Source organism: Camellia sinensis, chromosome 1 (assembly GCF_055761805.1).
Source record: "Camellia sinensis isolate YWXY chromosome 1, ASM5576180v1, whole genome shotgun sequence".
NCBI classification, from domain to species: Eukaryota; Viridiplantae; Streptophyta; class Magnoliopsida; order Ericales; family Theaceae; genus Camellia; species Camellia sinensis.
Window position 1 is genome coordinate 94,011,957 of NC_138961.1, and position 72,089 is coordinate 94,084,045.

The window sequence follows — 72,089 nt, forward strand, 5'->3', positions numbered from 1 at the left end:
ATGCTAGGTTGTATAGCGCATTGTGTATGCCATGTTACCTCGTGCATCGTGTATGCCATTTCATAGCATTGTGCATGCTAGGTTGTATATTAGTTGCATTCATGCATATCATGCATATTGCATTGTGTTTGGGATAGGAGTTAGCCTGAGCACGGGAAACGAGGGACATTCCGTACTTCGAGTGACGGAACGTGTCTCAATTCCCAGTCACCGACACTCCGGATTATCCATGATGGAGTTTAGGTCATGTTGTGTTTATATGTGCATTCATTTCATATTGAGTCGTGCAATTCGACTCCTCGGCCATCATGCATCGATATGCGTGATTGATGGCACGAGGATCGAGGACTACACTCCCCGAAGAGTAGTGATGCATACATATGTGAAAATACTTTGCCATGCCCCTTTGTTGCTCTCTGTCGCAGCAAATCAAGAATCAGCAGCCTTCTAGAGCTTGGCACACATCCCGAGAACAAATGCAAACAGAGGCAAACCGGGGCATCGCAAGGAATTCTCCGCACAAGGCAACCTGAGCATGCATCATTCATCATCCGGAGTAGATTTGAGGCAGTCCCTGGCTTGCATGCCAATTTATTGTTTTCCTAATTTAATTTGTTAATTAATTAGGGTTTTGTACATATTTGGACTGTATTTATTCATTTGGGACTGTATTATTTATTCGGACCCTCCGAGCGAGGGCACAACTGTAATAAGTGTGCGTGTGTGTGATGTATGTCTTCCAACCCCACGTCTTTCTCCCTTTTATTTACCCGCTTATGATGGTTAGATTAGGGCATGTTTCAATTAGCATACAGTATGATAGCATGTTTGCATTCATTCATCTGTCTTGCATGCACCGGGCTCGGCACATCATACTAACTGCATTGTATTTTCAATTCCAAGTTGAATACATGTTAGCTGTAGCATTTCATATGCCATGTTTAGAATAGCCGAGCCTGCTATAGTTGTATTTTTGCATGTGTTGCATTAGGCATTTCTGTATAGTTAGGATCATGCATGGATTTCTAACCTAGCTTCCGTTTTGGCTTGGAGTACTCGGTAAGTTTTATGCTTTAGCATCCTTGCATGCGTGTGAGTGACTGTCATGAATAGCATGCTTACCATGAGGCTATATGCTTATGTGATATAACTGCCTGAATGCCTGTGGGTGAAGGTTGGGTTATTTGAATCGGAACAATTCATCAAATGTGTGTTTTAAGCCCACTAGATAGTGGCAAAATCATATTTTCTAAGCCCACTTGAGGGTGGCAAATCCACGTCTTAGCCTACTTGCGGGTAGCACCATCAAACCATTTTCAAACAAACAAACATGAAATGTTTTGTTCCAATTCAGGCGATCCAGTCTGTACTTGTATGTTGTGCGCATCACATAGTAATCTAGGCTAATAACCGGAATAAGAACACATAATGTTTTCAAAAATAGATATCATGGTTAGTAGAGGCCAATATTTGATCGGGCGAGCAGGGGTGCTCACGAAGTGACCTTCCCCAATCGTACACAAGTTCTCGAGCCAAGGCAACTTTGGTGATGACGGACACGTAGCCTTAAGCAACGAGTCAGGGTTTCCTAAATTTCTCAAAATAAAATATTTAGGTGGCGACTTTGTATCTGGCAAAGCAGTCCATGTTTGGCACTTCTTTTCTAAAAATCTGTTTTCTCAAAACGATTTGTCGGATTTGGACTCTTTGGTTCAGATTAAGAACCGTGACATTTGAGTCCTGAACTGTAGTGAGCCCAATATCGAACGGAACGGGGACTCGTTCCTCCCGGGGCGTTCGGGGACGTCTACACCAGGGCCTTATTAAATGGTTAATGTGTGGGCGCAACAAATTTGCAAGATCTTTGTCTGCTTACGTGACTAGGCCTCTGCCTAATACGTGTTTGAATGTTATTGGTCCTAGCCCGGCATCGATTTCTCAGAGTTATTGGGCTTTGATCTCTGGGCTGCGAACTGATCCCTGATCCGTGGGCTAGGCCCTCTTAGGTGCCCATTAGTATCAGTAGTCCCCTATTCCCGAGTGCAGCTTTAGTCCAACAAAGAGAATAATAGTGCGGAAGGTAGTCTCCCAAGGCATGGTAGGGATAGGGGTGGTGAGCGGGTGTGCAAGGCCAACTAGTTACAAAGGTGGCTGATTGAGAAGAATGACCCGTGGACGGGTCGACCGTAAGGGTGGCCGAGCGTAAGGGAAGACTGTCAGGCTGGTCGACCGCGAGGGTGGCCAAACGTGAGGGAAGACCGTCAGGCTGGCCGACCGCGAGGGTGACTGAGTGTGAGAGAAGACTGACCGACTGACAAAGGGGGCAGTAATGGGCACGGGCTCGAGGGCCAGAAAAGCACATGATGATGTGAAGTGGAAAAGACGGGAAATAAAAGGATAGTTAATGGTGGCAACGTAACGCGTGGGTGCGCATGAGGTCATCAGTACCGTTGAATAAAAAGATGGTACTATTGAAAGAAAGTGAAAGGGTTGTTTATAGGGGGCGGATTTCAAAAAGTGGGGATTTATTTTGGCTGTTGGGTGTTAAACTGGCAAACTTCAATCGCAATCCGTGGAACACAGGCAAACCTTGAGCGTTTGGGCTCGTGCAATTTACGTCTCTAATCGCAAGAAACTGAGAGATCCTAGAGTTGGCTTCGTTCGTTTCACCATTGTTGCACGTTACGAGGTTTCTTGCCTCCGCGACTGAAGCGATTTACTGGAACGTGAGCGGAATGGCACAAGAGAAAGCCTTGACATTGACGCCTAACGCTTTAGGAGATGAAGATGGCATTACCCTGGCGGAGGAATATAGGGTGAGGAGGTTGGGGGAAAGAGGAGGGGAGATGCCACCACGACCAACGTCTACGACAATTATATCGACCACTCAACCCATAAGTCGAATGGACCTTGACCACTGGCACACCAAGGCAGATAAATCGACGTTAACGTTGAAGGACCTGAAGGAGTTATGGGTGAAATACTAGATTTCGGCAGAGGTGGAGTTGAGACTGCTATTAGAGAAAGAGAGGGCGTCGAATGTGAGCCCTTCAGAGTTTACGCTCTATGAAGCTTTGAAAGGGGATTGAGACTGCCCATGCCTCAAATTGTGGTAGAGGTGCTAAATCGACTAGAGGTGGCGCCTAACCAGTTGATGCTGAATACGTGGAAGATCTTGCTGGCATGCGCAATCTCCTAGCCACAGGCAACTAATGGAAATGCAATGACGGTGGATGAATTTTTCTCGCGTTACAAAGCCTCAGGTTTGCAGGAGACCAGGGTGACCTTACAAGTAGTGGCAGGTAAGGGGTTGGTCGTCGGATTGCCCTCGTCCATGAAGGGCTGGCGGACGAAGTGGTTTTTTGTGTCGAAGCATAGTGAAAGATGGGTTCGGACGATGTGGAAGGTTCCCACAAAATCGTTGGAACCGAAGTTGGATGCGGTGGCAGAGAGCATGGTGAAGTAGGTGAGGGCTTGAAAAGAGAAGGAGGGGTTGAAGTGGGATGACTTGGTGAAGTCGTCAGCGTTGTTCGCATTGAGCTTAGGACCAGAGCCTGTCGAGAGAGATCCCACGCCTGAGGAGGTAAAGGCCAGCCGAAAAGCCCAAGAGATAGAGGAGCGGCGAGTGCTGGTGGTGGCTGAGAGGTATAAGGAGAAGGAGTTGGGACCCGCCCTAAAGCCAATCGCAAAGAGGTTTATCCTATCGCATCCCAAGGGTGTAGAAGAACGGGACTAGGAAACATTCGTGCCGCTAAAAGGGCCTATAAATCCGATGAAAGCAAGGAGCAAAATGGAAATGGACCAAGTGTTGAGGAAAAAGAGGGCGCCAAGGGAGGTGAGGAAGGCAAAGAGGGGAAAGGGAAAAAGGGGAAGCGAAACAACCAGTGGAGGAGATTGTAGGGCCAAGGCTTGGAATGGCGACTAAGGGAGGGGAGGATGATCCACTTGTGGTAGGAATAGTGGACTTACAGAGGGAGGATCGCCCCTCAGAGCAGAAAATAGGTGTGGGTGGTGTTGAGCCCGTCCATTTAGTTGAAGAGGAGGGGCTGAGAAGGCATGATGTAGAAAGGAGACACCCTACCGTTGCGCAAGGGGGTAGTGTTAGGGGAAGCCCAAGTGTGGGGGGCAAGGGTACCACTTGTCACCACTTGAGTGCTGTAATCAATCGGTCGTCGGCTGAAGGAGGGGAGTCGTCAAAGGTGTCACTAACAGCGCAAGCGGCTGTTGAGCATCTGTTGGGCACCATAGAAGATGCGGCCGTAAGGGGTGTTTCTAGGTTTGCGGAGGCTAAGCTGATGAAGGTCTTCTGCTCAACGCAGATGGAGTCTTTGACGTTGGCGGCCACCCTCCTGGGCAAAAGAGTGAGTGCGAGGCTCGATATGGAGCCCCTCAAAGCACAATTGGAGGCGGCGAAGGCAGAGATAACGCGATGGAAAAAAATGGCACGAAGTGTGTGTGCCAGAGGCCTGATATATGCAAAGCATGCTAAAAATATGGAATTATTGACAGTGGTGCAGGGGTTCATGGCTGAGAGAGCTACAACCAGGCAAACAAAAGCAGCTGCAACGTTGTTGACCATGACTGTTGATTTGAACCAAGCCAAGTCTGAATTGGGGGCAGTGCACCATGAAGTAGTAATGCTTGAATTTAACTTGGCGGTTAAGCAAAAGAGAACTGGCGAGGTCCAGGAAGCCTGCACCATAGCTAAAGAGAGGTTGGAGGAGGCCTTGGCCAACAACGAAGGACTGCGTGATCAGACTATAAAGAAGAAGGAGGACGCAGATGCGTGAATTGCAAAGTTGGAGAAGGACCTCGCGGCCACAAAAAGGGCTTCGGAGGAAGAGAATGGGAGGTCGGCTGAGCTGAGTAGAATGTTGGCATCAGAGAGAGCTGCCTACCCTGATTTCTATGTGGCAACTATGGATTTGTACAAGCAGACGTCAAAATTCCAAATAGCCAGAGATGCTGCTGTAGTTGCTAGTCTGGCTAGGGGAGAAAGAGAGGAGGCAAATCCTTTGAACGCGGCGGCAGCTGAGCAGGTGAAGGGGCAGACGAAGGCAGAGATAATAGAAAGCTTTCAATAGTCTGACCTTTACAAGCATCAATTGAGCTTGTATTAGGATAGCGGGTGGATGTGCTGCCAATGGAGGGTGGTAGAGCTCTTCCCAAAAATTGACGCCAAGCTTCTAAGGCCAGGAGAATGAGACATCGCGCAGACCCCCCTAGATGAGGGTATTGAGGAAGAAGATTTGGTGTCCAATGGGGAGGAAGGAGATGGAGGTGGAGAGGATTGAGGATATTATTGTGCCGTTAGCAGGGTTACAAACTTGTGTATTTATTTTTTTGTGTATTTTTGTTTTTATTTATTGATTTATATTTTTTGTGTGTGGTTGTAAAGATTTAACTTAGGCTTGTGTAGAGATTTTTAAAGTTTGGAAGAAATTGTTATAAGAAGTGTGAAACTGCTTGTGAAGAATTTTGTAATTTGTAAGAAAGCTAAGTTATAAAACTGCTGTTTGTTTGGCCTTGTTTTGTCTTTCAAGACTTGGTTTGATGTTAAGTTTGAATGCATGTTTTTGAGTTGGATGTCACGCTTGAGAGAAAGAATATCATTTGTAAGGAAAAATAATGATGAAGTAGGTAATTTGAAAACAATCATGTGATGGAAAGGTGGGGCTATATAAAAATTGAAGTAATTTGAAACTGGAGAGGAGGTTATTGGACTTGGTCTGGTTGAGCATCAGTCTGGCTAAGCACTTCAGGCTCAGTCTGTTTAAGAGCTTGAGGGTTCAGTCTGGCTGAGGCTTTACTTAACTCAGTCTGACTGAGCTCTTTAGGCTCAGGCTGGCTGAAAGTTGGAGGGCTCAGTCTGGCTAAGGCTTCGTTTAACTCAGTCTGGCTAAGCTCTTTAGGCTTAGTCTGGCTGAGAGTTGAAGGGCCCACTCTGGTTGATGCTTTGTTTAACTCAGTCTAGCTGAGAGTTGGAGGGTTCAGTCTAGCTAAGGCCTTGTTTAACTCAGTCTGGCTGAGCTCTTTAGGCTCAGTCTAGCTGAGAGTTGGAGGGCTCAGTCTGGCTGAGGCTTTGTTTAACTCAGTCTGGTTGAGCTCTTTAGGCTCAGTCTGGCAGAGAGTTGGAGGGCTCAATTTGGCTAAGACTTTGTCTAACTTAGTCTGGTTGAGCTCTTTAAGCTCAGTCTGGCTGAGAGTTGGAGGGCTCAGTTGAGCTCTTTGAGGTAGGGATTTCTTCAACCTTTGATATGATTTTTACCTTAGTTATTTGCTATTCAAAAGAATCTACTGATTTGGAGATTTTGGGTTAAACCTAGGGTTTGAAATTGAAATACAAAAGAGAGATTTTCAAATGAGTTCTTGAGAAAGGTTGTGGGGTTGTGTTTATGATTAAGATATGTTAAAATGGTGGATTTCTTTACTTGAAATTGATTTTTAAAGAGTAAGGGGTTTTGACCTAAAATCAATGTTTACAAACCCAGATCCGCCCGGCTGGTCGAACCGGTTGAACCGGGAACCAGGCCTTCTTCCGGTCCAGAAAACCCATTAAACCCGAACTAGGAGCAAAATCGGGGTAAAATGAAAGAATCGGATGGACCGCTGGTTCAACCAATGAACCCGGAGACCCAGGATGGGTTTTGAGAACTCGCAGGTTCTATTGAATATATATATAACCCTCAAAAAATCCCCAATCTTAGGGCTAACACAAGCGTTTCAGTTATTCTCTCTTTCTTCTCTAGGGTGTCGCCGAACTCAAACTCTCATTTCTTCTCAATCTCTCAATCTCTCTCTCTCTCTCTCTGCATTTTAGGTATTCTTTTTCTTCTGCAACTATTTTCTCTATTGCTGTTGATTGCTTTGGATTTGTTTTTCAAAAGTTTCCCTTTGTTGGTTGATTGGAATGAGGTTTTTTTAGCTTATCGTTTTTGGGTTTCTTTAGATTTTCGTTTTGAGGTAATTTAGCTTCACTAAATTTCAATGGAAAATGAACTTGGTGGCCATTTGAACTCAATCTTGGAAATGAAAATGTTCTTTTTTTGCTATTTTGCGATTCTGAATTGTGTACTCTCTCTCTCTCTCTCCTTTTTTTTTTGATTTTATACTTGATATGAACTTGACGGTTTAGTCTTTTGATATATATATATATATATATAATAAGATAATATGTATGTATGTGCATATTTAATTTTGCTTTGGTTTCCGGATTGTGATTTAAATTTGATTGTGATTGTTGTCTATATCTATGTGCATGTTTAATTTTGCTTACTGTTGGCATGTATATACATATATGTAAGATGAATTGAATTTTTGCTCAACTAAGTAACTTGTTTCTTTGTGAGTGATATTTGAAAATTCTTTTGGTTTCAGTTTTCAGAAAACAGTTTTCAAAAAATTCTACTTTTTTATTTTTTCGTATTTTAATGTTTTCAATGAATTTTTAAAATATATTAAGCAATTTTTTTAATTTTTAAACGCACCTAACATAAATACACTTAAAAATATAATATTTGTGAAAAAATATTTAAAAAATACACTAAATACCAAAAAATACAAAAAAAAAATCAAAAAATCAGTACATTTTCATATTTTTGTGTATTTATTAATTTTTTAAAATATTTTTTCACAAATATTTTACTATTTAGATTCATCTAAGTAAGTTGAATCTAAAAAAGTAAAAAAAAAAAATTACTTAAAATTTAAAAACTATTCACTAAAAACAAAAAAACACGAAAAAAAAAAAACAAAAAACTCAGTTTTCAAAAAACTGAATTCAACCAAACATACTAATTATTATTTTGAATTTAATAATTTTTTTTCATTTTTATACATATATTTTTAATTTATACATATATATATTTAATATATTTATGACGTAATTATTACATCATGGTTCAACTACTTCGACCCGGTGGTTGAACCGGTGACCCATCCACCCGATTTCTTTTCCGGTTCGCTCACCGGTCCGGATTTCAAAACAGTGCCTAAAATTATGGATGTTGGGTTTGAAAAAGGAAATGGAAATCGATGTTGGGTTTTGTAAGAATGGAATGAATGTGGATGTTGATAAGGATGGCGGAGTTGGATATGTAATATTACTTCTATTTGAAACTGATGAGATTATATCTTTTATTAAAAATTATCTGTTGAATAAAAATATTTGTTTTAAACTATCGGTGAATGATAGCTTTGAAATTTTTTTAAGAATAGTTTATTTTTTTTGTCTCAGACCAACCTGTAATGATTTGACAAATATCTATTGCCCATTTTAGTATCATGAATTTTATGAAATTATTATTATTTTTTTTTTTGAAAATATGTTTATGATTTGTATCATGGAAAACTTTGTACGCTGCACCTCAACTATAGGCTGTGTACTTGGAAAGTTGACCCGTTGAATTAGGGTTCACCAAGTTTCCATCAAACTTTAGAGAATGATAACCCGTCATCAATAGAACATGATTTATCTATTAAATCTAACATTTAAAGATTAACTTCACAAATCAAAAAATCACACATACTTCAAAATACTTCAAAATCATATGAACATTTGTGAAATCTTAATTAAAGAAACCTCATTCCCACTCATGTAATTTGTTTAAAGTGATGTGTTTGAAGTGATGAAGTCTATTGGAACCATTCAAAATGTTCATGATATGGATTATGTTTTTTTTAATCATTATCTAATGATGATATTATATATTGATAATTACTTATAAATAAAAAATAAAAAATAAACAAAAATAAAACTTGCACAATAATAATTATAATTGGCAGTATCCACAATTCGAAAAAAAAAAATTGATTATAGGTTCTCATATTTTAGTACTATTTGCAATTGTATATATACTTATTTCATCGCTAAGAAGCTGGTTCAAAATAATTTGTACAATGGTAATACAGACATGTTGATATATTCTGATTTGATTTAAAATCGAAACTCTGCCCTTATAGCGACATTCATTATACCCATTGGCCACATTTAGGAGACAAGATTAGTTGCATTTCTAATTAAATAATCTCAAAAACTATTACTTGTTTATCATTAAAGTTGATAAATATTGATGGAGCTTAAAAATGTTCCTGTTTTGTTGAAAAGATATTTTAAAAAGTAATTCTTCGCTTTACGATGTTCAGCACAGAAAAAACCCATGATCAAGCATACAACAATTTCAGTAGCATTACTTGTATTTATTATTTACAAAATTTTAGTGCAATTTGTCCTCAAAGGACATCCTAACTAAGCTAGGTGACCTCAAATGAATTAGTAGTATTAGTATTTGGAAACAATCAGATTACAAGGTTTGAAATTTTCTCTAATTTTGCCTAACCTATATATTGATATATTTTTCCTAACCTATCAAATAGTTTCCAAAATTTATTACTACAGCATTATTGAAATTATATTCTCCCCCAATGTTTCTAACAATTTCAATGCCATGGTTTTTTGACATAATATTGACAATCACAAATGGAAAATATATGTAGTAATCAAAAAAATCTAATTATTTGTAGGGGAAAACACCAATATATCCCCAAAGTTTAGATAATTTAAACCATATAATTCTGCAATGTATTTTGTACATTGAAAGGTCCCAAGTCAATGTCATTTACACTTAAGCCCATGAATGTAACGCGTGGGTTGACTGTTTGGAGGGGTAAATTGGGTGTTTAGGTGATGTGGTAGTTACCAAAACGCCCAAAAGCATACTATAGCAAAATTTTCCTTTTCCCTCCATTGCGAACAAAACGAAAGCTCAAAAATTGGAACTTCAACGTTTCCTTGTAGACGTTGCAGTGTTGATCCTCATTTTGTGTGAGCTGGACGCTAAATTTGGCAACGTTGCACCTAGCATTCCTTGTTCACCAAATAACATTATAGAACCCCTTCAAAATCCTAGAAAATCCAAAAATTCATTCTAGAAAATTTATAAAGGTGAAGCGACATGGGCATTGGGACATCTAAGAGTGCAATTAACGTTGTCGACGTAACATCAGCGATTTCACATCAATTCGTCGGCAGCAACATTGATCGTGTATTGGTCCGATGGCAACAGGTATGGGTGTCTTCAATGTTACTTTGGTTGTTTATGGAACAATACAACATCAAGGTCGATACTTGAAATAGGATGTTGTTTAAATGGTGCGTAATCTGGGGTTTTAGGTAATGTTTTAACATCGCGGTTTTGGGGGTTACCAATGACACTAAATGTGATGTTGTGCATGTACGTAATGTGACCGACACATGGTGTTTTAGTTAATGTTTGTATGATTGGTTGGGTCTTGTGTAATGTTATTATTTTTGCAAGTGTGGGGGTAACCAGTGATTGCAAATGTGATGTTATGCATGTATATAGTGTAACCGACACATTGTTTTTATTTAATATTGTTATGATTGTTTGGATCTCTTGCAATGTTAGTATTGTTAGGGGCCAATGGGAGGATAACATCAATAATGTAATATCAAATAAGTAACATCAACAATCCCCACAATCACTCCACCAAATCCTTAAAAAAATGGAAATGTAATCATACCTTACCTACATACATCCAAATCCCAAAAAAAATCAAAACCAAATCTCAAATAAGGGCAAACAAGTAAACTCTAATATTACTAAATCAAATCAATAATTCATACTATAAATAAAAAAGGACTAATTGGTTTATAAAAAAACATGTAGGACTAAATGGACTAACATTTCCCCAAAGGGCTTTGATAGAGACCCCCTCCAATCACCACCCCTACCACTTCCACACACACGTGGCGGGTGGTGATTGGAGGAGAAGGAAAAATAAATAAATAAAAATAAAAATCTGACTAATCAGAGAGAGAGGGAGTCAAGGGAGTGGGGGGGAGGGAAAGGGGGTCTAGATCTTTTTCCTTCCCCAAATGGGATTTATGAGTAATTTTTCCTTTTTTGTAAGGGTTTTCTTTGTCCTATCCAAAATTGCTTATGTTTATTGTTTTTCACAATAAAATTATCAAAAAACATTTTCTAAGGAAGGGTTGTTTTTAGTGAGTCCTAAAGACAGCAACGGTGATGGGGTTGAGAGGAGTGGGGTGTTTGAGTAAGTGATGAAAGGGTTGTACTATGGGACCAAAGAGAGTGTGAGGTGTGCTGTTGAGATGGTGAAGAGGGATGTGGTTAGGGTTGGGGAGTTCACATTCTTTGATGGGTATTGTGGGGGAGAATTCTATTTATATCCAAAAAAATGATTAAGTGAGCCTAATTTTTCAGTACACCTTAGTAAATTATTTAGAATTATAATTTATTCTCAATATACCTTTTTTTCCCCCAAATTATCCTTTGAAGGTACATCCAAATAAAACAAATTAAAAAATCTAAAAATTACTTTTGAAAACCCTTTTAAAAAACTTTTTTTTTGTTCACTTACATGCATAGAAAGGAGAACGGCGAAGGAGGATGTGGAAGGAGAAGGTGAGGATGAACTTCGCCTTCGCCTTCGCATTCATCGAGTTTGAAGCTTGAATTTCATGTTCGCATTGACCGACCATCATCCATCGTCCTCCACCATCCACCGTCATCCATAGTGAATTTGGTTATGTGTGTGTGTGTTCGTTAGCCCTCTTTCTTGATCAGTTTTCCTCGAAAAAGTGAATTTGGGATAGATTTACTCCTTGTATTGGCATTTTGCCATCCAATATCTATGCATCATCTAAGTTGTTTTTTTTTTTTTGGTGTTTGAAAATATGTTTTATTTATTTATCTTTACACTTCCCGAAGGGAGCAATTTTGTTGCAATTGCTCAAAATGCCATTTTTTTTTTTTATTATTTACATATTTTCAGTCTGAATCCACAACATGACAATCACCAAAAAGACAAATAAAATATCTATATAATAATATTTATAATAATGGTGAGTTTTGATGGGACATATTGAAATTTTCGAGTGAAAAAGAAGAAAATGAGAAAATAATTAAAGCTAAAAGAAGAAGATACAGATATTTGAATAGATAGAATACGTATAATTAATTAGGGTGTGCCATGAAAATATATATATATATATATTATCTTAAAATTTAATATGTTGTTTATATTAGTAAAATTATATTAAAATATAATAAAAATTAAAATTTTTAAATTTGAGTTAAGCACACCGAGATTTTTTTAGGTTCAAATAGAATGACCGGTATTGTGGATGGGAAAAGAAGCAATTGAAGGATGAGATGAGAGCTGGATATTGGACTGTAGCTGCATGTAGTCCAAGTGTAATTGGGTTGGGTGATACTGTTGGGCTGTGGGAGGAGGTCCTCGGGATTATGGGCCCTAGAAAGGTTTGGTGACACCTTAAATGTGGGGAATTAATCTGTGTTCAAAATGTAGATATAACATGCTGGGTTTTCTTTTTTTATTCAAAGACGCTGGGTTTTCAAGCTCTAACAATTGTTATAACAGTGGACTTGAAATTTGAGGGTAAATGTTCTTGGATTTTAGACTTTATGAGCAATGTATTTAACTTTATACGAGCAACTCTAACATTATACAATTTAGATATAATATTAAAACAATATAATGCAGTAAAAAGCACTCATTACAACAGTGCTATTTTATATTATATTCTTGACATAAAAAAATTATTTAATGTGAAAATAAATTAGGCAAGCGAGAATTAATTTGAGAGAAATAAATTAAGATAAGATAAATGTAATTTTTTTAATTTTACATAAATTTATATTTTATAACTTTGACGATTATTGAAATATTATTAAGAAAAATCATGATAGAAGAACGGTACTTTATAGATAAATAAGTTACCATAAAAACGCTACATTAAAAAATTTAAGACAATAAATAAATACCCCATATATACTCCCACAGAAAGTACAGTTTTTATTGTGCTAACATAATACTCTACTGAAAAGTAGCTGAGAAAAAAACAAAAAATGATTACACAAAAAAAGAAAGTTTATTTTGCTTATATAAATATTTTAGAGTGGTAATATTCAAATATAAATGAAAGATCATCCTGTGGAGTATAAGAATGGCACTAATATCATAAATGTGTTGAAGTCTAAATTTTTCCTTAGAAGGACAACATAATCAATTTTTGCCTATCATGAAGAACAATTTCTAAATATTGCATATCACTTGCAAGTATTTAATCAAAAACGGTGAGAGAGTCAATAACATTCGTAAGAAAAAATCCAAATATGTAACTTGTTCAACATGAAAAATCCAAAATAAAAAATACCAGCTACTGTTAAGAAAAATATATCAAGAAGTTGTGATCATCACCAAAATCCTGACTCTCAAGGCCACCCTGTCCAATGCACCTCTCACCAAAGACAAAACCTAATGACAAAACAAATCAACATTATACTAAGAAGTATTTGAACAATCTCAAAAGCGAAAAACTTTAACAAGTACCCATACAAATAAAAAATGGATTTTGTTAATAAGTGTCATATAGACATTTATTAAGAATGCATTAACTACTAACTTTTACTATGCTTTTATAGAAAATAGTTAATCATAAATGGCAACCAAGCGGTATTTTTAAATATTTACAATTAGTTTACTAATGGGACAACTATAACCCCAGTTTTAAAGAAAAATAATGCTATATGTACCAATTAATGTACTAACTAGTGTACCAATATTAGTTATGATATGAATATTTATAACTAGTTAGTACACTAATTGGTGCATGTAGCACTACCGTTTAAAGAATGATTAATTGTATAGTACTTTTATGAATAATTAAAATATTATTTTTTTCATATATAAAATGAGATTTTTGAAAACAATTATAACGGACATTTTTTTTATCTAGAAAAAAAAATAAATTTTTTATATTATAATTTTAAAAAAAAAAATCGTTTTTAACCGGTAGACGTGAATATGAAAAAAAAAATTAATTATTAATTGGCAATGATTAAAATCAAATAAAAAATGAAATTTTCTTAGATATTAAAATAAAACTGCTTCCCATCTTTAATAATTAAAAAAATAAAAATAAAAAGACTTTGTTGTTCACTTAAAATTGAAAATAATTTCACGTAGCATATAATATCTCACTACTTATCAATGAGCTTACCTTTTGCTACAAAATATGGCCATCTACTTACCACTTAATGGTGAAAATTTTCGACACAACACAATATCTTGATTTGAATCGTATATGAAATTAGCTGGTTAGGATTTATTGTTTTTTAATACAAATAAAAACAAATTACATAACCCGATAACATAAATATTAAACGGGTCAAACTTATATAACATGAAGTTGATACAGATAACCTGTTTAATGATCATTACTTACTTTCATGTCATGTTATTTTCACTAAGAGATGCTATGACACTTTGACTTCTCTCAATCTTTATAATAGTGGGGTAATTAAGTTAATAAATAAATTCTTAACAAATGCACTTATTAACAAAAACACATAAAAATAAATATATTACTCGAAACAAAGTTTGAAACTTACATTGCTTCAAACTACTATAAATGCCTCTTTCAGGTAAGTCGCCAAATCTTTCCTACAAAACAAAATAACAATAATAATAATTTTAAATAAATGAAAATAAAAATCAATAATGTATTTATGCACATACAACATTAGTAACACTCACTGAAAATTTGAATTCGAGGGATGAAAGGCTTTTATTAGCCTGTCAAATATACATGCACTACAACAAAAATAGTTAAAGATCACACTTTGACAAAAAAAAAATATCTCACTTTTATTGAAAGTGTGATAAAAAAAATTAAATTGATTTTTTAATCACACTTAATTTGATTGAATGTGATAATATATGTTTTTTATGTCACTTTTCAATTAAGTGTGATTATATATACATTTTTTTAATCACACCTTCTAATTAAAGTGTGATTACATATATACTATTACTTTTTAATCACACTTTTTAAATAAGTGTGATTATATATATATTTTTTAATCACACATTCTAATAAAGTGTGATTATTTATATATTTTTTAATCACACCTTCTAATTAAAGTGTGATTATATATACCCTACTACTTTTTAATCACACTTTTTAAATGAGTGTGATTATATATATATTTTTTAATCACACATTCTAATTAAAGTGTGATTATTTATATATATCTTTAATCACACATTCTAATTAAAGTGTGATTATATATACACTATTACTTTTTAATCACACTTTTTAAATAAGTGTGATTATTTATATATTTTTTAACTTCTAATTAAAGTGTGATTATATATACACTACTACTTTTTAATCACATTTTTTAAATGAGTGTGATTAGATCACACTTTAACAAATGAAAATATCTCACTTTTATTAGAAGTGTGATAAAAAAAAATTAGATTGATATTTTAATCACACTTGATTTGATTAAGTGTGATAATATTTATTTTTTATGTCATTTTTCAATTAAGTGTGATTGTATTTATATTTTTTAATCACACCTTCTAATTAACATGTGATTAAAGATCACATAAGAAGAATTAAAAATATCTCACTTTTATTATAAATGTGATTAAAAAAATTAAAATGATTTTTTAATCACACTTAATTTAATGAGTGAGATAATATTTTTTTTTAATCACACATTTTAAATAAGTGTGATTATATATATTTTCATCATGGTTTCAGGTGTGATTATATATAATTTTTCAATTTAATTTTTATATTAAATAATTATTACCATATTGTATATAAGCTCATGAAATTGCTTTGGTAGAGAGAGAAAGAGCTGGGCAATTTCTTTCTAGGGTTTCTTGCGGCTCTCCATCTCGCCTCTGCCACCGATGGCCACTGATCAACGCGCCTATCCATCTCCCCTCTTGCTCCTCCTCTTTTCCTTGCTGATTGGCGCCGCCGCTGCTCTTGCTAGTCGCCGCCGTTGGCCTTTCCAGCGCTGCTTCTCCTCTCACTGTTGCTGCTTCTCTCTCTCTGGTTTATGTTTTCTCATTCACTGTAAGTTCTTTAATTCCTTCCCCAACCCCATGAACTTTTGATATGCTAGTTGACCTTAACCACGTGCACTGCACTCTTTGTAACCAATGAACCATTCATTTTTTATGGAATTTTTTTGTTGTTGGAATAGCTTGTTGATATTATGATTCTTATCGTACCATTTTCCTTGCATGTCAAATGTTCAATAAAATGTGTCAATGGAAAACTTTTGTTATTTTTATTTTATCTTTTAATTTTTAGCCAAACACTGAAAAATAAAAATGATGATGAAACTTTTACGGTAAAATGCTCTCTTTGTAAACTCCTTTTTTTTTTTGCCCTAGTTTTTGTGTATATTATATGCATCATTACACTTTCTGATTATCTATGCGTTGTTTCCCTTAGATTCATGATAATCTATATGGCAAATTAAGAAGCCTATATTTCATCTACTAGGCTGGTTTTAATTTTTATAGGTTATGCTTAGTGTTTGAAATCATTCAATCCAAGCTAGGTGTTAATGATTTGGGGAGGTTGAGGTTCAAAATTCTGTTCCAGAGTTTGTAGGTCATCCACGGTAGGCGGATTATTCATGTGGGTATGGATTATACATTTTTAGGATTTTTTTTTTTTTCTGGTCAGGCTTGATGGTAAGGTAATGTTAATGTTAATTCATGTTGGTATCACTACAACAAAATTAGGTTTTTACGGCTTCACATCAACGACATACAGTAAATGCAAGCCGTAGTTTCTCACTTTTACGACTTGCTTTTTTTGCATGTCGTAAATAGTTTCTCAACCACGACGTGTCTATTGCGTAGGTTGTGAATGTTAATAACGAAATTTTTTTTACGGCTTGCAATGTTAGCCGTAAATAATAAAACTTTCTATAACGTGCATATGGCATACTGTTAATACATCAACTATATACGACGCGTACACCAGCCGTTAAAAATATTGAACATTTCACGATGAACAAAAAGTTAGTCGTTAAAAATCACACTTTTCACAACGCACAAAGAGTAAGTTGTTTAAAATATTACGGTACCGTTTGGTAACACTTACGTTTTCAGTTTATATTTACCAAAATTTTAAAAACTCAAATAAAAACTTGTTTGGTAAATTTTTTATTTATAAATCAGTGGTCTCAGTTTATAAATTTGGCCAAAAAATGTAAACTCAAAAAATGTGTTTCTGTTTTGAGTTTTGAGTTTTTTTTTTTTTTTAATCACCCAACACTAGCCACCACCCGTCACTATTTTCCACCACCGTCTTCCGCCACCACCACACCACCACCACCTGCCACCACTACTCACCACCCACCTACCATAACCACCCGCCACCACCACCCACCTGCCACCCACTCGCCACCACCATCCACCCCTCAACGCCACCACCACCACTACCATCACCACCACTACCATCCACCACCCACCTACCATCCACCCGCCACCGCCCACCACTCGCTACTACCATTCATCGCCCACCACCTACCCGCCACCACCACTCACCACCCACTTGTCACCACCATCCACCACCCACCACCACCACCCACCCGCCAACCACCTGCCACCACCACTCGCCACCCACCTGCCACCACCATCCACCACCAACCACCACCACCACTACCACCCGTCATCCGCCACCCACCTGCCACCACCACTCGCCACCACCACCACCACTTGCTACCACCCCCTACTCGCCACCACCCACCACTCGCCACCGTCACCCACCTACCCACCATCACCACCCGCCACCACCCACTACCACCCGCCATCCGCCACCCACCTGCCCCCACCACCACCACCACCACCACCCACTCACTACCACCCACCACAGTCACCCACCCACTCACCACCACCACCCGACACCACCACCACCATCACCCACTCGCTACCACCCGCCACCGTCACCCACTCACCCACCACCACCACCCGCTACCCACCACCCACCGTCACCACTTTCCACCATCGTCTCCCACCGCCACTTTGCCACCACTTGCCATTTCTCACTATTTTTTATATTTTTAAATTTTATTAAATATTTTGTCAATTACCAAACTCATTTGTAATTTATGTTTTTCTAAAAATAAACAAAAAAATAATTTATAAAATTTTTATAAATATAAACTGAAAACGTAAACATTACTAAACAGGTCCTACACTTTTCACGACATGCAATTACTGTCATAAAAGGTACTATTAAAAAAAAAAAAGCGCCAAATGAAAATTAATTAGTACCAAAACAGAAAGATGTGAAACTTTCAGCCAAAAATATTAAAATTAAAAATTTAAAAGTAAGAAATTTTCGTCTCTTTGTATTGACTATCTCGCTCCATCTTCATCCCTCATCACCACTGACCTCCTTTACTCTGCTACCCTAAACCTTTCTCTCACTCACACTCACTGATTGACCCTCACTAATTGACCTTTCTCTCCCTCTTCTCCAACCCTCTTCACTGACCTCATAGCTAGCGCACACTCCCAACAATTTTGGTTTCTCTAATCGCCGCTTCATTTGCCCTTGGTGAGTGGAAAAAGAAGGAAGCGACGATGTAATGAAACAAAAGGATGAGAGAAAGTGAAGTTTGGAAGGCGGTGTGTCTAGGGTTACAAAGGAGGCCATGGTAGAAGAAGAACGATGATAGAGGAGAGACTCTTCCCTTGTTTTCACAAATAGTCAACTCTCTCTCTTTCCATCCTTCCCCAAGTATTTATTCCCTTCAATTTTCTTCATATTTATTTGCTTTAGATTGCTTGAGATTTGTTTAAATTGCCTATTTTTTAAAAAAAAAAAATTGCTTGATTGCTTCTGTTAATTGCTTCAGATTTGTTGATTTATAGCATAATTTATGTTGAAATTTCTGTTCAAAATTGGTGAACCAATTTCTGTTTTTTAAAAAATAATTATTTTAAACAATCTGTTTCTGTAAACAAATTATTGAAGGAGATTGAAGGAAGACCAATCTTACACTGCTTAGCTTGTAATTCTGTATTTATTGGTGAAACTCTGTGCGGCAGATGAGCATAATATGGTATCACCCAATACATTTCCACATTTCTTTAAACAAAATAAAGTAAAATAATAATGATATTAAGCATTTATAATAAGATCACAAACTGTGAGGGAAATAGATAAGTTTGCACATGTTAACTTCTTATGAGCAACCAATAACTTTGGTCATGCCTGGATTTTCTGTGGTAGCCCATCTGTGTTGCTAATTCAACATGCCTCTTAACATATTTTAATTTGATGTTAATTATATTATAAGCCAACCAAGAAATTGCATAATTAAACTGTAATTTTTATGATAATAATTTTGTGAAATTGCATATTATAAGCCAACCAACGCACAACACTTCGTTATGATTAGCTTGCTTTCTTTTCATTGTCAGGTGAAAATAATGATTCCCTGCATAGTTCTTGCTGGCCCTATTGGTCTTGGTTTTGGATATATGAGGCAAGTACTATATGCTGTAATTGCATTTTGATTTGTTAATAATTTGGCGGTTATGCAATTCTTGTGCAAAGATCTAATAACCAAGTTTAATCCTTGCTCTCAGTGCAGAAGGAAATAACATCCTTCCCTCTGTTAGCCTTGTTTTCTCTAGCATGCTCATTATTGCTAGTGTGAGTTATCCTCCAACATTTTTGGCTACTCACTATTTTACCTTCCAAATTCTTATTTTAAACCTGAAAAATGATCTTAGTAGATAGAGAATCTTGTTGTGTTAACACTCAAGAATGTGAATGTAACTACTATCTAATCATTATTACAGTGCTTTACATATGCTTTTGCAAGGCAATTAAATGCTTTCCAGACTGGTGATATGTTATTTGGCATGTAAGAGACTATGTTTAAATGCTGTATATAGTTGCAAACTATGTTCATGTTAATGTTTACTGCTTTATTTAGGTGGAATTCTTATATCTTGTGGAGCTTCGCTTTGTGTTTTTCTACAGTGGGTTATCCAGGTTCTTGATCTGTTTTGTTTGGTTTACATGATGCTAAAAATTGAATTTGACGTTTTCTCAGCATGCATTCTAGGCTACATACGTGATGCATTGCTTCATGTGTATCATGTCCCTGCCTTGTCTTCTGAACCAAATAACTTGTTATTTGGTGTATAGGATGTGGATGCCAAATGTTTGAATTAAAGTCCTGTTACTATGCCTTATGGATCATGTGCGTGCTGCACTGCGTCACCACTGTATTATTGTAAATGTATATGAAATTACTTAGCTGTCATGTTTTCTTCATCAAGGGGACCTTGGGGAAAAGAAAAAAAAATCAATGAGATTATTGCCCTTACATCTTCATGTGACATACTGGATGGGGTAGAAATTTTTAGAAGATGTAGATGATCACTCAAAATTGGAAACATATGCAGCTTTGAGCTTGAATTGTTAGTATTGCAAGTTTGCAACAAAGAAAACCATGCGAATGGACCCATTTTATAATATTTATTTATAGTTGTTTTGAGGAAGTTGAAATTAATCAAGGAGAAGGTAAAGGAGTGGAATAGGGAGATATTTGGCAACTTGAATAGGCAAAAAGGACAAATCGGACAGCATGTCGGAGCAAGGAGAGGTGGGAATCCTCTACAGATGCAGCACCAGCATCAGCAGGTACATTATTGTTCTCTATGTTGTCTCCAAGCGTTGTTTTTCATTTCTTCCTCCTTATGCTTTATGCATTTATATAATCAAGGGTCTTTGGCCTTGGAATTAGATTGAACATGACATACACTTTGTAATTTTTAAAAATTCCAGCTTTGTTGGAAGGCTGATATAAAAAAACTTTAGCAAGAATTCCCAGTGACTGATTTACGAATGTCTTTGTCCCATGTCTGTTAAGACTATTGTGTTCTTCTTTTGAATTTCATGATCTCTCTAATGGTGTTGTATGTATTTTTGTTGTCATTTTAAATTAGTTGATGCATCGAAACACCAACCAAGGCGTAAGATATGTGGCCAGCACACGAAATGGTATGGACCCATCTATTGTTCCTCAAGGTCTCATGGCTCCAATGATGCCATTGCCTTTTGATGTTTCAGGAATGTCAACGACTCCATTGGATGTTCATTATCCTGGGCCAGTGCCTCTGTCAACACTTGCTTCTGCTCTGGCTTCTGCTACGCCAGAGAATCAGCGCATGGTGAGTTTTTTAATCTTGTCTCTTCATTTCAGCTTCCATGGCATAAAATCTGAAAACTACTTAAAATGTTGGTTCTTGATTCTGAATGTTTGCAATGGCCTTGTTGTCAAAATGACAGATGTTAGGGGAACAGCTATTTCCTCTAGTGGAGAGGGTTGAGCCTGACCCATGCTGGAAAAGTGGCAGGCATGTTGCTGGAGATGGACCAAACCGAGGTTCTCCATCTTATCGAGGCTCCAGATGCTTTGAAGAAGAAAGTTTCCGAGGCTTTGGATGTCCTCCATTTAGCATCATCGGGACCCAATGTTGGTGATCAGCTCGGCTCATTGTCCTTGAACGAAAGAAGCGAGCCCAATTTGGCATGGTATATACATTTCTTCTTTAATATATGCATATGCATTTGTAGAGGCCTAGTGTTATTTATTTTTAGGGTTCATGAGCTGCGATTGTGGGGTTTTCTCCTAAAATTTCTAGGATCTGTTTCATTTTTGTGGGGGGTGGCAAATTGGTTGCTGAAATACTTTTTAGGGTAGGGACTTGGTATGGAGAGAGTTTGAAGATCTGGGAATTGGTATTAGGATTATTATTTTTATTTTCTGTTTGTTTAGACTTTTCTGTCATTTTTAAAGTTTGTTCAGTTATCAACGATTTGATTGGTATTCTTTTGACCTATAGTTGTTCTCAGCTATTATTTTGATCCTATTTATTAGCAGTTGTTCTAGGAATAGAAAGACTAATTCGGTTATTTGATTGGTTTTTGTCATATTGCTTGCCTTTATAATCTGTGTTGGGATCCAAACCGTTGATTGGTGTGGTGTTGTCGGTCTTACGTGGGGGGACACACTAACTAATCGATAGCTTGGAACTCGTGTGTGCGGTACCATTCTGCCGGCCTCATTCCATTTTAAAATCCAAATCTTTCGTTTGAAACGCCTTTCCATGCGTTAAGAAGCTGTGCAATGTTTTCTGTTGATATAAAGCTAATGATGCTGATACTTTTTTTTTAATCAAAATTTGTTGATACGTTTTTTCAATCAAAATGTTGAAATGATGAGTCAGTTTAGATAATAGTTGTTAAGGTGTCTAGATTTTGAAACACTATTTTATACTCACACATAACTATGGATGTGTAAAATAGTGTGTACCAGTATCTTTTAATTAACATATAACTATGGTCTCAAGTAAGAGAATATATTCTATTTAAATTAAAGTATTAATAACAAATTAATCAATAATAAATAAATAAATAAAAGATACTATTGTTGTAATAAAATAAATAAATGTATTAATATAAATTATTAAAAAATCATTAATAACAAATTAATCAATAATGAAGATGATTATAAAATAAACATTACAAACATAAAAATTATAAATAAAATCAATAAAAAATAATGCAACCGAGATCTTGATTTTATTAAAATAAAAGATTTATTAAGATAGCTTGTATACTCCCTATCTAAAAAATAAATAATAATAATAATAATAAAAAGGGAATGGGAGCACATAACCTTTGAATTTGGGTTCAACAGTGATTGTTTTGTGCGGTACTAAGAGAGTTTTTTTTAAAAGCAAATCCATTGTAGTTACAGTTTGGTATAACTCTCCTCATAGAACTTTCGTAGAACTTTCTGTTAAAATCTAGTTCGTTAGACTATTACATAATTTTCTCAAGTTCTCATCTTTGTACATAAGTAAAACTTCTTGTTATGTATATGTACGCCATCTGCAGTGACATGGAGTATGACATGCACTCACTCAAACCGGCTCCATGCCATCCTTTAAGATGAATAATCTTGTTTTTTTTTTTTAATTTTTTTTTTTGGTGGTTTGAGTTCTTTTTCTAAATAAGTTGGTTTTGTTAGTAGCTTATTAACATATAGCTTGTGGCTTATTAAGAAACTGGGAAAATATGTCCTTTGAATTTAGGTTCAACAATGATTGTTTTGGCAGTACTTGGTTGGTATTTTAGAGTAACTTTAGTGTGGCTTAGTCTGATAATTCTCTCTCATAGAGCTTTCTGTTAAAATCAAGTTTTTAGACTATTACATTAATTTGCTCATGGATCAATACATCTTAATACACGTAACACAGTAAAACTTCTTGTTATATATGCATCTTCTGCAGTGACATGGAGTATGACATGCACTTTCTGGCTTCAAAAGAACCCCTAAAGTTGTGCCATGTAAGCAATTCTATTCAACTGGTAGAATGTGTATATAACATGAATAGTTTTGTTGACACTACCAATAAACATAGGCATCAAAATAGGCATATTCACTGGATACAGACATGAACATGCACAACAGTTAAAGTGTCGTAATCTCTCTCCATTAAAATCATTTTTGACCAGATCTAGTAGCGAAACATACATCTTGTAGCTTCTTAAGTATCGAAACTTTGACAAGGAGATGGGAATATGACCTCTGATTATCATAAGCACTGTGTGAGAATTTTAAGGGTTCATTGTTATTTTATATCTGTTCAGCTTCACTCTTCAACATCTCATCTGTTTATTTTATATCTGTTCATTGTTATTTTTGGTCGTGGAATGTCACAATTGGCGACCAAATTTTTTGGTCGCTGAATATGATAATTTGCGACCAAACTTTTTGGTCATGGAATATCTCAATTGGCGACTAAGATATTTGGTCGGGAAAATATCACTTTTTGCGACCAAAGTGTTTTAGCGACGAAATGGATTAGTCGCTGTAATGACATATTTAGCGACCAAAAATTTAGTCGTCAAATCTAACTTTTCCCGACCAACCAAAATTTTGGTCGCAAATTACTTTTGTCGACCCTCAATTGGCGACCAAAGTAGCGATCAAAAAAATTGGTTGCGGACAATTTTTGCCGACTAAAAATGGGCTTTTAGCGACCAATTTTTTGGTTGGCAAAAGTGTTATTTCTTGTAGTGATTCATATGCTTCTAGCGGTTTCTGAATTAATTTGTGTTTTCATTTTTCAGGTTAGAAATTCTTGGAGAGATGCAAAATATGGTCAAAGAATTCAAGAATTTAGTTTTTTAAGTTTTTTCATTTTTTAATATATGTAAGCATGGTTTAAAATTTTTTATTTAATTCCTTTGTATATATTTTTGAACATATTTAATTTTCATTTATGAAATATGACGTTATTTTATTTAATATGTGGTTGTGATTCAAAGTATAGTCCATAGTGTGTATTACGTTCTTGAAATGCGCGTATAAAATAATATTGATTATTCTTCAAATATGTTGATTTTTTTTATTATTAGTTTTATTAGTTATTAATCACACTTAAAAGATGTGATCTAAATGTTATTAATCACACTTAAAAGGTGTGATCTAAATGTTTTTAATCACACTTAAAAGGTGTGATCTAAATATTTTTAATCACACTTAAAAATTGTGATCTAAATGTTTTTAATCACACTTAAAAGGTGTGATCTAAATATTTTTAATCACACTTAAAAATTGTGATCTAAATGTTTTTAATCACACTTAAAAGGTGTGATCTAAATATTTTTAATCACACTTTAAAGATGTGATGAAAGCATTTTTTAATGACACCTAAAAAGTGTGATTAAAAATGACCCCTTTTAATCACACTCCCAAAGACCACACTTTAATAAAACTTAAAAGGTGTGACTAAAAAACATACATCACACAAAAAAAGTGTGATCTTTATCTGTATTTGTAGTAGTGATGGTATAGCTTCTGGGAATAATCGCAGAAAATCCTCCATAGCCATTTGATCGGCGTCCTTTTCACTTGGTTTAACCTATTAAAAGAATTATTCCAAAAAATCTATTAAAAGAAATTAACATGCTACCTAAATAATAAAAATTAATATATAAATAAAAACTAAAATATAAAATACTATGGTATTACATGTTCACCATAATGGTGCAGGGCATTTCTGCAAATCCAATAGATGCCTCCCGATTCACGGTAGCTCTAACATACCCCATGCTCAAAAAGATGTCTAACAGGGTCTTCCTCATCTAAGGCTTCTACCTTAGCATCCCAACCTGCCATTTTAGGCATGGAATATCCTTTATTCAATTCGGGCTTCCTCTTTCTCTTTTGTCCTACTTTCTTTGGTTGTGCTACCTTATTTCCATCAAATATTAAGGTGGTTTTAAAATATTGAAAATTCTGCTTTGAGAATTTTTCTACAATATTGAACCACCTTACCCTATCTTTCCAGTTGAAAAATAAGGGAGCCAATAAAGAAAGATGGCATAATTCCTGTAAAAAAAAATAACAATAATTATTTAATAAAAAATAATAAATCACTAAACGAATGAAAATAAAGTATAATAGATAATATTATCACTACAAGAAATAACAGTTTCGCCGACCAAAATATTAATCGCCAAAACCAATCAACGACTAAAATTTTTTGTCGCCAACTTAGTCGCCTAAACCTTGTCGGCGAATGTTTTAGCGACTAAACGTGTGTTTGGTCGCTGAAAGTGAAACATTTGGCTACTATTTTATTTAGTCGGCAAAACCTACCTTTTAGTTACTAAATTTTAGTTGGTCGGCAAAGGGCCAATATTTGGCTACTAAATTATTGGTAGCCAATAGTCAATTATGTTTTTTTGAAATTATACATTAACCGAACAATGTTTTAGTGGCCAATACTCAAGGAATCGACGACCAAACCTTTTAGTCGCCAAAAGTGATTTCGTGAAAAAAAAAATTACACTATGCTCTTGTGGAGATTTGAACCACATCAATCTCCCACACTATAAACCTTATACAACACCCTCTTTCAACTACGCCTCCATAACACCATATGATTATATATGCAACATATATTATTTATATAGTACATAGACCCGTATTAATATAAAGAGTTTTAAATATTCTAGTTATTGAATTGAAAAATTAAAGTGATCATCGAATTAAATCACAAAATGAACCAATCAAGCCCAGACACACTCTTAAGTTGAGATGGCTAATTTGAGATAATCTAAACTTTTTCAAAGAATGTGGTTAGAATATCAATTTCAATATGTTTGGTTTTATTTTCAATAACTTATTTCATAATTTTTTTTTTCTAAAAAACAAAAAAAAACAAAAAAAAAAACAAAAAAACAAAAACAAAAACAAAAAAAATTGGTGAAAAAAAGTTACTTATTATTTTTGTATATTTTATCTTTGAGGAGGTCATAAATCATTTTTAAAATTTTAAAAATATATTGTTGATTTTTATACTTCTCAAATTAGTTTTAATTTTTTTAAAAAATAAAAAATAAAAATTGTTTTTTTTTTGTTTTTTTTTTTTTTTTTTGGTGATCTGTCTCTAAAAATTGAGGCGGTGGAAAGTTCCCCCTCAAAATTCCCACTTTTTTTTATTTTTCCAAGATAGGTAAACCCCTCGTCACTCTCCATGATTTTCATTCTTCGGCAGCAGCGAGATTTCAACTTAGAAACGCTGCTCTCTCTTCGGCGATAAGACAGCTTGGGCGGCAGCGATGATCGACCGTTCGAAGGGAAAGGGCTTCATTCTCTTTTCTTCGATCTGAAAAAATATCAATTTAATTCTTGAGGTATGTTTGGATTCCACCATTCTCTCTCTCTCTCTCTCACACACACACATTCACTCCATATTTGTTCAATTATTTGATGTTTTTAACTGCAATTTTGATTATGGGTTTGTAGAATTTTGATCGAGGGATCAATGTTATGGCACTACTACAAAAATAATTAAAGATCACACTTTGATAAATAAAAATATCTTACTTTTATTGAAAGTGTGATAAATAAATAAAAAATTAGATTGATATTTTAATCACACTTGATTTTATTAAGTGTGATAATATTTATTTTTTATGTCACTTTTCAATTAAATGTGATTATATATATTTTTTTCAATCACTTTTGTAATTAACGTGTAATTATATATATATATATATATATTTTTAAATTTTCCTTTTATATAAATTAATGTTCTAATATTCCCACATCCTTATCACTACTAAAAAATCAACTTTTTGTGACTATTTTTTTTTACAACTACCTATTTAGACGTCGCCCAAAAAAAAAAAAAAAAAACAAAACAAAACAAAACAAAATATTTAACATTTATTCACTATTAGAAAATAACTTTTTACAAATAATTTTTTTTCTATCAATTATTTAATGATCACAAAAAATAATATTTGCAACAGCAAATTGGGGACTAATTTTTTCTTTTATTTAAATTTTGCCCCTTTCTTTTATCTATGCCCTAACTCTTTTCACTTTCACTTTCCGATCTCTCTCTCTCGCTCGCCATGGTGGCTCTCTCTCTCTCTCTCTAAGATTATGATGAGAAACAGCAGACAACAATGCCTTAGCTACTAGGGTTTGATGATCAAAACCAGCAGAGATCATCCGCATTCAGACCTCGAGACACCAACCCCGATTCTATCATTTTCACCGTCGAATCCAACTTCAGCCTCTTCTCTTCCACTTTCGATAGCATTAATCATTGCTCCGTTGCTTCCGATGTTCACGATCACGACTCTGTCGTGTCTCAACTCACTCAGGTTCCCTTTTTTTTTTTCTTTTTTTTTTATTTCAATTTTTTCTTCCAAAAAAAAAAAAGAATTTTGATTGCAAGTTTATTTTTGATTGATTTGTTGTTCGAGTTGAATATTGCACTGGAAATCAAGCAATACAATAACTTGAGTTTGACTTTGACAAGGAGCACCAAGATGTTGATAACAATTCAATTGTGAAAGGAAATCCTCTGGTAACTGAAGATTGTTCCTCTGCAACATTAAATCGCAAGTGCATTCTTGATGTTAGTTTTGTTGGTCGGAGTAGCTTCTTTATGCATTTCCTCTGATCTCATGACTTTGATTTCTGCTCTATGTTGATTTGCATGATAACTAAAGTAGGAAATTATTGTCTGATTTGTCCAACCAAAGTTAGCAATTTTATTACTAAGTTTGTTTGATGATATCTTTTAATTGCTTAGTCAAAAAAAGTATAACTGTTGTAACATTTGGGTGTCAATAAGTTGTCTTGATTTTGTATTCTTAATCATGTTTGATCATAATTATGTTTGCACATAAGCACGTGGACACATGTTGAAGTTCACTTAATTCAGTGTGAGTAGGGTTTTTTTAAAGAGCAAAGTTTGGTCTTGTACCCCCAAATAGAACCACCAGATGATTTTTTATGATGCTCATGGAGAATTTTGATAAAATTTGAATGGTAAACAATTATTTTCATCTTTGTGATAAAAAAAAATAAAATAATAACTCATCATTTTATCATACTGGACTAAGAAAGAGATGTAACAAAGTGGCCCTAGTAAATCGATCTTAATCTAAGGTTCAATTTTAGATCTATGTATGTCACACATTCCTAGTATCAACCTTGACCAAATAATCTTTAATGTTATAGGTCTTATTTATTTATTGACCAGAAATGTTATAGGTCTTATGATGCTGATAAAATTGTTTAATTGATTTAGGCTGTGTTTGGATTATTGATTTGGGTAGGCATTTTGAAAGGGAAAGGGAAAGGGAAAGGGAAAATGTGTAAAATGTAGCTATATTTCATTCAAATTTCACCTAGATTTCCCCTTTTCTTTTCTAAATCCCTGCCTAAATTCATGATCCAAACATAGCCTTAGTGTTCTCCATTTTAGTGTACTTTGATTTTTGTTAAGTAGGCATTTCATCAATATATATGGGATTTTGTTAACAAGTGCCTAAGAGAAATTTGTTAAGAAGCTTGAAATGGTTGTAGGTTCTTTATTATAGCTCATGTCATAACGAATGTTTAACTATTTAGGCTTTATTAACCAATGTCCCATCTTGTATACTACTTCTGGTAATTAATATTTTGGTGTTTTAATACATAGATATCATCTTCTTGATTCATTTTAACGACATATTAGACTTCAACACAATCATGTTTTATGGTATTAATATTTTAGTGTTTTAATACACACACAAACACACACACACACACACATATATATATATATATATCATTTTCATGATTCATTTTAACAGAGTGGACTTCAACACATTCATGTTTTACCATGAATGCTTGTTAGAGTTCATATAGCCCAAAGCATTAATAAATAAATAAATAAATCTGTGAGCTCTTACATTTTCTCTTTCACCTTATTTTTATTTTTATTTTTTTGCATTTATATAGAATTTCTCAAACCTATAATAGTCATATATCATATATATATATATATATATTTCCCAATATGGATAGTAGTGTTTTATATTTTAACATCCTTGGGATTGATTTTTCTTTTTCGAATTTTTACGATTCCCATAAACCATAAAGTAGATTAGTTAGGCATTTACAATTATATATTTTGGTGGTGATTAGTGAATGTGTTCCCTTCTTGAAATGATGATGATTGACACCAAATCCTCATAAACTTCATGATCAATGCATGAGTTGAAATACCAACATCCTTAAGTCACAGGTCCAAGAATTGCTACCAATCCATTGAAAAGAAATGTTTTTTAAAAATAATGGTTGATTGAATTTTAGTGTATAATGACAAAGAATCAAGATTATTTACTGGTTTTATGTTTAGCAAGAATTGCCTATTTTCTTTCGCTCTTTTGTCATGTGGCATAGTATGAACTCTGTATCACTGGATTGAGTGAAGTAGGAAGATCATAAGTATTCTTTCGTTCTTTTGGGTTTTTTTTTTTTTTTTTTCGGGGGGGGGGGGGGCTTCTATCTCTTGGCATTTGATAATGACTGTGAATTCATCTCAGACATCACAAACTAGTTTATTTTTATGTTATTTGATTTGAATTATCTTATTTTTACTTATTAAAATAATTGAACTTTATTTTATAGATTGATTTAGCAATGTTTGGTGGTGAACTATTGTGCCAGGTACAACTAATTTATTGTTTATTTTTCTCTTGTTATGCTAAGAAATTATTTGAAATTCCATTTCCCCCTATGTTACTGTTGCCGCTTGGGATATTTTTCTTTTCTGTCAATGCTTTAACTCAATTTTTTTGAGATTTCTTTATGCATTTCCCTTAAATCTCAGTCCTCTAAATTTGCAAGTTTAAATTTTCATTTATGACAATAATAATAATAATAATAATAATAATAATAATAATAAATCTTTTTCTTTCTTGAATGTAGGTTGTTGAAGATGGAGATTATGATCTTGCTCGAGTGCTAATTGGAAATAAGAAAAGGTTTGTTCACATGCATTTGCTTATTGTCATTGGTGATGCTATAGTTGCATTAAACACATCTTTCTAATTGGGATTGACTTGATTTTATTTATTTTGTACTTGGTTTAAATTTAGGTATTGTTGTACATCAATTTAAATTTTGGATTGTCAGAACACATGGGCTATTGTTGTTATCATAAATAAAATTTATTTATATATATTTGGATGTCAATGAATTAAAGTGTGGATATTATTTAATAATTTTTTGATTGGAAAGTAATTTGTTATTTGTGATGGTAATTTTTGCTATCCCAAATACCAAATTAATTTATTTATTTTTTATAAAACAATTAGATATTTTGCCAACGCAGTCAAGTTGTCGCCGAAAGTATCATTTTTACCGATGCAAATTTGAGTCGGCAAAAATGACACATAATTATCTTATTTGAACTACTTTTGCCAACGCAATGGTAAATTGGTGACGATGGTTGAAGGCTTTTACCTACAAAGATGTTTGTCGCTAAAGACATACTTTTGGCAATGCAATGAATTTTTCGTCTGTAAAAACTTTTCCCGAAACACTTTCAACGACGAGTTACCAATGAAGCTCTACAGGTCGACAAATGGCGACGAATTTTGTTGCGTTGCCAAAACTTTTTTGTTTGTTGCAGTGTTTTGTGACTCAGTGTCAAACATTGATCTATTTCTCTTGTTGTTTTCACCTCTCTACTATGTTCTTGATTTCTTGATCTTAAGATGATTTGATGATATCCTCGTCGTCATCTTCTTGATGAGTTTATATGTCATCGTCGTCCTTAGGTCGTGCACACATCTGAGTTGAAACGCTTACTTTATTTATTTACCTACCTTTTTTTTGCTATGCTATTGTAATTCTTTGATGATGATGTGTTGTTGTTGTTAATGATGAACCAGCTTGTAGATCCATATTTTTGGTTTGGAAAATAGAGATAAAGAAAGTAGGCTCAACAAATAGATATAAAAATTGAACAAATAGGTCAAAAAATTGAACATATCAATATTTGAACAAATAAGATCAAATCAAACGGATAAGATCAACATTTGAACAAATAGATTAAAAATAAACTTGATAAATTTTAATAGATAGATTTAAAAAAAAAATCAACAGATAGAAAATTTGGACAAATAGAAAATTTACACAAATAAAATTTGAACAGATAGATATAAATTTGAACAAATAGTCTAGTCAACTGATAAATTAATGAATAAAATTAGAGACAAATGTCATCTAAAATCAACGGAAGGATTTCTCACTAAACTATTTTATAAAGAGTGGACCTCTCACTAATAAAAAATATCCACTAGACCTAATACCTCATGCCATTCTTATCTTAGACTTTTCAACAATTATCTTTAAAAATTTATGTTACTTTTAAAATAAAATTTTAAATAATTTTTTTTAAAAAAATAATAAATATTAAATAATGAAATTAAATAAATAATAAACAATGAAATTAATATCAATCAAATAAAATATCAACAAAAATTTTAAATAAAATATCTATAAAAATTTATTTAAAAAAATTTACATCAATAAAAATTAAAATTTTATTTTTTTAATTTAGATTTTTATATTTTATTTTATTAAATACAATACATAATGAAATCAAATACTTAGAAGGTAAATGTGTCATTTTATAACTTAATCCCATAAGATTTCAATTCCACGTCCCATAGGACACAGTGGTCCAACATATATAGGATTCATATAGTACGATGAGACTCTTAATCCTGCCTACAAATTCTCAACCAAGAACTTCATAGTAGATTGGACATAGAGATATATGTTTTGGTTTTCTCTAATTGTATGGAATTAGGATTCTTAATTATGAGTAGATTAGGTAAGATAGAGATATAAGGGGTGAAAGAAACAATACCGTTGGCACTTGGATGAGTAGGGGCTCAACTACTCTTAAGCATAAGGTTTGGGTAGTGGGGTAGATTTTTAGTATTTTGGACATCTAATATGAATTCTCTATTTTATTTAATTGTAGAATCTGTTTGCCGTTGATGTAGAAAATTTGGGTTGCACCACTCAAAATAGTGTGATTATATTTTTGCTTTCGTGTGTACATGGATGTGTTTCCATTCATGTTGGTGGAAGGTGGAATAAATCCCAACACATTTAGCCCCTCTAGGTTCTAAAAATATTATATGGCTGCGCAACCCACACTTTTATATTTATGAAACATGAGATTCAAAGTATAAAATTTAACAATTTGGATAAAATATTACAAAAAAATAAAAATAAAATTGGTTTCTCACAACTAGTCGATAGATTTGCCTTACAATTGGTAAATATGCTTTTTATGCTATTTTTGGCCTTTTATTTTCTGTAGAAATTGATGATATAATCTACTTTTCTTTAAAATATTTTTGTTAATATAAATGTTCGCCCATATATTAGAATCTGAGTTCCATTTCAAAACAAAAAGAGAGGGGATTTTATATGTATATCACTGGAGTTATTAAATAACCATAAAAATTAAAAATAACTTTTAGCAGTTTTTAGATTTAACTCATCTTCTTCATTTATAAAATCGCTAAAATTTTGAATGTAAAATTATAATTACATTTCGTTTTCACTGACCACTAGTATGTGTTTGCCGGTCAGAAATTCATTTTTGTGTAACAATTTTATTTTTTTTTTAGATAAAAGAGAAGGGGTTTAAAGAAATTGTAAAGTAGGAAAGAAATATAAAACAAGGAAATATGAAAACATGCATACCCTTTAACCTCATTTACCTCATATACCTTTAGCATGAGTTTGAAGCATTACAGTAGAAGCCACCATACATTAAGCTAAATCAGTGACAGGGCAACTCTCCTTTGGCATATATATCTCACTGGAATTATATGCATTGCACCGAATATTCAACGAATCTCTCCATTAATTACATGCCAAGAAAGAGTAGCCCTATCACTGGTTTGCTTATCAAACTCCTCTCTCTCTCTCTCTCTCTCTCTCTGTGTGTATAATTGCATATTATTTGAACTGCTTGCTTGCTTCTGTGTTATGCAGGCTCGAGAGTGATAAAAGCTTGTTCCATTTTTATAAGCATTTCATCGGGTATCTTTTTTTTATTTTTTTATGTTTTTATTTTTTGATCAGCGAAAAAAGAGTAAACCTATGAAGAAATGGAATATGCTATGGATATCCTTTCAAAGGCTGCTTTTCTTTGTATCATTTCAATATCTTTTTTATGTAAAAGCTCTTTCCAAGCAGATCAGATTCCACAGCTCTTCTTGTCCATGCCTTGCAGCTGAGACCCGAAAAAAAGCAGTCGAAAGGAGATGTTGTCTATGTCATGGATATGTCTCACCAACATGGGGCATTGAAATGGCATATCCATTCTCATATATTCTCTTCTCTTTGTTTTTGCTTAATTTTTTTTTTCCCCTTCTTATAATTTTTTTTTTTCTCTTTAGATGCAAACCTAGTAGTGTGGAAGTATTTGGAGTATTTGGATCAGAGAGTTGCAAGACAGTACTTAAGTTTTCACTGCCAACATTGGTGAATTAATTTCGAAGTGCCTATATTTGAATTAGTTTTGCAATGCCCGTATTCGTTAAAAGCAGTCTAATGGTTAAAACGTACCTCATTGTTGTGACCTAAGATGTTTTTTGGCAATTTTTTATTTTTTATTTTTTTTTATTTTATGTTTTTAGGGCAATCAACTTTTCAATACTTTTATTTTTGTAATTATTCTATTTAATAATATTTTGTTTTCAAAGTCACTTTTTTTGGTCAAAATTTTAGTATCCAGATCCGAGTTTAACTTAAATTTTTGGGCAAATTACAAAAATAGTTTTTATATTTTACCCCGTGTGTCATTTTGATCACTGACATTTTCAATTACGCGATTTAGCCCCTCAATTTAATGAAATGTGTCAATTTCGTCCAATAATTGGCGCCCGTTTGAAATTTTGGACGGAAAGTCAGCATCTACCTCTCACGTGCTCCCTCTAGCAATTACTGAGGGGCACTGTAGGCGCGCCCTTGGGCCTCACTACAGTTTCGAACTCAAATTGTCACGGTCCTGTATCTAATCTCGCAAAGTGCAATGCAAGACCGATGAATCATCAAAGAGTCCAAATTCGGCAAATCGTTTTTGAAAACAGATTTTTTTGAAAGAAGTGTCAAACATGGACTGCTTTGCCAGATACAGAGTCGCCACCTAAATATTTTATTTTGGAAAATTTAGGAAACCCTGACTCGTTGCCTAAGGTCACGTGTCCGTCATCACTAAAGTTGCCTCGGCTCGGGAACTTAGGTACGATTGGGGAAGGTCACTTCGTGAGCACTCCCGCTCGCCCGATCAAAGATCGGTCTCTACTAACCATGATATCGGGTTTTGAAAACATTATGCATTCTTATTCCGGTTATTAGCCTAGATTTACTATGTGATGCGCACAGCATACAAGTATAGACTGGATCGCCTGAATTGGAACAACGCATCTCAAGTTTGTTTATTTGAAAATGGTTTGATGGTGCTACTTGTAAGTAGGCTAAAACGTGGATTTGCCACCCTCGGGCGGGCTTAGAAAAAATGATGATTTGCCACTCTCAAGTGGGCTTAAAACTCACAATTGATAAATTGTCCCAATCCAAATAACCCAACCTTCACCCACAGGCATTCAGGCAGTTATATCACATAAGCAATTAGCCTCATGGTAAGTATGCTATCATGGCAGTCACTCACACGCATGCAAAGATGCTAAAGCATAAAACTTACCGTGTACTCCAAGCCAAAACAAAAGTCATGTTAGAGATCCATGCATGATCCTAACTATACTGAAATGCCTAATGCAACACATGCAGGAATGCAACTACAATAGGCTCGGCTATTCTAAGATGGCATATGATGATGTTACAGCTAACACGTATTCAATTTGGAATTGAAATACAAATGCAATTAGTATGATGCGCCGAGCTCGGTTCATGCAAGACAGATGAATGAATGCAAACATGCTATCATAAGTATGCTAATTGAAACATGCCCTAAACTAACCATCATAAGCTGGTAAATAAAAGGGAGAAAGACGTAGGGTTGGAAGACATACATCACACACACGCACACTTATTACAATTGTGCCCTCGCTCGGAGGGTCCGAATAAATAATATAGTCCGAATAATAATTACAGTCCGAATGAATAATTAAACATTACAAAACCCTAATTAAATAACAATTTAACTAGGAAAGCAAGTAAATAGCGTGCAAGCTACAAACTGGACTGCCTCAGCTCTTGTTCTGAATGATGAATGATGCATGCTTGAGTTGCCTGGCGCGAAAATCCATTGCGATGCCCCGATTCACCTCTGTTTGCAATTAATCCTGGAATGCTATGCAAGGCTTTAGAAAGCTGCTGATTTCTTATTTGCTGCAACAAAGCGCAAGAAAGGGACACAGCAAAGTATTTTCACATTTGTATGCATGACTACTCTTCAAGGAGTGTAGTCCTCGATTCTCGTGCCATCAATCACGCATCTCGATGCATGATGGCTGATGAGTCGAATTGCACGACTCGATGTGAAATGAATGCACATGAAAACTCAACAAGACCTAAACTCCATCATGGGTAATCCGGAGTGTCGGCGACCGAGAATTAAGACACGTTCCGTCACTCGGAGTATGAAACGTCCCTCGTTTCCCGTGCTTGGGCTAACTCCTATCCCAAACACAATGCAAATGGGATGGCATACACAATGCGACTAGCATGCAACCTAGCATACGTAATGCTATGGACCAAAATGGCATACACAATACACAATGTAACATGGCATACACAATACTCTAACATGCAACCTAGCATACGCAATGCTATGGACCGAAATGGCATACACAATGCACGATGGACTTACACCAAAATGAGTGGACCTCAGCCACACTCACATCAGTGGCCATTAGATGGAAATGAGACAACCGAAATGCGTGCACACATGCGCGAATACCAAGGACCGAACCTAAGGCATGGAATGCCACTCTACCAAAGCATGACAAGGATGAAACATGACATGGAATAGCATAAATTACAGCTCTAAAACAGCATGAAATATGGTCCCGAAACATGCAAATATGGCACACAATGCAAGCTAGGGGGCCCGGGTACCGAAACTAATGAAATGTGTTACTCTAGAGGTACCCAAAACAATGCGCCAAAGGAAAAACCAACCCCAAACAGACCCTAGGAAGGTCTGAAACAGTGGGAAATTGGCCTAAAATGATGACTCGGAATGCAATGAAATGGAGCTCATTCAATGGTCAGTAAATGGGGCATACAAGCCCAACTCTCAAACGCATTTAAAGAGGTGAAAACATGGCAACATGGCATTCAAACAAGCTCTAAAATGTGATGAATGATAGGCTCAAAACATGGAAATATCTCAGTACATGCATGCAACGAACCTCAAAACTCGAAGATAGGCAAGTGCATTGAACTACAAGCATGCAAAACTAACATCATTCAACCACAAGACCCAAAAACAGAGCTAGGGTAGTGCAAAATGAGCACATTATTAGTTCAAGGCATGGCCAAAAGGTGCCAACATGAAGGGTCAAAACAACATGCAACATAGGCTAGTGAACCATGAGTTGTTCTACGACTATATGAAGCATATGAGGGCTCACCCAACCAGCCAAACATAGAAGTATTTCATGCCAAATAAACCCCAAATAACCACTGAAATGCATCCAATGCATGCAAAAATAATGAGCTTCTTTGGAGGGCCATGCAAGGGGTTACTCAACACAAACAACAAGGACACTTAGCATGGCAAAACCAACTCTGGAAATCAAATATGACAAGCCTAAAACTCACCAAATTGGCCCTGAAATGGGTCAATGAAGCATACAATGAAAGGCCCCCTCAAAAGGCCTTGAATGGAATTGTTCTACACATGCATTACGGACACAAAATAAGACCAAAGAGGCTCTAGACAGAGCTAAGGCAGACCTTGAATCTCACCAAATTGAGCCCAAAAAGTGACTTCACAACATACAAGTGAGGGTCCCTTTGGGAGGCCAACAAAGCTAGTAAAGAGAATGAGGGGTGAGAGGGTCACCCCTCTATGATTTTGAAGCTCAAAGGCACATCTAAGCCACTAAAAATCCACTAGATTTCAATGGCTAAAAGACCAAATCAAGGCCAATGTAAGTGCTCACATGCATAGCTCAAAACATGAGGAAATAAGGCATGAAACGGGGTAGATGACCCCAAACAGAGAAAGTATCTTAAAAAAACATGTTTATAAGCTCATAAGGAAAAATTTTCAAGTTTATGACAAATCTCGGAAATGCTCACAAGTAGAGCTAAGATATGATGCAAAATAATCCTACAAAGAGGGACAAAGCATACAAGGGTGTAGGAGACCTCAAACAGAAAAGTGTCCTCAATCAATATTCAAGAGGAGCTCCAAATATGACACTTTTTAGTTTATGATAAAGTCCAGAAATACTTTCAAGTAAGGCTAATCAATGGACCAAAAAAATGTAAGTTTAAGGGAAATAGGTGCTTACCCTTGAAGAGTAGCAAAGCTGGAGCTTTTGGACCAAGTTGGTAAACCTTTAACCCTTGCAAATCAGTCCCAAAGTGCTGGAATGGATGGAGGAGGTGTGGTGCTAAGGGTTGTACTGCAAATGGTCTAAGAAAACTAGGGTTTGGAAGCTCAAGTGTAGAGATATAGAGAGAGAGAGAGAGAGAGAGTTGTAAGCCTTCAAAGGTGTTCAACCCTTGCCAAAGAAGATCAGCCTCCCCTTTATAGAGCAGAGGCTCTAAAATATCCCAAAAGGGCTTCACATATCCTCCATACACGTGTATGGAGGATGGTCCAATTGCCTCACAACTGGCACAGCTGTGATGCATGCAGAGAGGGTAAAAAACAAGAAGCAGGCCGGCCACTCCCCCTGGTCGGCCGACCAGGGGTCAAAAGGTTCAAGAAGAATTTCTGGCCGGCCACCCCAAAAAGGTGGCCTCCCAGATGAGTGCAACACAGCTGTATAGTGAAAAACTAGAAAATGTGACCAAGAGAGAGAAAAATCAGCTTTTTAGCAAGGTTCAAAAGGGTCAAGATGAATTACTGGTCGGCCTACCCATATTGGTGGCCTCCCAGATGAGCACAACACAATGGTGGTATGAAAAGCCAGAAATTGTGGCTTAAAAGTGAGAAAAACCAGCTTTCTGTCAGAAAAATCGGTTTTTGGAGAGAGAAAAAGAGAAAATTGGTTTTTCAGGGGAAAAGGTGGCCTCCCTCCATACTACCACCTCCCTAACAATGAAAATAGGGTCCCTACCAAAAATGGACCAAGACGGATGCAAAACGAGGGTTCGGGGGCCAAAACGGACAGTCTAGGGCCCTGAAAACAGGCTGTTAGGCACCGGAAGTGGCGTATGACCACGAAGGTGGTCTCCCAGGCCACAGTGTCCCTCTAAAGGGAGGAAATAAGGTGTGTGCCAAAAACCGGAGCAATCGGAGGTAATTAAGCAGTCCCGAACCGAGGCGCACGGCCGACGGCTCCAAAAATCGGAAACTGGCCTCCGAACGGGAAAAACAGCCTACGACCGCGAAACGTAGCCTACGGTCACTGAGAGATGGTTTACGGGACCTCTCCCTCCCTTCGGGAAGAGAAAACAGATAAAACAGTACCTGGTTCGCAAACCGAGGCAAAGCACAAAAGAGCCCCGAAGTCCGGAAGTAAGGCTCGCAGCCGAGACTCTAAAACCTCAGAATGAGCACAATATGCAACATCACCGAGCACTCAACTGGTGACGTCTGAGTCTTAAGGTCGGTCAAAAATGGGGTGTCTACAGGCACACTCATCTTTTCACCTCAAACCTTAGTTACCTCCATCGTCCATATACTGGCAGCTTCCCCAAATTAGCAAATCCATTCTCTCTGTCTCTGTACTATCGAATCGTTTCTAGGGTTTTGAGTAACCAAAAAATTGTTTGATTGTAAATCTACTGAAATTGGCGTACATAGAAAAAAAAACGATTGACGAAGTGAAAAGACGAACAGGGCGATTGTGAGGATTGGTAATGAAATACCAGATTATGATAAACAAAAAAGTACTCTTTACCTTTTTTTTTGATTTTGTATTTTGCTTTATTTTATCTGTCTGCAAGTTGAAGCATTGGGTGGGTCAAAGAATCTACTTTTGCTTCACTCTGTTTGAAAGTGACGAAGTGAATGTATATTTATATATTCACGCATGTCGACACATCTACACAACTGCACACTGACAAAAAAACAAATCAATATCTATAATTTATGTATAGATAATGTGTTGTGGTCCCCCTTGTCCTGTATTGTTCATACAATAAATATGTTATCTTCTTTTTCAGATCTAGATGGTAATTATTTCACTATCAAAATGCATCACGGTGGGGTTTTAAAGTCTTTAGTAAATAGGGCTTATGTAAGAGGGAAATTATCATTTTGGGACAATTATGATACTGACAAAATGAGGTTGACAGAGATACGGGATATGGCTCAAAAGTTAGGTTATACTGAATTCATTTCATACCATTATCGAGTGCCTGATAGGGACTTGAATTATGGATTAAGGCCACTTGGGAATGATAGTGATGTAATGGATATGGTGAAATTAGTGCATGTAAATGAGATAATTGAAGTGTATTTAGAGCACATCCTTGATGTTCAGTTGCTTGAGCTTGAAGAGTGTAATCACTTTCACCATGCATCAAATTTTATTTTATTTTTTTTTGATCGGCAAAAAGGAGACTATATTGATGAATTATATGAAAATTTACATCAATAAAGAGGAGCTTGAAGCTAAAACAAGCTCCAACCTCCTAGTTGGTGAGAAACCAACGAGCAAAACGAATAGAGCAAAAACACTAGAAAACCAGAAAAATAAGGCACTACAACACCTAAAACCAGAACAGACAACACAGCACTCCATTAGGCACCAATCAGAAATCAAAACAGATCAGAGATCAGAGCAGCCCTTCAAGCACCAAAACAGAACAGGCAGATTAGATTTGCCTTGAGCTACATTACCCTGAATTACAATAGCCCAACAGTCATACCAAACACATTGCCTTGAACTACAGCAGCCCTGATCAATTACTGGCAGTGACCATGGCTGTTTGATGCTGCCTTCCCATACAGACTTCAAACAAGGGACACTATGTACTCTCTACACCAGCAGCAGCAGAACCAGTGCCAAAATAGCCCCAAACTGATATGAAATAGCAACATCACAGCAATACAGAGCAAACAGTTACTACCCCTACCTAAGCAGAGCAAATAGATCAGAACCAGATTAGAACCAGCTGCCCTGCTATCCAATAGATTCCAGAGCAAACAGTTCCCACCTCCCAGTAGACCTCCCAGCAACAAGCCTTACACTGATCTCTCAGCAGACCTCTCACCAAAGCAAACCATATTCCAAAGAAATCAAGGCCAAACTGATGCAGACCACCCTCCACTCTCACACCAATGCAAACCACATTCCAGAGATTCAGACCACTCTCCAAGAAACATGGAATTGGAACCAATCCAGATCAACAGACCTCACACCAATGCAAACCATTTTCCAATGCAAACCAAGCATGGCTTTCCAAAACCCCTAATGCCTCAACCAACACCCCTAATGCAGAACCTTACCTACTGCAGATTATTCACAATATCAGTTACTGAATAACCTGAGCAGAAAGAGCCAGCATCTTTGCTCCACATCGCAACTCGCACTTTAATGACCTCACACAGCTCCTCAAAATTTGGATGAATGCCATTAGAGATACAATCATTTCTTAATTTCCAGATGGACCAAAGCATAGCCAGAGGCATGGCTTTCCAGAACACCCTCTCTTGTTTTTTCAGCCTTGTACCAGCCCACCAATCTAATACACAGTTCACAGTATCAGGTTGAACCCACTGCAATCCCCACCATTTTAGCATAAGTGACCAAACCTTCCAAACAAAAGGGCAAAGAAGAAGCACATGATTTACACTCTCCACTTCCTCATTGCAGAAAATGCAACTCACATTGGCCTCATCAGAGAGCACTCTAATTCGTTGCAAAAAGCTGGAAGTCTTTAGCCTTCCCTTCCATGCCAACCAACCAAAGAATTGAGCTCTATGTGAAGAAACATTGTTCCATAATAGATCTGAAACCTTACACACTGTACCTAAGGAATTGTCGCACCCCTTATAAGCAGAGGACACAGTGAAGTATCTTGATGGGTCTACTTTCCAATGCAAAGCATCAGCCATATTTTCCCTAAGGACTGGAGCATTACTCAGCAACAGTTTCAACCTACTCAAATCCTCCACCTCCCATTGAAAAAGTGATCTTCTAAAATTGAGGTTCCACTCCACCTCACTATTTCTTCTGATATGCATCACATTCACAGAATCAAACTTTTCCAAAGACAAGGAATAGAGCTAGGGAAAACTTCCATCAAGCACACATTGTTACACCAAGTACCTCTCCAGAACAGAGTGTTTTTCCCATCCCCAATCACTGGAGCAGAGTTTTCTTTAAAGAATTCCACCAAATCAGGTCTGGTTCTAGCAACACCCAAAATGTCAGCCCATATACATGAGATCTTAGGGTTATCAACAGGTTCTGGACACCACCCTACACCAACCTGATTGTATTTGTTATCTATCACTTGTTTCCATGGAGGATTAGGTTCAGCCCCAAACCTCCACCACCATTTCAATAAGAGGCAATCATTCATAAGTCTAATCTTTTTAACCCCTAAACCCCCCTGTTGTTTGCTTTTAGAAATCTCCTTCCATTTGACCAAATGTATTTTCCTACTGAAGCCACCCCCACCCCATAGAAAATTGGATTGAATTGACACAAATTCCTTAGCAACCCCTGCTGGCATTTTGAACAAAGATAAATAATAAATAGGTAAGCTAGACAACACAGATTTAATCAAAGTTACCCTACCCGCAAAAGAGAGGAATCTTCTCTTCCAAGAGGCAAGTCTTAGTTTGCATTTGGCTAACACTGGCTGCCAAGTCCTCTTTCTCCTTGGGTTTGCACCTAGAGGGAGTCCTATGTACTTTAAGGGCAAACTTTGATGAAGACAATTGAACTTATCAGCAAATTCCTTGGATGCTTCATCTGTTAACCCAACTCCACACACCACACTTTTGTGGTAGTTAATTTTTAGTCCTGACAGCACTTCAAAACATCTCAATATCCTCTTTAAGTTATTAACCTCCCCTCAATGAGCTTCACAGAATAGAATTGTGTCATCTGCGAATTGCAAATGGGAGATCCTAAAAGCACTTGAACCAACTGCTGCCCCTTTGATCAACCCCAACTGTTTTGCTCTTTCCAGCACGATATTCAGGCCCTCAGCCACAATGTTAAAAAGGAAGGGGGATAGAGGGTCACCTTGTCTAAGACCCCTTTGCGGGCTAAATTCTGAGGTTGGCGAACCATTTACCAAAATAGAAACTCTGGCTGATGAGACACACTCCCTCATCCGACTAATCCATTTAACCCCAAAGCCACAATTTGAAAGCATAGTAAATAAGAAATTCCAATTGATTGAGTCATAAGCTCTTTCAAATTCTAACTTTAGGACAATGCCACTCTTTCTATTCTTCTTCCATCCATCCACAATCTCATTGGCTATCAACACCCCATCTAAGATGTTTCTGCCCCCAATAAATGCTGATTGTGCAACACTAATAATTCTAGGCAGCACAGTTTTAATTCTGTTAGCTAATACTTTTGCCAAAATTTTATACAAAGAGCCAATGAGACTAATAGGCCGGTAATCATTCAAACCAGAGGGGTTTTCATTCTTCGCAATCAAAGCAACAAAAAAGCTATTAATACCTTTGACCAATTTTGCATTTTGATGGAATTCCTGCATGAATTGCAGCACATCTACCTTGATCACCTTCCAACACTTTTTAAACATCACAAGATTAAACCCATAAGGTCCAGGTGCTTTGTTTCCTTCACAACTCTTAACTGCAGCTACAATCTCATTTTTTGAAAACTCAGCTTCCAAGAGCTCAACAGCTTCTCTATCCCCAATGGATACGAAAGGCCCAGATAGCCATGGTTCAGTAAATTGGTTAATAAAATGCTATTGAACTACAGCCCTCACCTCCACAGGATCCTCCTTAACAGTTCCATTGACTGCTATTGAGCACAGAGAATTTCTGACTCTCCTAGAGCTGGCCATAATGTGGAAAAATTTTGTATTCCTATCCCCTTGTGTTGACCACTTGATTCTGGATTTTTGTATCCATGCCCATTCCACCATTTTACTTAGTTTCCAAGCCACGCCTTTAGCCTCTCTTCTTCTAGCTTGCTCTGCCATAGATAATGGTGTTTCTTCAGCACTTATATCAAGTGCATGAATCTCCTCTTCAACTTGATTAAGTTTATGCTCCACATCACCAAAGACTTCTTTAGCCCACTGCTTCAATGCCAGTTTTAGTATTTTGAGCTTCTGAAGACATTTGAAACCAGCCCAACCCACCACATTAGCTTCTAACCACGTATTTTCCACAAAAGATCTAAACTTAGGATGTAGGGTCCAAGCATTTAGAAATCGAAAAGGAGTTAGGCCCCAATCTCTCTCATCCTCCATCAACAAAATAGGACAGTGATCTGAGACCTTCCGAGGCAGCCCCCAAAGCTTAAAATTAAACATTTGTAGCCATTCTGGACTAAGCAAGAACCTGTCAATTCGACTCCACTTCTCCCCCTTCTGAGAATTGCACCAAGTAAATTTTCTTCCCATCATTGGTAAATCGGCCACTTCAAGATTATCAATTAACTCATTAAACTCCCTCATACCTTTATCTCGCCTAGAACACGCCTTTCTTTCAGATATACTCATGATCTCATTGAAGTCCCCTCCCAAGCACCAAGGTTTATTGTATACCAGCTTTAATCGAGCCAAGCTATCCCACACCACCTTTCTCCTCCCCATATCATTTGAAATCACACACTCAAAACTGTTATAGATAGTACCTGATAAAATTATGAAGTTCCTGTTGCTGCAGCAATCAACCAGTTGAAATACTTCTGGGTTCCAGATGTATAATAGGCCACCAGCAGCTCCTACTGAATCAACTGCCATGAAATCCATTTGTTCTCTGCCCCAAATTGATCTAACAAACTTTTCATCAATTGTGGATCTCTTAGTTTCTTGTAGTAGCACCATATCAACCCTTCTTTCACAAAACACTTGTTTAATCTTGCTCCTTTTCCCAGGCCTTCCTAACCCTCTTACATTCCAAGATATAAGCTTCATAAAATAAACATTTTTCAACTCCTAAACACCCGAGGCAGCTGCTTAACTAGCATCCCCACCCCTGTTTCTCATTTTTTCCTTATCATTGGCTTCCAAATCCATTAATTTGTTAAGGACGACATCATCATTTCCTTCACAGTCCACACCAAGGATACGCCCAATTTGGATTGATGCTTCAGCCTCAGTGAGTAAAAGTCTCCTATTGCTTGATTCAGATGCCGCTGAGAATGAGAGGGCTGCCACTGCCGACCTAAACACTGCGCCTTTCTTCAAATTTAGAGAGGTCCCCGCCATTGATTTACCCTTTTGGAGACTACCTTTTTTCTTATGATGATTGCTAGAAAGATCGTGTATTTGCACCCTCTTGGTGGCTACCCTCTTCTGAATTAATTCTACAGAAGAACCCAAAATCTCACTACTAACCTCTCTTCCATTTCGGGCTAGTGTTTCTTCAACACTACAAGGTTGAATAGAGTCTTCTAAGTTGATTTGGGCCTCCAATGTTTTAATTGCAGGTGTGATGTGGGTTTGGGTTTCCACATCATTCAGTTCATGGGCTTTAGTCAAGACAACCTCAATGTTAAGCCCAGGCCTTAATAAATCAGATCCACTTAGACTTTTCAAGAGGCCTGGGTTACTAAAATCACCATCAACAGGCCTATTCATCCCATTTTGAACGTTGATAGAGCTCATCACTAGAGCTACCCCCCCACTCCCGCATGCGCCCCCAGAAATTGCTTTCCCCATGCCGCTGACAGTTTGAGCCACCACAGACGTGCTCTTACAGCTAGCCTCCCCTTCCCTGCCATTACAATCATCATTTCTTGGGTCAGTACACCTTACTGCTATGTCTCCATCATCGTCCACCTCATTGCCTACTAGTATCTCCACATCATTATCACCATTTTCCTGCTTGCTTTCTGCTTCCACCATCTGGGTAACTTCATCCCCATAAGAGCTATGCTTGACATTATTTCCATGTTGATGATGGCAAATACAATGTTTATTCACCACCTTTGCAGTAACAATCTGATCTTCACAAACTTTTATCGGATAAAGTACCCCTTTGCAGTCCAAATTGATATTCCATGCACTTCGTAACTATTCTTACCTTGCTGCAAATCAAGTTTTCCATATTGGATGTATCATTAGCAAGACCAGTCACGTCCCCCTATAATCTGCCTATTGAATAAAAGGTGTTGTTGTTCCATACGTTTAGGGGCACCCCATAACAGCTCAACCAGACATCTCTTTCTTGTGCAATGCCCATCCCCTATTTCCATTCTATAACCGATTCAGCCCAATCCTTAGCCCAAACCTCCATCTGCTTGAGTTGTTCACGCATGTTTTCGACCGATGGAAATGATAGAACTATGTCTCTACCCCCTCCTTCTCGAACCTCAATATTCTCCATGCCTCTAAACCTCAACTCTGTTTTGAAATCTGCCCCACAGTACAGCGATTTTAATCGCACAAGGGCACTGTTGTACAACCATCCATTCCCTGCTTCATAAACTTTTACAGTTAAAGTTGCACTAGTGACAGACCCTTTCCCACGTACTACCTGGGCAAAGGATTCCTTACCTTTTAGCTTCCAAGACACCGTTCCTGTACCTCCCATTTCCATTCTTTGGGTTGAACTCTGTAAAGGCCTCTTCTGTGCTTCAACACGACGAACAAACTCAGCAACTTTCACTGTTAAGGCTCTGTTGTCACACCACAGTCCATTTGCTTTCTAGACTGCCATGTTTGCTGCAATTGAGCAATTATATCTCACGAACCCAAACCTGGAGTGCGTCAACTTCCTTCTCTTATGTGGTATGAACACGTTTCACCATGCATCAATTGTCATTGTGGAAATTGGAAGTGGCACAAGTAATGTGGAGGGTGAGGGTGAGGATGAAGTTGAAGTTGAAAGGCAAAGTCATGATTCATCGAATTATTCTACAGATCTAAAGGACTTTGAGGACCGTGACTATGATTTCAATAAGGATGACATACTATTTGATGCTAATGTTGATAAGAATAATGATGAAAGAGTTGAGGTACCTCATATTGACTGCCTAGAGCCTGATGCAACATCTGATGACCTCAAGAGCATTAATGAATCTTCTGATGAAAAGGCTGGAAGCAACAGGGTTAGATACCCAGAGTTTAATCCAAACACAGATATGGTAGACCCAAAGTTCAAGGTTGGCATGGTTTTTGGCACTGCCAAAATATTGAAAGCTGCTATTAAGGAGCATGGTATTAAGATTGGGAAGGCTATTAAGTTAGTCAAAAATAATAACATGAGGGTTAGGGCCACCATGTGAGTGGATGCTTCATGTATCCAAGATGCAAGGACAACCATTATACCAGATAAAGACATATGTCCGCACTTACAATTGTAGCAGAATTTTTTATAGCAGTCAAGTGAATTCTACATGGCTGTCTAAGAAGTACTTGGAGACATTGAAGTCCAACCCATCTATTCTAGTGTAGTTATTCAAGCAAACCATGCAAAAGGAGCACAAGGTTGGGATATCCAGGAGCCAAGTGTATAGGACAAAGAGAAAAGCACAAGAATTGATACAGGGAAGCCTTATGGAACAATATGCCAAGTTATGAGATTGCTGTGAAGAGATAAAAAGAACTAATCCAGGGACAACTATCATAGTCAAAAAAGATGATGAAGATGCAGAAAATGAAGAACATGAAATATATGAAGCCAAGCCTAGGTTTCGAAGGATTTTTGTATGCTTTGTCGGTTGCAAGAAAGGTTTTCTGGCAGGATGTAGGCCATACATTAGGGTTGATGCCTGCCATTTGAAAGGGTCATACAAGGGACAACTATTGCAAGCTGTTGGTTTGGATGGAAATAACAATTGTATTGCTATGTGGGCAGGAGGTCTGAGGTACCAAATCAATTGCTTCAATGGCCAACAATTTGTAGTTGATTTGGGTGATTCAACTTGTTCATGCAGAAAGTGGGATCTAACTAGCATACCATGTTGTCATGTCATTTCAGCCATATATGACAAACATGAGCAACCTGAAGATTATGTGGCTCATTGATATAAGGAGACATACTTGGCTAGCTATGAACAAATGATATACCCAATAAATAATTTTGAAATGTGGCTAAAGTCTGTGTTGCCTAGATTATTGCCTTCAAAAGTAAAGAAGCAAAATGGTAGGCCAAGAAAGTTGAGAAAAAGGCAAGTAGATGATCCTAAGAATCCTTATAAGTTGCACAGAGGAAACACAACAACTACATGCAACTTGTGTGGTCAGCTTGGGTGCAACAAAAGATGATGCAAAGGCCAGCCTATTGCACCAAAGGCTATCCTACACAATTTGTTATTCAATTCATTTATTATATGTCCTTTATATAATTAATTACTAACAATTTGCAGGTGACAAACAACCAGTCAAGCACCCAGAGAAGCAATCAGCCATCTACTCAACCCAGTTGTCAACCAAGAGGCTAAGCAACCACTGAAGCCACTAATCAACAAGGCAGTAAGGCCTAAAGCAAGTGGTAGTCAACCAAGCTTCAACTTCAGAGCAGCATTGCAAGGGGTGAACATTAGAGGACCTCCACCATGTTTCATTAGAACAAGCACATGCATTGAGCCAAACACATCTACAGGTTCATATGAGGGTTCAACAACATATGTGTCAAAGGGTCAGAAGTTTGCGACCTTGTCTTCACTACCAAAACATGGAAACAATTAAATGTTGAAGGAGTAGTTACTTAATAGTAGACAACAGTTTTTTTTGTGAAATCTTATGCATTATGTTTTGTTGTATTTGGCCTTTTTATGTTTTGTTGGAACATGGTAATGTTTTGTTAGATTTTCCATTTTGGACCATGTTTGAAGTATTTGTTATTTGAAGTAATATTTTGTTGGATTTGTCAACTGATTGGCCTCTTTGTATTATTTAAAGCATTTGTTTTTTGTATTGGAACATGTTTGGACCATGTTTTTTTCTTTTTCTTTTCTTTGTATCAACCGTGTTTACAATGTTTATTTCTATGTCTTGTAATAGGTTGCATCATGTTTGCTAAAAGTGAAACAAACCAACGCGGCAAAGGTGAACAAACCAATGCACCATGAGACAATGTGATTGAAAAAAATGATAAACAAAAACAATTCATTCAACATTCATTTAAAAATTTAACATTGACTCAAGAGTTGATAAACAAATATTGATTAAAAAGCATTGCTACAGCTTCATTCCACATTGATATAGTGTCGTTCAAAACATGTTTGGATACTCATAACATTCATACATAAAAAACCTCAATTACATAACGCTGGACATAACAAAATCAAACACTAAAATCCATTCCCAGTAGTCCATAAGCATCAATTACAAGAAGAAAAAAGAAAAAGAAAAAAAAAAACTTTCATTCCTACTCCATTCCCAGTCCAGAAGCTTCAAAACAAAAAAACAAAAAAAAGAGAAGCAACTGCAGAACCATAAAAAACAAAAAAAAAGAAAAAAAAACTTTAAAAAAAACCCACTTCGTTCCTAGTCCAGAAGCTTTAATTTCCATCATTCCCAGTGCTTGAAAGAGAAGCAGCTGCAGAACCATCTCCAATCATGTTCCAACACCAAAAAATGAGTCATGACAATACCATCAAAGTAATCAACTTCCTCTGTCTTACTTTGTGCATCTTTAATTGCTCTTTAAGCATGGTGGTTCTTCTCAGCAACCCAGGTATGATCTCTCGAGCACGAGGACACAATGGAGGATCCACCCATAGAAAGAATCCACATGCATGTCTGCTCTGCAATATTTTTTCTTAAACGTCTCAGTTGCCTTTACAAACAGTATAACAAAAGGACATCCCAATTTTTTTCCATCTACAATTACACCATATTGAGGACATCCAAAAACCTCCGTCCAGGGTTGCTCTCTATCCACGAAGTCTTCAACTGAGCTTCCATTCTGCATCGGCATAGTACATGATCCATCCTCTTCTTCTGTCCTTCGTCTACCATCAATTTTGGAGTCTGTATGTGTATATAATGGAGATAGAGATGACATATATGGTTTTGGCGGGAGGTAACTAGGGTTTGAGGTGAAAAGACGAGTGTTCCCCTCAGTAATTGTTAAAGGGAGCACGTGAGAGGCAGGTGCTGGGTTTTTGTCCAAAATTTCAAACGGGCGTCAATTATTGAACGAAATTGACACACTTCATTAAATTGAGGGGCTAAATCACACAATTGGACATGTTAGGGACCAAAATGATACACAGGGTATAGTACAGGGACTATTTTTGTAATTGGCCCTAAATTTTTCGTTGTTCTCTTATTTTGGTTTTTTCCCCCAACATAAGCTGATTAACTGGATTTCTTTACAAAAACAAAATTTTGTAACCCCAAAATTGAATTTGTGTAGGGTTGCATAGGGCACACCGGAACATTTTCCTGTTTGAATACATGACACACCAACAATGCAATTGCAAATTATAAACTTTCTTTATTTTATATATTAGACAAGATCGATCGCAAATAAATTCATAAAGTTACTAAAAACACATCATAAAGTTACTAAAAACACATCATGATTGAAAACAAAGAAAGTAATTAGTATCATTTTCTACTTCTTCCCATTTGGAATTCTCTCATGCAGAATTCTTTGTCCCATATACCTGCACCGCAAACAATTCAAGATTACAACCTCCACAAAAATGAAGTCTCATATTATAAAGTTCAGCAATCATAATCACAAGAAAAATTATATTACTGAGCGATTAATTTCACCAATCTTGCTTTTAATTAATATATTATTTGGCATAAATTAAAGAAGTACACTTATTTGGATCACATCAATTATCTATTTTTCTGCATATCTTTTTATAAAAAATAAAATATATACTTATTTAGATCATTATTTTATTTTTTCACTTTCTATGTGAATCTGCACTACCAGTGGCGTAGCCAATTTAGACCCACCCGTCTCAAATTTTTGAAAATTACTTTTTGCCACATGTCATAGAGTTCTACTTCTGAATTTTCCACATTATTTCATTTTAGTCTAATTAAAAATATTCCTTTGGAAATTGCAATGAAATCAAGAGATAAAATACTCTCATGAAAAAGATTGAGGGGTTGACATTCAGTTTTAAATCAATCATTTATTTATTTTTATTTTTATCCAATTTCTTAATGAATGTTATTAATTTATTTAAATTGCCACATTGTAAAAATTTAAGAACAAAAGTGATCAAATTAAAATTGAACCTACCAAATTGACACAAATTATAAATTACAAAAACCGGCATATGACCCTAATAAAAAAAAATGGGCCCTACTTGTATATATGATATTTGTTGTGTGGATTCATAAGAAGTGAAAGAATAACTTTTCACCTAATAGTTTGATATATATTTTATTTTTATTCCTATTATTTCAATTTAAACAATTTAATTTCTACATTTTAAGTTCAATTCCAATTCGATTTTTTTTCCCACTAAATTTTGGATATATACATTTAAAAAGACTAATAATTGTCACAAAATCATAGTGACAAAAAGGAATGAGGATTAATTACCTTCCAAGCATCATAACAGTAGCCTGAGGATTAGTTCCGGGAGAGTCATATAAGGTAGAACCATCAATAACACGCAATGCGTCTACGCCGAGCACTTTATAATCACTATCCACCACCCTCCCAACTTGGCAACCTCCATGATAATGCCAAATGGTCATTACAGTGTCTATGCAAAACTGTTCCAACGACAATGCTGCACGCAGGTGTTTAGGTCTCAAGTTCACCGGCAATGTCAGCATCAACCCAAGAAGATTTTCTGCCGGCAATGAATTGAACTTCGATAAAGCACTTGATTCTATGATCTGAGTGATGGTTGTCATGCCATCAACACACCTCTGCAGATCTTTGGGGTCTTTGAAGTAGTTGAAGGTTACTTTCGGGTTGTCATTTGGATCACTGGTTTTGAGCTCCAAATGGCCCGTTGAGAATGGACCTGCTATCTTTTCTAGCAGGACTCCAATGTGAGAAGCTGGGTTTAGAAATGAGTTGCTGATTTTATTAGCAAGCGCTGTGGAGTTGTGTCTCATCTGCAACAATGTCAACCATTTTTTGCAATGTTAGCATCGTTATATTACATACTCAGAATTTTTATCTAGAAATTTAATCGAAAACATCATATCTCAAATATATTTCTATGTTCATGATAATTTTCTTCACAAATTTTCATGGCAACGAAGATTTCCTTTTAGGTTACTTTAAGTTGATACTGTCGCGGAATCAGAAAATTAAGTTAGAGGGCACACTTATTAATTATAATTTTTTATTTAAAAAAAATTCATGAGCAACACTAAGATAATAATCATTTTATGAGATAAATTTAAACATAAAAAATTACATATTCATTATTAATAAGAACAAATCACAATTCTATAATAGTGTAGAATAACTCGGTGTGGGATGATGATGTAAGTTTGCAATTTTAGCACAAAAATCATGGATCAAAATTTCTAATTTTAAAAAATAAAACCACATCATTTATAGCACAAATTATTATAAAATCTATTTAATTTTTATTTGACAGAAAAAATTAAAGAGATGACATTGCTTATAAATAATGTATTTTGAATGAAAGTTATTAAACAGTCTTAGAGTACCATATGGCGTTACCTACGTGATGTTCAAAGCATAAGAAATCACAAATCACACTAAATGGTATGTCAACTACTTGAAAATAATTAGTTCATTATATTCAATTTATAATATTTTGCACTACACTATTGATTTAAATTACTACGTAAATAATACCACATAATATTCCCAAAGTATCAAATAACTACTTATTGTGAACAATATAATAAATCATTAGCAAAAGAACATATTAAGAAAAAAAAGAAAATACATTTCATACATAACAAAAAAAAAATGCAAAACTGAGGGGGGTGCCCCCTGGCCCTATGCTGCCTCCGTCCCTGGGTTGATATGTAGTTATATTATCCTATCTTCCATATATATATGGTTATGAAAAATGATTTGTTAAAAAACAACAAACCTGATTTGCAAACATTTGAGGAATAGTAGAGCCAAAGAAGGAACCACTAGCTGTCTCAATGTAGTAGCTGTCGGACTGGGGAATCCCTACAACTTGAATGAGTGAGACAGCAAGGGCCGTAGGAGCTGGAATGAATACTGCATTCATTGGATTATCAGCCATTCCTTGACCAACCATGGGCTGGTCCATCAGCACCTTTATTCCATGGGCCATGAGATGTTGCTGGGGCCCAATACCACTCAACATCAGCAGTTGTGGACTCCCAAGTGCTCCTGCTGATAATATAATTTCATTCATGGAAGAACCCTTGTTTAGGTATGCTCTATGCATCTTTCCACTTGCATCTCTAAATGCCACACCCTCAGCTTTTGGCTTTGCTTGTCCTGCTGTAATATTACAATCACAAAAGAAAACAATGCAATATTAAACATGACTGCGATTGATTTTTATTAACATTCAATTCTGTAGAACATAGAAATTCAATAAAGAATCAGACACCAAATATATATAAATAGAGACGATGTTGCATTTTATTAGTAAGATTTAATTTTTTTTTTAAATAATTGTTTCACATTTATATATATATATATATATATTATGTTCGATTCTATAATTATAGACTTATTCACTGACAATTTCTTAATTTATGTATAACATAAATAAACATAGAGATCCATGCCTGCCATGATGTAGTACCAATATATAATTGTAATGAAATTTCTCTAGTACTTGTCTAATAGTTATAAACTGAACATATAAATTCATTATTATTTCAAATTAAGGCCTCGTTTGGGAATAGGCATTTTTAGTAACTTTTTGAATTTTTGGTTAAAATGTGATATAAAAAAAACTAGTATGTTTGGGATGACTTTTTAGATTTTTACGAAAAGATGTGCAAAAAATAGAGAGAAAATGGAATTTTTGACTTTTTGGTATGAGTTGTTGGCTTTTTGATTTTTTTAGTAACTTTTTGACTTTTTGACTAAAAATGATACTTGCCAAACCAGGCCTAAGAAAATGGCATTTTGTTTTTTCACATAGGCAAAATAAGGTTGTCACTTTACTAGACCATGTCATTGCCTTAAGATACCCAAATATGCAATAAATAGCAAACCCAATTTTCAGTTGCCGATAACGATAAGACATTAAGGTCTCGTTTGGCAAGTATTTTTTTTAGTCAAAAAGTCAAAAAATTATTAAAAAAATTAAAAAACGAACAATTTATACCAAAAAGTCAAAGATTCATTTTTCTCTCTACTTTTTACACATCTTTTCGTAAAAAGTCAAAAAGTCATCCCAAACATACTAGTTTTTTTTACATCATATTTTAGCTAAAAATCCAAAAAATTACTAAAAAAGTATATTCCCAAACGAGTCCTAAGTGTTGTATTTGGAAAAAGAAAACTTTATAATTCATACTTTTTGAAAAAGAAAACTATAAAAACTTAATTTTGTTGTGTAATAAATGCAAATTATAATATTTTGAGGTTTTGAAACTTTGTTTTAAAACTTTCAAAACTATAAAAACTTAATTTTGTTGTGTAATAAATGCAAATTATAATATTTTGAGGTTTTGAAACTTTGTTTTAAAACTTAATTATTTTCAATCATAACTAAAATATCACAATAGTTTATAATTAATACCACTTAACACATAACTGTATAGTGTTTTGACCATAACCAAGGTTGTAATTAACACATCGTAACCAAAAATAAAAAAATAAAAACAGTGGACCTTTAAGTCATATCACCTCTCTAACACATCACTTCAAACTCAACCCAAACACAACTCATATTTCATAAAAAATCAAAAAGTACACTTATAAAAGTCATAACCTTTTTTTTTTTTGGTTAGCATATAATATAGTAAAATAAGATGGTATATATTATAAAAACAAATTAAATAATAATAAAATAAACAAATGTGGTCCACCAATGTGAGGATGTGAGACCGGTGTTGGAGAGAATAAAGAGATGGATAGAACAGATAGATCGGAAAACATGAGTGATCCTGACCAGATTTTAACCAGATTATATATTGTGCGATACTCAGGTGATAATTTATTTATTTATATTTTTTTTTATCAAATACACAATTTTAGGTTCAAGTATCATTCTCTTTTTTATGTATATATATATATATATATATATATATTTTACATCGTCAATTGCTCAAAACATCGAGCTCATATCTTAACATAATTTACAAATAATTTCAAATATATTAACATATTTTCTTTTTCAAAAAAAAAATGCTAGGGATACAAAATAAATTACCAAAAAATCTATCAAATACCCACATAGGTGTGGGACTCACACTTATGTAGGACCCATACCCATGTAAGAATTTGATAGATTTTTTGATAAAAAATTTAATGTGTCTGGCATTGTGCTTTCTTTAAGAAAAATGCTAGGGATACAAAATAAATTATCAAAAAATTTATCAAATCACTCACAAAAGTGTAGAATCCATACACATGTAAGACCACACATATATAACTGTTTGGTAATAAAAAAATTAGTGTATAGTAGAGGTAAGTAGCGGATATACCAATCTGCTCAGACCGACCAAACCGAATCGATCCACCGCATTTTGGATTGATGCGTGATGACGAGCGAACGGTTGAGAATTAATTTTTTTCAATCCGCCTAATTTTGGACGGATGGCGGATTTGAGATTCATTTGACCGCAACCGAACCGCCAAACCGCGAGCACCCTTAGCAATTTGTAAGACTTTGTATTTTCAATTTGTTTAGATATTTTATTTGTGTTTTTAATTGAAAAAGAGTTTAAATATTCTGTTGAAAAAGAGTTTTCAACTTGAATATATTTTTTAAATTGAAAAAAAAAAATATGTATTATTTATCTATATTTTTTAGCGTTGAAATCTAACTCTAAAAATAATAAATAAAAAACATGATATATGCTGATTGATTTTTATTTTCAAAACAGATATTGATATAACAATACAGAAGTATACAATCTCTACTACTGCTCTGTTCATTGTTTTGGTGGTTTGAATTGTTTTTATATTTTAAGAATCACATATTGTAATATTTTATGTGAATAAAGCATGCTGTGATTGTAACATGTGGATGAGACATTCAATGATTGTAATACTTTTTTAAGTTATTGACTGTAATACTCTTTTTTATTATTATTATTATTTTGAGAATGTGCACAAGTTGAATTATATGAAAAAAAATTATAAAATTTTAAATCGTCAAACCGATTCACATCCATCTACCAATCCGTCAATCCGCTCAACCCACATCCGCTGGATTGGTGGACAGATGCGGATTGATTTTTTTAAATCTATCAATCTAATAAACGAATGACAAATTGAAGGTTTCATGACCGCAACCGACCCGCGTCCACCCCTAATGTCTACCACTGTTGTTTCTTTAAAGTTCACCTACCTTCGAGCAATTATTCAACACCCTAAAAGCATTGATTTAGTCATGCTATAAATTAATTCTCAGCTATTCATTGGTGCGGAGTCGTGTGAGTCTCACACCAATAAATTGCTAAAATTGATTTGTAGGATTGCTACATTTGTATGGAATAATTTTTCCTCGTGAGAATATTTACTGTCCTAAACTTTACAGGGGCCCACTCAATGGATTTAATTGATTAGCTAAGCAGGTGTTTTATAGAATTTTTGATAAAATATTTAAAATCTCTGACATTTTTGCTTTAGAAAAGTTAAAATCTCACATCACATGCACATACTTTAGATGGAAAAATTAAACTTTAGCCATTTTATATTTGGTTTTTTAATTTTTATTTTGGTCTTTAAAATTTCTTTTTTCTTTCACATTAGCCTTTTATTTATATTTCAAATGTTTTTCAATTTATTTTAAAAGTTAATATATATCCAAATATAGATAAAAAATAACACATTGACAAACGCATAATATAAAAAGATTTTATTATAAATAATTCATATTTTTTACACAAATCCAAATCTCAATATAGTAATATACTATCATATCATGTGACAATTAATGTAGTATTTTTTATCTAATTTTAAATATAACTTATCTTTAGAAGTAAATGAAAAAACTTGAAATGGGTCCCCAAAAAAAAAATTAATAATAGCAATAGCCAAAATAAGAAAATATAAAGGGGCAAAACGTAAACCGGAGATACTACAACAAAAAAAGAAAATGGCAGAGGTACTGAATTTCTATCAAATGTTTTACTAAAGGTCTCATGTATATGTGAACCCATACTTAGGTAGACTTAGACTTTGATAAAATATTTAGTAAAATTTTTAATATTACTACCATTATTTTAACTAAAAAAAAAAAAAAAACAACGGTGATATAGACTACTAAAAGTGTAGCACTAATATCAACTCTAATGAACTGGTAGTACAAGCAAACAAAAAAAAAAAGAAGCTAAACTATCACATCAATGGTAGGGTTCACCTCGTTAGTGATGTTGAATTAGTTGTCTAAAGCATTTAAAATAAAAAAAAAAAACTAGAATCAATGATCACCTGTTGTTCCGAAGAAGATCTGGTGTACTACGGCATTCAAATAAACAGTAATCTTTGTTGGATCAGCATATTCCAACAAATCAGCAGCAGTGTGTCTGTGACCATCTTGATCAAATATTGTCCCACCAACCTTAGTCCCATATATATGATCATATGTGAACCCATTGTCCGGCAGCATACCCACTTCAAGCAACCCATCTCTCACCGCCGATTGCCACTCCAACATTGGTGGCCGGAACACCACCTTATTTTCCACCCACTCATACGATTCATTCACCAATTTTTGGTCCCAACCCACTCGCCCCACGTAGGCGGTGCTAGCCCGGGTGTAGAACCCGGCGTTTAAACAAGTTCCGCCACCCAACACCCGGGCTCTAGCGTTACTGACACCGTCAGTGGAGATGAAGGGTTGGGAAGGGGACGATGGAGATATGTTGGCCAGAGTCTCAGCGAAAGAGTCCATGTTGTTGATGGCAGGGTTTCCGTAGGGCAAACCGCCTCGCTCCAGCACTAAAACATTTGCGCCTTGTGAGAGAGTAGCCGCGAGAGCACAGCCCGCGGTTCCTCCGCCTATGATGATGTAATCGTAGAATATCTCTGCGGGTGCCAGTGTTGCATCGCGGGCGAACGTGGGATATGGAGCTGTGTGTGTTTGAGAAAGACAGGGTTAATGCATTTAATTGTAGATTTTTTTTTTTTTTTTTTTCATCCGCTTTTCATTCTAACCAAAATTCATCATAAGAAATAAAATAAAATTCTCTAACAAGTCTTAGGTTGCGTTTGGTGTAGTTTAGAATTGTGATTCTCTTTTTGAAGTTCTGATTTGAGTGTGGAATTGTGGATCGAGTTTTGAAAAAAAAAAAATTGTTTGGTTATTAGTTTTTAAAAGTGTTTTGAAAAGAGTTTTTGAATTTTGAAAAAAAATTTGAGTTTTGAATTTTGAATTTTAAAAAAAAGTTTTGAGTTTTGAATTTTGAATTGAATTTTGAATTTTTTGGATTTATTTTGTTAAAATATTAAAAAAATATTTAAGAAAATTTTAATTTTTTATTTTAAATTTTTTTTATTTTTAAACATTTTATTTTATTTTGTAAATATTTTAATTTTTAATTTTAATATTTTAAACTCAAAATACAACTCTACACTCAAATTGTAAATAACACATAACTCAAAATTCAATTCAAACATTATTTTCAAAACTCATAATCAAACGCATAATTTGAAACTCCACAGAGTTCTCTACACTCAAATCATAACCAACACATAACAAAAAAAAATTAAAAATATTTAAAAATATATTTATAAAATAAAATTTATATATTTAAAATAAAAAAAATAATGTTTTTAAAATTTTTTAATATTAAAAAAAATATAGCACATAAATGTATGAAATATAGTGCATATTAAAATGAATAAATAAATATTTACCCTAAAAAAATAAAATTAAGAAATTTTTTAAATATTTAAAAAAAATAAATCCAAAAAATTTCAAAATACAATTCAAAACTCAAAATACAACTCAAAACTCTTTTCAAAATTTATAACCAAACAAATTTTCTCTTTTTAAAACTCAATTCAAAACTCATAACTCAAAATACGACTCTACACAGAAATCATGATTCCAAAAATAATTTTTTTAAAAAATAAAAATATTTTTTTTTTGAACTTTTTCTTTTAAAATAGAATTTTGAAAAAAGTTTTGAATTGAATTCTAAGTTGCGTATTTAGTTATGAGTTTTGAAATTAATTTTTGAATTGAGTTTGGAATAATTTTAAATTTTTTGTTTAGTTATAAATTTTGAAAAGTGATTTGAAAATTTTACCTTTGAAATCATGATTCCAGGCACAGCCTTAATTTTCTAACGAAACTTTCATTGAATTTCTTAAATACATGAATTGGCCTATTAATATCATGTTAATCTGACTCTAGGTGTTTTGAAAAAATGATTAAAAATTGCTTTTGATTTTTTTTAATTTTTTTGTGAGAGATGAAAATGAATTAAAAGCTGAGACGTGACTTTTAACCCTCTATAAAAGCAAGAAATATTTGATACATTCGCACAAAAAGTTTTGAAAAAGGTATAAATGAAGAGTTGATGAGCTAATATCAAGCTCACATAAATAATAGATGACTTTAATGACGATTTAAATAGAATTCATGAAGATGAGTATGATGTGTACAAGTACAGGGGTTTTGAAAAAACTAAAACAAAACCCAAAAGATAAAAATAAAAAATGAAGAAACAATAATGCTATCATTTTAATTTTTTTTTTTTTTTTTTTGCTGAGTGACCAAGAGACCAAATTACCAATATATGTTTTTTGATCGGCAAAGAAAATTTTGTCGCAGGCTTTGTTTTGTCAAATAAGGAGAGAGAGAGAGAGAGAGAGAGAGAGAGAGCGCAGGTTAGGAAGATACCGTTCTCTGAGAAACAAGAATCAAGAAGGAAGAGAATTCCAAGGAGAGCTGTAGCAATAAAATTCCACCGCAACCTTGAACTCATGTTCTCTCTGTGACTTCAATCAAAGCACAAAAGCAAAAGGAAACTTTTAATCTTTTGTTTCTCTGCACACAACACCAATAATCAAACTATCAAATGCGCTTTCAATAAATATGGAAATCTTAACGATCTCAGCGGCAAAACATCCCTCACCGCACAAAGAACTTCGTAACACTTTCTCGGGAAAACAAATGTCACACTTTCTCGGAAAAAGAGGGAGTTGATAGTTCAACTACATCAATGTTTTAAATACTCAGAATCTCCTTAGAGATTGTTGAAACGTATGCAATGTGAAATAAAACAGCTGCCCTTCGCTCCTTTTATCTTCCAAAAATAGCTCTCAGTTGTGGTTGTGAATGAAGTCAAATCTCAGCCATTCTTTCACTATGACCCCAAAAAAAAAAAAAAAATGCATACATTAATTAAGAACTATATCAATCAGGATGGAACCAAAATTTTATCCTCGAAGAGGTCAAAAGACAAATAAAAAATATTCATCATATACATATGTATGTATATATGTACTCAATTGTTAGAACAATCTTCTGTGTAAAATAAATAAATTGAAACCAAGTCAAACAAATAAAATAAATTCTACCGAACCGAATGAATAATAAAAAGATCAAGTCGAGTGTGTGACATTCTATCCTTAAGACAGATTCGTCCCGCTACAGTGCTTACAGATAAATGGCATTTATCTCCCAAGATATAATGATCTTCACAAATTGTAGTAGCACTCCAAACAATTTGTACAGCGAACAAAACCTGTGTTCTAAACTCTCTGAATTTTTCTCTAGAATAACATGAAAAATAATGCAAACAAATAAAAATCTGGACAGCAAGAAAATGTATCTTTCAAACTGTTTTTACCAGATATCGAACTGCTGGAACAATGCTGGTATTTATAGGAAAAATAAACTGCCAAACAGGTGCAGTTTTTGAACTGAACAGGTATGGTTTCAAATGAACAGGTGCAAACACTATTTGAACAGATAATTGCTTAAATTTCAACAGATCTACTAGATAGTTTGATTTGTTCGAACTGTACAGATTTAAATATGTGTAACTGCAGTAGATTCTAGCAGTTTCAAAACTGTAAAATAGTTTGAATCTGTTTAGGAATTTCAGATTGAAGGTGGTAAAATTTGGACAGAAAATTAATTTCAATTTTGGCACAAAATTGGAATTTAATTTCATTAAGAATTTCTAGAAAAAAATTAAAATAAATTTTATCCAAAAAATTAATATTATAACCGACCCGACCCATAACCCATACCCGCGCCCGGCACGGCTCAACTTGGTCGGACCGACGACGGCGGCGGCACGCGCGCACGTGTAGTGGTTTGAGCTAAGATTCCATTTGTCCATAACTTCTCCATTTTATAAACTTGGGGTGCCCCTTGGGACCCAACCCAAGTGTTGCCACCTAGAGTTTATATACATACAAAACTCTCTTACGGCCTGTTTGGTAACGTTTACGTTTTCAGTTTTTATTTACAAAAATTTTATAAACTGGTTTTTATTTATTTTTAGAAAAATATAAACTACAAACGCGTTTGGTTTAGACAAAATATTTTTAAAAATTTAAAAATATAAAAAAGAGTGAGAAATGGCAGGTGGTGGGTGGAGACGAGTGGTAGCGGTGGAAGACGGTGGTGGAAAATGGTGACGGCGGGTGGTGGATGGTGGTAGTGGGTGGATGGGTGACGATGGCGGGTGGTGGGTGGTGGCGAGTGGGTGGTGGTGGTGGTGGTGGTGACGAGTGGTGGATGGTGGTGGCAGATGGCGGGTAGTAGTAGTGGTGGGTAGATGACAGTGGCGGGTGGTAGGTGGTAGCGAGTGGGTGGTGGTGGTGGTGGTGGTGGTGGTGGCGGGTGGCAGGTAGGTGGCGAATGACGGGTGGTGGTGGGTGGATGGGTGACGGGCGGGTGGTGGGTGGTAGCGAATGGGTGGTGGTGGTGGTGGTGGCAAGTCGGTGATGGTGGTGGCAAGTCGGTGGCGGATGGCGGGTGGTAGTGGTAGGTAGTGGCGGGTGGGTGGCTGACGATGGCAGGTGGTGGGTAGTAGCGAGTGGGTGGTGGTGGTGGTGGTGATGGCGGCAGGTGGGTGGTGGGTGATGGTAGTGGTGGTAGCAGGTAGGTGGCGGGTGGTGGCGGGTGGTGGTGGTAAGTGGTTGGTGAGTGGTGGTGTCGGGTAGGTGGCGGGCGGTGGATAGTAGTAGCAGGTGGTGGATGGTGGCGGGTGGGTGGCAGGTGGGTGGTGGTGGTGGTAGCGGTGGCGGTGGTAGCGGTGGCGAGGGGTGGGTGGTGGTGGCGAGTGTGTGGCAGGTGGCTGGTGGTGGCTGGTGGTGGCAGGTGGTGGCAAGTGGTGGTGGAGGGTGGGGGTTGGTAGCGGAAGACGGTGGTGGAAAATGGTGACGGGTGGTGGCTAGTGTTGGGTGGTAAAAAAAAAAAAAAAAAAACTCAAAACTTAAAACGTAAACTCATTTTTTGAGTTTACATTTTTTGACCAAATTTATAAACTGTGACCATTGATTTATAAATCAAAAATTTACCAAACAAGTTTTTATTTGAGTTTTTAAAATTTTTGTAAATATAAACAGAAAACTGAAAACGTAATTGTTACCAAACGCACCTTAATGTTTCAATGTGGGATAACCATTTCAAGGAAACTCACATTTTACTTCTTTAAATGTCCATTCCACGAACCCGAAAACGCGTCAACTTCTCATTCATTCATAAATGGTTTTGACAAACCGTCTTTACCATGTTACTTGCCATGCGGTAAGGAACACGTCACATCTTTGGACCCACCTTAAAAGACGTTTGGAGCTCACTTAATTTTGGGCTCAAAGTTGGCCCAAAATAAGCCTATAAAAACCATTATTTCCAGCAATCCCCCACATGAATGGAATTTAACAGAGAGAAAATGCAACAACATGATCTAATTACAGAAAATACATAAATTGAAAATATTCTGCAAAGGATAGGTAGCTTTTGGCTTTGAACCATCCCTTATAAAATACTATCGGATTTACTAGCTAACCAGTGAACATGATGTCTTGAACTGTTGCAGCCATTTGTGTAAATCAAGACAATAGAACTCAGACAGTATATCCCCAAGCACAGTTTAGTTTTCACTATTGTGTTCATTTTGGCCCTAAACAACCTAGTCTTTCACGAGTGCTCTAGAGAATTGTAGCGCTTTACAAATCTCATAGAACCGGCCCAGTTCACACTCACATGGGTGATTCTTATGAAGAGCATCCTACCATACTCCACTAGGTTTACCTAGATATAAGAATCATTAAAATTTTACTTAACCTAAAACGCTGCAGACATCACTATTTCATCCTAGAAATGTGTAGGAGTTTGACTCCTCAATGATCCTTCTAAGTCATTCACAACTCAATTGTCCATTTGAACCTAGATCTTGAGATCTCCAGTCAACTATGTTGGGTTGCTGTTGTGGTAACTCTTATTTAATAGGCTTAAGTCCCATTCTCCTCGATGAATTTTTAACTAACTCTCTTGCTAGCCCTTTGGTTAGTGGATCCGCTATGTTGTCTTTAGACTTCACATATTCAATGGAAATAATTCCATTAGAGAGTAGTTGTCTCACGATGTTATGTCAACGACGAATGTGTCGTGACTTAACATTATACATATGACTCTGTGCTTTACTTATTACTGATTGACTATCATAATGTATGCATATAGCAGGCACCGGTTTTGGCCACATTGGAATATCTTCAAGGAAGTGGTGAAGCCATTCTACTTCTTCCCCAGCTTTATCTAAAGCTATGAATTCTGATTCCATAGTAGACCTAGCTATGCAAGTCGGTTTGGAAGATTTCCAAGACATAGCCGCACCATTAAGAGTAAAGACATACCCACTGGTGGATTTTGAGTCTCTAGTATCTGATATCCAGTTTGCATCACAGTATCCTTCAAGTACTACTGGATATCTAGTATAATTCAACACAATGTTACGAGTAAATCGGAGATATCTTAGAACCCTTACAATTGCTTTCCAGTGTTCTACTCCTGGATTACTCGTATATCCACTTAATTTACTTACTGCATAAGCTATATCCGAACGAGTACAATTCATCAAGTACATTAAGCTTCCAATAATTTGGGGATACTCTAAGTGAGAAATATTTTCCTGTACATTCTTAGAAAGAAACAAATTAACATCTACAGGCGTTCTAACAAGATGATCATCCTCTTTACTGAATTTGTCAAGTATTTTCTCAATATAATGAGATTGTGGCAAAGCATAACCTTTTGATGTTTTGTTAATTTTCATACTAAGAATTACTTCAGCAATGCCCATGTCCTTTATGTCAAATTGTTTATTGAACATTTTCTTGATAGTTTTAATCATGTCATTATTACTACCTATGATGAGCATATCATCCACATAAAGACATACTATAACATAACATTTGTCTGTATTTTTAATATAAACACATTTGTCACACTCATTAATTTTAAATCTATTTAACATCATTGCCTTGTCAAATTTCACATGCCATTTCTTTGACGCTTGTTTTAAACCATATAATGATTTAACCAATTTACACACTTTCTTTTCTTTTCCTGGAACAGAAAATCCTTCAGGTTGTTTCATGTAAATTTTTTCATCTAACTCACCATTTAAGAAATCGGGTTTCACATCCATTTGATGAATTTGTAGATTGTACAACAATACAATAGCAATAAGCATTCTAATGGATATTATTCTAGTAACCAGTGAGTATGTGTCAAAGTAATCAAGACCTTCTTTTTGTCTAAATCCTTTGACCACAAGTCTCGCCTTGTATTTGTCAATTGATCCATCCGCTTTCATTTTTCTTTTGGAATTCCACTTGTACCCAAGAGGTTTACAACCTGGTGGCAAATCCATCAATTCCCAAGTGTGATTTTGCAGGATGGATTCAACATCACTATTGACAGCTTCTTTCCATAAAGGAGTTTCAAGATTGGACATAGCATCTTTAAAAGTTAAGGGCTCATTTTCTAACAAAAATGTTAGAAAATCTGGATCAAAAGATTTTGAGGTTCTAGCACGTTTATTACGCCTAAGTTCCTCTTCCTTATTTTAATCTATCTCTTGCTCTTGTTCTTGATCATGTTATTGATCCCAACTAGTAATAGCGTCATGAGATATTTTATTATTACTAGTCTCTTGCCCAGTTTTATTTGGAAACACATGTTCAAAGAAAGGTGCATTCTGAGCCTCAATAATAATATTTACATGCATTTCGGAATGTTCTGATTTATGAATTAAAAATCGATATGCACCACTATTCTTGGCATAACCAATGAAAATGCAATCAATGGTTTTAGGACCTATCTTAGCCCTTTTAGGACTAGGAATAGCCACTTTAGCTAAATACCCCCACACTTTTAAAGTATTTGTAGGATGGTACTCTCCTATGTCACATTTCATAAGGTGTTTGATTCACTTTCTTCCAGAGTACTTTATTTAAAATATAATTAGCAGAAAGTATTACTTCCCCTCACAAGTTCTGAGGTAATCCAAAACGTATTAACATGGCATTCATCATTTCTTTTAAAGTTTTATTTTTCCTTTCAATAATTCCATTTTGCTTAGGTGAGTAAGAAGCAGTAGTTTGATGAATTATTCCATATTCTTTACAAAACTCACCAAAAAGTGATTCATATTTACCGCCTCTATCACTTCTAAGTTTTTTTTTATTTTCTTACCAAGTTGATTTTCGACTTCATTCTTATATTGAATGACAGTTTCCAAAGCTTCATCTTTGGTTCAAATTAGATAAACATAACTATATCTAATATAGTTATCTATAAAAATAATAAAATACTTTTTCCCACCTCTTGTTTGAATTGATTTAAAATCACAAATGTCACTATGAATTGATTCACGTGGTTTCGTACTTCTTTCAATTGAATGAAAAGAAGTTTTGGATAATTTTGCCTCAACACAAATTTCACATTTATAATTTGAATCAATGTCAAATGTAGATAAACATTCCATATTAATTAATCTATGCAAAGATTCATAATTAACATGTCCAAATCTACCGTGCCATAAATTTGAAGACTTAAGCAAGTAAGAAGAAGATGTATTTTTATTAATAACAGAGGGTACAACAGTTATTACATTCATTTTAAAAAGGCCATCAGACATGTAACATTTTCCTAAATACATCTTGTTTTTGGTAAGTACAAACATGTCATTTTCAAAAACTAGCCAAAACCCATTTTTACTCAACAAAGATCCGGAAACAAGATTCTTGCGAATGTCTGGTACATGCAGTACATTGTTGAGAGTGAGTTCCTTTTCAGATTTCATCTTAAGTATAATCTTTTCTCGTCCTTCAACTTTGGAAGTTGAGGAGTTGTCCATAAAAAGTTATTCATCGTTGTCCACTGAAGAATAAGATGTGAACATCTTTTGGTCGGTACAGATATGGCGACTAGTACCAGTGTCCACCCACCATTCTTTAGGATTTCCGACAAAGTTTGCCTTGGAAACAGCTGTAGAAAGATTTATGACATCTACACCATTGGAAATTTTATTCATTCGATCATTTTGGCTTTAGCAACCTTCTTACTTGATCTTCCTTTACCTTTAAAAAAATCAATTCCTAAGAACTTCTCTGGCTTTTTACCATGATTCACTGGCACAGTTCCAACATAAGGAGGGGTTGGCGCAATGGCAATCACCATACCAGTACTGGTTTGAACATTAGTTTGACCAATTTCTGTAGCTATGAATTCTAAATTATAAAACAAAATTAGAATTAGAATTAGAATTTTGTAGTACACAGAACATTAAATTATAAACATAGAATTTAAATTCTATAAAAATAAAAGAAACAAGAATTGTGACTTTTGTTTCTAATTAATTTGAAAATAAAATAAAATTTTATTTAAAAAAATTAATTCCACACAGAAAATTAAATTCTGTAAAATAAAAGAAACAAGAAATGCAACTTTTATTTTTTCAATTAATTTGAAAATAAAATAAAATTTTATTTAACCAAATTAATTCCACACAGAAAATTAAATTTCTGTAACACTTGAATAATTAAAATACTGAAACAAAATTTTAATTAATGAACACTTAGAAATAATTTCTGAAAACCAAAATTAATTTTTGATAAAATTCCACAAATAAATATTTTGAATTGTTAATGACACCAGTATATTACTACTAGTTGTCAAAGAAAATAGATAGTATATTACTACTATCTGTCAAACAGTATATTATAACTATTTCTTTTCCAACTAGAATATTATTTTGTAAAATCACAGAAAATAATTTCTGTAAGAAGAAGAAAGAGAAAAGGAAACAAACGAAAATTTTTGTATAAATAGAATAATCCAAATGTGTCTTAAGATTGTTGGAACAATCTTCTATGTAAAATGAATAAATTGAAACCAAGTCAAACAAATAAAATAAATAACTTACATAATTTATTTTACCGAACTGAATTAATGATAAAAAGATTAAGTCAAGTGTGTGACACTCTAACCTTAAGACAGATTCATCCCGCTACGGTACTTACAGAAAAATGGCGTTTTATCTCTTAGGATACAATGATCTTCACAAATTGTAGTAGCACTCCAAACAATTTGTATGGCGAACAAAACCTGTGTTCTAAAATCTCTGACTTTATTCCTAAAATAATATGAAGAATAATGCAAACAGATAAAAATTTGGACAACAAGAAAATGTATCATTTAGATTGTTTTTTCCGAATCCCAAACTGGTAGAACAATGCTGGTATTTATAAGCAAAATAAATTGTCGAACAGGTGCAGTTTTTGAACTGAACAGGTATGGTTTCAAATGAAGAGGTGAAAACACTATTTGAACAGATAACAGCTTGAATTTCAACAGATCTGCTGGACAATTTGATCTATTCGAACTGTACAGATTTAAATCTGTGTAACTGCCGCAGATTTTGGCAGTTTTAAAACTGTAAAATAGTTTGAATCTATTTAGGAATTTCGGATTAAATGTGGTAAAATTTGGACAGAAAATTAATTTCAATTTTGGCACAAAATTGAAATTTAATTTCATTAAGAATTTCTAGGAAAAATTCAAATAAATTTTGTCCAAAAAATTAATATTAGAACCGATCCGACCCACAACTCACACTTGGCACGCCCGGCGGCGGCGCGTGTGTGTGGTGCTTTGAGCCAAGGTTTTATTTGTCCATAACTTCTCCTTTCTACAAACTTGGGATGCCCCTTGGGACCCAACCCAAATAGAGTTTATATACATACATAAACTCTCTTAAAGTTTCAATGTGGGATAACTATTTCAAGGAAACCCACATTTTACTTCTTTAAATGTTCATTCAATGAACCCGAACGACGTCAACTTCTCATTCACTCATAAATGGTTTTGACAAACCGTCTTTACCGTCACGTCACCTCTTTGGACCCACCCCAAAAGACGTTTGGAGCCCACTCAATTTTGGGCTAAAAATTAGCTCAAAAGAAACCTATAAAAACCATTATTTCCAACATAATAATCAACTAACAACCACCCAATTCTAATTCTTTTTTATTTCTTCACTTTGCGGCATGAAGAAGTAGATTATATTTGCATTTGTCTCATGTAGCATGAACAAGTAGGTTCTATATAAACAGTTAAGGGTTGTTTGGGGTGTCCTAAATAAGTGTACTTTTTGTCTTTTTGGAATAAAAAGTTGAGGAAAAAAATATGGATGTTTGGATTAACTTTTTAACTTTTTATGAAAAAATGTGTATTAAAAAATTATATAAAGAGGTGTGTAGGAGAAGATTAGAGAGGAGTGAATGACAGCTATACAATCTGGCAGCCGAATTCTTGGTAAGAAATTATTGGGTACTTTTCGGACCTTGTAGTGGACTGTTTTGTTTGGCTCGTGGGGTCTATCACGGGTCCCATTTTGATAATCTGAACCATTCAATGTGTAGAACTCATCGAGCATTATATGCCTATAAAAAATCACGTTGATCGGATATCGATAACTATCTGATCAGATTTGTTTTTTTTAATCATTAATTATAACACCATCCATTTTTTTATACAAAACTGATTTGATCATGTAGTTATCGATATCCGATCAATGTCATTTTTTATGGAGATATAGTACTCGACGATTTATACACATTGAACGGTTCAGATTATCAAAACGGGACCCGTGATAGGCCCCCACAGGCCGAACAGCAGTGTGTGAAAAATTATCCCAAACTGTCTAATACTTGGGACAAACGCTGCACAGCCCCTTTGACTTTTCATGATGGCTGAGTTGTATGATGTGTGAGAAATTATTTTTTTAATATTTTTTTTGTGAATAGTGATAACTTTTTAACTTTTTGAGTAACTTTTTAACTTTTTGGCTTTTTTCAGAGTTGCCAAACTTGGCCTTAATACAATATCTAAGGGAGAAAAAATATTATATAATGTTTATATTCAATATTATGTTGAAGGGTGAATTACACTAATAATCCTTATAATTTGAACTAGTGTCACTTTAGTCGTTAACTTTTCAATTGTGACACATTTGATCATAAATTTTGAATTTTATTTCAAATAAGAATAATTGAAAATACCATTGCTCAATTTCAAGGGCAAAATTGTCAATTCAATAAAACATAAACTAATTTGACAAAAATAAATGTCAATTTTTTTTTAAAATTTTAATATATTTTCCGCCCACCAAAGATAAAATTATATAATATTGATAAATCTTTTAGACATTTATTTATTTATTCATTTTACCAAATTAATTTTTATTATGTGTTTGGATGATGATTATGTAATGGGTAGTAGTTATGATTTTAATGTATAATTGATATATTTAATATATGAAATATTTTTAATTTTGGATATTTTGATTTAATGGATTGGTTTAGTAATAATATTAAAGTTGTCACCATATTTGACTTTTGAAAAAATAGAAACTAATTTAATGAAAACAAAACAACCACCCATTACATGATCATTATCCAAATGCATAATAAAAATTAATTTGGTAAAACAAAAAATGAATAAATGTCTAAAATATTTAACCATTTTACATAATTTTATCTTTAGTAGGTAGAAATAATTTTTAGAAATTCAAAAATATTTTTTTGACATTTATTTTTGTCAAATTAGTTTATATTTTATCAAATTGACAATTTTACCCTTGAAATTTAGCAATGGTATCTTCAATTGTTTTTATTTGGAACAAAATTCAAAATTTAGTGTCAAATGTGTCACAATTGAGAAGTTAATAACTAAAGTGACACAAGGCCCAAACTATAAAAACTATTAGTGTAATTTACCCTATGTTGAATAATTATGTAATAATGTATACAAGACTTCTTTATATAAGAGAAGGAAAACTTAAGTATGGTAATCCTAAATATAGCAATGAATATAATATGATATGTATAACGGACAAAAATATATAGTTACTATATTTAACACCCTTCAAACTCAAGTAGGGATACTAACTTAAGTTTGGAGAGAGAAACTAAAATATGAAATAAAATTAAAAAAAATAAAATGAAAAGAAAATAGATTGCAAAGTCTGAACGGGAGCGTAAGGGCATTTGAGATAGATCAGAAATCGGAGCTACTGTGAGAAGACAGTTTGTGTTCGTGTCAACCATTGTAGGAACTGACCGAAACTAATGGCAAGACAGTTTAAAGTAATGTTGGACGGTTGTAGAAATTGGCCGAAACTAATGTGGGGACAGTTAAGGTCATACTGGATCGATATAGAAACTGGTCGGGATCAATGTCGGGATAGTTTACGGGGTTATGCCAGACTATTGTAGAGACTGGATATTGAATCAGTAAGTGTGACATACACATAACTTATAACGTGATGCTAAACGATGATGGCAACAGATAACTGAGTATGTTAGGGGTAGCTTGGATGGTGCACCAAGGGTGACTTTGGTGGTATGCCAAGTGGCGACTTGGGTTGTGTGCTAGAAAAGACGGCTTGGATTGTGCGCCAGAGAGAGCGACTTGGGTGATGCACCACATGAGGCAGCTTGAGTTATGCGCTACAAGGGGCGACTTAGGTAGTTTGCATAATGTATAACCATGCTCAACATGATACAGGTATAATACCTTTCTTCAAACTCAAATAGGTTTTAAGATAGAAATCTATTTGAGGTTGATGTAAAAGGAAAAACAGAGTGGAGAAAAAACACACAAAAAAAAAAGAAAGATTGCAAGTGAAAAAAAAAAATATGATAGAAATATTTGGGATATGAATAAACCAACAAACAGAGGAAGAGATCACCACAAAGCGATACTGGAAAAAAAAATGTGACAGGAAAATGGGTTGAGGTCTGGCAAGCAGCCAAGTCAAGATTGTCGTTTGCTGGTGAAGCGAAATTACTATATACTTAATCTAGCTGTGAGAGAGAGAGAGAGAGAGAGAGAGAGAGAGAGAGAGAATATTATATGATGTTTGTATTCAATATTATGTTGAATAATTATGTAATAATGAATAATTATATAATAATGTATACAAAACTCTTTTATATAAGAGGAGAGAAATCCAAATATAATCATTTTAAATATGATAATGAATATAATATAATATGTATAATAGACAAAATATATAATTACTATATTTAACAATATAATTAGGGTAGAAACCCTTACAAATTCAAATAACTATTCAATAGTTCAGGAGGGGCGCGATTTTGCTACAGTTGTACTGCGGTTGTCTCTAGTTGATGTGGTCACCGCAAAATGTAAGCCACTTGTTATGCTCGGCATATAATGAAATTTAATAATGTACGATGGCAACCGGAGGAGAAACTAACCTTTACTCAAAGGTCCAACTCATTAATTATTTTTCTCTGTACGTAGGAAAATGATATCAAAAATAGCAATGTTAAGTATCATAAAAAATCTTTCATGAAAATAATCATAAAAATTTTGTGATTCTTGAATTACACTTAGAATAAAGCACTACACACTAATCAAGGTAATTCAAGAATCATAAATCTTTCATGATTATTTTCATGAAATTTTTTTTATGATCCCTAATTTTTCTCTATAAAAAATGGTAGAGATTCCAAATAAATTATTAAATATTTTATCAAATCTTTTATATGGGTGCGAGACTCAGGCATATGCGATTTGTGTGGGTCACACACGCATGTGAGAGATTGGTAAAATATTTGGTAATTTATTTAAGATTCCTAACATAACTCAAATGATATATAAATTTACTTCTAAACTTATTTTTTAGATTTAATAATGTGTAAATAATATGATTAGTTAATAATTAAAAAAAGATATAAGAAAAAATATTATCTTAAACATTCTAATTGATTATCACATCATTAAATTTGAAAATTGAATCTAATTTTTTTACTTAAATAACAATGCTCACGTACGATTTTCTCCCTCTGCACTCTTCGTCTCTCTACTTGTCTTCGGACTTGGACCCAAATATGAATTCTTTCTCATCCATGTCCTTTCTCGC

At 34.9% G+C, this 72,089-nt stretch overlaps 2 protein-coding genes and 1 long non-coding RNA gene across 29 annotated transcripts; 2 read left to right on the plus strand and 1 right to left on the minus strand.

Annotated features, from left to right (window-relative positions):
• The first annotated feature begins 15,716 nt into the window (after window positions 1-15,716).
• LOC114279311 (uncharacterized) lies at window positions 15,717-24,230 on the plus strand. Of its 8 annotated transcripts, none has more exons than XM_082880933.1 (9): window positions 15,717-15,943; window positions 19,318-19,382; window positions 19,702-19,766; window positions 19,839-19,897; window positions 20,397-20,551; window positions 20,857-21,081; window positions 21,200-21,445; window positions 23,209-23,266; window positions 24,053-24,230. In XM_082880933.1, the coding sequence occupies exons 1-7, from the start codon at window positions 15,775-15,777 to the stop codon at window positions 21,392-21,394; spliced, it is 933 nt and encodes a 310-aa protein (XP_082737059.1). In that variant the 5' UTR covers window positions 15,717-15,774; the 3' UTR covers window positions 21,395-21,445; window positions 23,209-23,266; window positions 24,053-24,230. The 8 variants fall into 8 exon arrangements, with proteins under 8 accessions (XP_082737059.1, XP_082737070.1, XP_082737066.1 ...); XM_082880944.1 differs by lacking the exon at window positions 23,209-23,266 and having other exon boundaries at window positions 20,857-20,911; window positions 20,981-21,081; XM_082880949.1 differs by lacking the exon at window positions 23,209-23,266 and adding an exon at window positions 19,486-19,552 and having other exon boundaries at window positions 15,805-15,943.
• A 3,011-nt stretch (window positions 24,231-27,241) lies between these two features.
• On the plus strand, window positions 27,242-48,368 carry LOC114282510 (uncharacterized). Of its 17 annotated transcripts, none has more exons than XR_014336781.1 (6): window positions 27,269-27,607; window positions 27,766-27,813; window positions 29,910-29,948; window positions 30,210-30,265; window positions 33,306-33,353; window positions 33,713-33,831. It is a non-coding gene; the product is annotated as an uncharacterized LOC114282510 (long non-coding RNA). The 17 variants fall into 17 exon arrangements; XR_014336777.1 differs by having other exon boundaries at window positions 27,270-27,607; window positions 27,766-27,864; XR_014336775.1 differs by having other exon boundaries at window positions 27,294-27,607; window positions 27,766-27,847.
• A 1,637-nt stretch (window positions 48,369-50,005) lies between these two features.
• On the minus strand, window positions 50,006-60,063 carry LOC114282508 (protein HOTHEAD). Of its 4 annotated transcripts, none has more exons than XM_082880969.1 (6): window positions 59,748-60,063; window positions 59,513-59,659; window positions 57,094-57,735; window positions 52,589-52,974; window positions 51,100-51,626; window positions 50,006-50,197 (listed from the first exon to the last, which is right to left on the minus strand). In XM_082880969.1, the coding sequence occupies exons 2-6, from the start codon at window positions 59,595-59,597 to the stop codon at window positions 50,146-50,148; spliced, it is 1,692 nt and encodes a 563-aa protein (XP_082737095.1). In that variant the 5' UTR covers window positions 59,598-59,659; window positions 59,748-60,063; the 3' UTR covers window positions 50,006-50,145. The 4 variants fall into 4 exon arrangements, with proteins under 4 accessions (XP_082737095.1, XP_082737099.1, XP_082737105.1 ...); XM_082880973.1 differs by having other exon boundaries at window positions 59,513-59,610; window positions 59,748-59,956; XM_082880979.1 differs by having other exon boundaries at window positions 52,589-52,971; window positions 59,513-59,960.
• Window positions 60,064-72,089: the final 12,026 nt, after the last annotated feature.

Bases quoted from the DNA above. Each gene is read 5' to 3' on its own strand.
- LOC114282508 (XM_082880969.1), bottom strand. From the start codon at position 59,597: ATGAGTTCAAGGTTGCGGTGGAATTTTATTGCTACAGCTCTCCTTGGA. The intron at 57,736-59,512 runs GTATCTTCCTAA...AAACACACACAG, and splicing joins TTCTTGTTTCTCAGAGAACG to CTCCATATCCCACGTTCGCC. The intron at 52,975-57,093 runs GTGATCATTGAT...GTAATATTACAG, and splicing joins GATCTTCTTCGGAACAACAG to CAGGACAAGCAAAGCCAAAA.
- LOC114279311 (XM_082880933.1), top strand. From the start codon at position 15,775: ATGGCCACTGATCAACGCGCCTATCCATCTCCCCTCTTGCTCCTCCTC. The intron at 19,383-19,701 runs GCAAGTACTATA...TCATTATTACAG, and splicing joins CTTGGTTTTGGATATATGAG to TGCTTTACATATGCTTTTGC. The intron at 21,082-21,199 runs GTGAGTTTTTTA...TCAAAATGACAG, and splicing joins CGCCAGAGAATCAGCGCATG to ATGTTAGGGGAACAGCTATT.